The sequence below is a fragment of the Lampris incognitus genome, chromosome 8 (genome assembly GCF_029633865.1).
Source record: "Lampris incognitus isolate fLamInc1 chromosome 8, fLamInc1.hap2, whole genome shotgun sequence".
Classification (NCBI taxonomy): domain Eukaryota; kingdom Metazoa; phylum Chordata; class Actinopteri; order Lampriformes; family Lampridae; genus Lampris; species Lampris incognitus.
This window is the reverse complement of record NC_079218.1, coordinates 8705796-8777319: the sequence shown is the minus strand read 5'-3', so window position 1 is coordinate 8777319 and position 71524 is coordinate 8705796. Positions and strand designations below refer to the sequence as shown.

The following is a 71524-nucleotide window of genomic DNA, read 5'->3' as shown; positions in this document are numbered from 1 at the left end:
TAGAGTTTAAAAACCGTGGCAGGTCGTTCTGGTACTTTTTAAGTCCTGCTCGTTGTTTGGGACTGTTTCAATATTTATTTTCAGTTCTTTTTTTATATTTCCATTTTAATAGGCCTTGTTATGTTTGTTAGATCAGCAATACGTGCTTTCCGTTTTGTTTTTCAGCTAATAGTTTCACTTTTTCAATTTTGCTATTCAAGTTCGACCATGTCTCTCTGAAGTTTCAATTGTTTAAAAACGGTATTATAGTTGTGAAAATGTCCATTTTAGTGTCAGTCGTTTCCCAACAGACATACTAACATATGTAATACATTAATATCTCGGTTGGGTATTTATCTTGACAGAATATGGAGCTTAAAACCCGGCCGTCATTTTGACCGCCCATGGTCGTTTGAGGTAGGAGTGAGATCCCGGTCGTTCTAGTGTTCTAAAAACCCAAGTCTGTGGCTGCACAGCGTTGCACCGTGTCCTGTGTTTCCTCTGCGTTCACCTTCCTCAAGGTCTGCCCCACACTGTCTCCCCCCACCCCCCGAGCGCATCTGCTCCTCTCCGGGATTACAGCGCAAATGTCTGTCTGCATGTCCCAGTACCGAGGGGGGGAGATTACAAGTGCACTGCACCCTCCAGGAGAGATTAGCCAATAGGGGCGCGGAGAGACGAGGATTAACCAATCGCAGTGCGGAGAGGGAGGGCAGAGGGATTAAAGCCGGTACAGAGCGGGATTAGGGCAGCGTTGAGTGCACAGAAATGCTTTGGAATATCTCCTGGTTACCCTTTTACTCCTTGTGGTGCAAGTAGATTTGTTTTTATATTCACAATGTGGTGTCAGGAGTTTAAATGGATTTAGAGGTAACGAGGCAGTGCAGCAGAGTGTCTTGTTGCATAAATTGGTGCTACATCACAAATCCAAGTGCAGTAGTGTTTTCTCCGCCCTAGCAACGAAACTTTGCCATGGGCACAATTTATGGATGTTAGACGGACATCTTCAGACTGTCACGTGGTCGAGGGATAAAATCCACATTGGCAAAATGTGGGTTTGAAGACAGTGTGTGTTGAAAATGACCACTGACGGATAGGTCTCGACAGTGTTTCCCTCGAGTAGATGGGGGTAGACAGGGCTGCCCTTTGTCTCAAGACTCTTTGTCTTGACTGTTGAGCCCCTCACCGAAGCAACTGGACAGGATCCTGATACAGAGGGTTTCAAAGTAGAGCAAATTCCTGATACAAACAATATAATTTTTTTTATGTTTTCTTTTTTGTTTTGATACCAATCTCATCCTTCGTTGACCTCTGCCCTACACACACACACACACTCACACTCACACACACACTCACACTCGTGGAAAAAAACATTATGACATATTTGTACACAGTCAAGTTTGCGTGGTTGTAAGCAGGTCATCCGGGGATTATCAAGTTGTGAGTGGAGTCGGGGAGCGGTGGAGTGGGTGAGGGGTGAGAGGTCACGGGGGGGAAAGAAGGGGGGAAACAGTGCACTGAGAGGAGGACGTTCGTTCTCCGTTACTTTTGTCGAATGAAGGCAAAGGAGGTTTTTATGGGAGAAGACAACGTTTCTACTTATTCATACGTCATCACTGTCGACGCCGTCGGGTATTTGTAGTATTCTGTCTCTTTTATTTATTTTTTTTGCATGGGTAGAATCTCAGCAGGGGGAAAAGCCAACTGAGAAACGGTAATGTAGAAGGCAGCGGAGGTAAGGGAAAGAAGAAGAGGAGGTAGAGACGCTGTCAGTAACTGGGCAACATGAAAGAGAAGATGATGAAGATGACCGAAAGGAAAAGGAGACAGAGTCTGAGATGGGTGGGTGTGTGTGTGTGTGAGAGAGAGAGACAGACAGACAGACAGAGACACGCACACAGATAGAGACAGAGACAGTGAGAGAGACAGGGAGAGAGGGAGAGAGAGAGAGAGAGAGAGAAAAAGAGAGAGTATGAGGGGCCGTGCAAACCATAATTCATTCTGGCCAGAGAGGGCCAGAATTAATTATGGCTTGCATGGCCCCTCATGATAGAGACAGAGACACGCTCAGATAGAGACAGAGAGCGAGAGACAGAGACATAGAGACAGTGAGAGAGACAGGGAGACACAGAGAGAGAGACAGAGACATAGAGACAGTGAGAGAGACAGGGAGACACACAGAGAGAGCGAGAGAGAGAGAGAGAGTATGGCCAGAATGAATTATGGCTTGTATAGCCCCTCATGATAGAGACAGAGACACGCTCAGATAGAGACAGAGAGAGAGAGAGAGAGAGACAGAGACAGAGAGAGAGTATGAGGGGCCGTGCAAGCCATAATTCATTCTGCCCAGAGAGGGCCTGAATGAATTATGGCTTGCACGGCCCCTCATGATAGAGACAAAGACACACTCAGATAGAGACAGAGACATAGAGACACAGAGAGAGAGACAGAGACATAGAGACAGAGCGAGAGGGACAGAGAGAGACAGAGGGGGGGATAGGAGAGTAATCCTAACTAATTCACTTAGGGCATTGCTGAAGGGAGGCTAAGAGGATTGGAGCACTCCCAGAATCAGAGAAGCTAAAATAACCAAGATGGACCAGTGAGAGCCACGACGGCCGTATGACGGACATGATGGAAACTTGGCAGTCGAGAAGGTCGTCAGGCTGCGTTGATAACCTGTCAATATCAGGCTGTGCACAACGATGCACGACTCAAAATCGGGCAATAACGTTCCCTGAACAGCCAGTCCCTTGCTTGCTAGCGTCAGGTGCAACGCCACACTGTCAGAGCCATTAACCCCAATAACTGTCAGCACACAAGCGTGTATATACAACATAGCTTTAATGTGTCACACAACATAACACACAGAGGATCTACTTTCTCCACCACACAGAGGGAGACGACGCTAGGCTAACACTGGATTTACACAGACGACACACGCTCAAAAGAAATCTAAATGCGACCGAACTGAAACAGCAAAGCGAAGATAAAGGATAATAATGAATAGATAAAGTGGGGATGGATGAGCGCCGACGGCTCTCTCTGCAGGAGGGAGCGGGTCAAGGGCCGCCAGAGCTGCTGGCCGGCAGGTCTTCTCTCCTTCCCCTCGACTCGGCGAGAGCGCGTCTTGAAACAAAGCGGGAGCCACCAACAAGAAACGAAAAAACAAATAGAAACCAAAACAGTTGAACTTCATGTGAGGCCGCATCAGACAGTGATGTTGACATGAAGGATGTCTTATGCCCCTTTTCCGCTACGTGGTACCGGCTCGGCTCGGCTCGGCTCCCCCTTTTTTCAAATGAAACTGGAGCGGGCGCCGGAATCAGCGCAGGCTTCTGATTGGTCAGAGAAAAACGCGTCACTGCGTCACTTTGCGTCACCGCGTCACCAGTGCGTGAGCGGGGCCGTCACCCGGCGCCATCTTAGAAGCGCATTTTGGACATTGAAAGAAAAAAACGAAGGGCCAAAAGTCCTCGCCGTGGTCTGTCGAGGAGGTGCAGGCCTCTCTTACGTCTGCCGTTGTTCTCTCTCTTTTTTTTTTTTTACGCCGTTGTTCTAACAACGGTCGCGTCGGAGATGACGTCACAGCAGCTTAATCAGGCGTCGCTGTGACGACCAGCCACGCTGAGGGGGGGCGCTGTTGCGGTGACGGGGAAAGGACACAGAAGCGAGTCGAGTCGAGCTGAGCCGGCGCCATGTAGCGGAAACGGGGCATTGGTGTCTTTCAGTGGGCAGGAACTCCACCGAAACTATGGACAGATGCTTCATTATGGTCTGAAGGTCCCATAAAGGCTTTGTGGCCTCACACACTGCTGCACAAGATGGAGAACGGACATGATCTGACATCAGCCAGCATCAAGTGAGAGTTGCTGGTCCCCTCAATCTCCACCCCCGTTCAACCGAAAAGCATATTCTACACGGGGGGGGGGGGCGTCTTTAGAAAAACAAGAGCTGACAAATAAGAACTTAAGAATAAAAGATGGTAAGTTCGCTGGCAAAATTCGTCTCATCCTAACATATGTGGGAGTCATCCTGACAGTTGAGACTCCTCATAGAGGGTTTGCAAACAACACGTTTCCTCCTCTATCTCTCTCTCTCTCTCCCTCTCTTCCTCTCTTTCTTTCTCTCTCTTCCTCTCTCGCTCTCTCTCTCTTCCCCTCTCTCTCTCTCTCTCTCTCTCTCTCTCTCTCTCTCTCTCTCTCTCTCTCTCTCTCTCTCTCTCTCTCTCTCTCTCTCTCTCTCTCTCTCTCTCCCTCTCTTCCTCTCTTTCTTTCTCTCTCTTCCTCTCTCGCTCTCTCTCTCTTCCCCCCTCTCTCTCTCTCTCTCTCTCTCTCTCTCTCTCGCTGGCTCTGTCTCTGTCTCTCTAGAGGACCTGGAACTTCCAGGAGTTCTGGTCTTTGTGGTCCAGACAGTCCATTGTGGTGAAACCCAGCTTCCAGGCCTGCTGGTCTTTGTAGTCCAGGCAGTCGACGGAGGTGAAGCCCAGGGAGGAGGCGGTGCCGTAGCCCTGGGAGGATAGTGAGGCTGGCGATTGGCTCAGGGAGCTCCCCATCGAGGGCACAGTGATGGGACTGAGAGCACCCCCGGTGCCGGACAGCTGTGTGTGCATGGGCGACAGGTAGGCGCTGCAGTCCAGGCCAGTGAAGTAGGAGGTGGTGCCGGCGTAGCCCTGGCTGTAGGCCGAGGGCTGGCCGTAGCTCATGGGGTAGGGCGAGGGCCGCTGCATGCAAGGAGCAGAGGAGGAGGCCAGGGGATCGGGAAGGGGAGAGATGGCCGGGCTCCAGATAGACACGGATGTGTTTCCGGTGCTGGAGCTTGGAGCCAAAGTGGGGCCGGACGGGGCAGGAGAGGGGCTGTAAGAGCCCGAAGGGTTGGCCACTGGGTCGGGGGCGCTGGGCTCCTGGGCCGGGGAGGCCTTCTTCTTGGGCGGACGGGGCTTGGACTGGCCACTGCTCTGCTGCTGCTGCTGACGACACTTGGCACGGCGGTTTTTGAACCATACCTGTACACACACGGCAAAACAACGACAAGTCTTAAACACAGACACCAGGCGAGCCAGTTTAGCTACCATGTGGTGCTCTCAATGATGGTGTTTGGCAGATGTTTGTCTGTGTTGTAATATGAGCGACGTTTTTAATGTTTTGTGTTCTGGGCATTGATAAAGCCGTCAGCACGTAATATAAGAAAGCTTAGTTACGAACTATTAACGTGCACTTGCAGTTATGGAATACTGGGAAAAATCATTTACAACGGACAAACAGAGAACAGATAAGGGATAGCGTGCAGCAGTTTCATTACTACGAAGAGGCGGGGTTGCTTGTGTGAAATCATCACGTAGAAGCACACAAGAGGCCACATTTAGCCCCGCCAAAGAAGATGACCCACATCGAGTCATCCCACACTTCATGTCATGCGTCATGGTGCAGGCCTAGTCTCTAGTGTGCTTGTACTCGGCGGCGGCCATCTTGGCGGCCACTCCTGCAGTACCTGAACACGTGACTCGGGCAGGTTTATCTTGAGGGCCACCTCCTCTCTCATGAAGATGTCCGGGTAGCGGGTCTTGGAGAAGAGAGCCTCCAGGATGTCCAGCTGTGTGCGGGTGAAGGTGGTGCGCTCCCTACGCTGCTTGCGGGGAGTGGCTGCAAATTCAAAAAGACGTACAGAGTTAGCGCGTTAGCAAGAAGATAGGTGACCTCAGAGCTGCGCGCTGCATATAACAACACACTAACTGCCGGGCTGGGAGAGTCTCGGTAGATGTTTCATCACACCCGTTCGGACGTCTCACCACACCAGCTGCTGGAGAGACCGAAGCTCCCAGGAAGCCAGTCGCTACCACTTGTTTTGGGCCTGCCCAAAAGTCAACACCTTTTGGCGTAAGAAGAGTTGGTGACTATATTTGGGACAGAAATGACTTTTAACTGGGACGACCTCCTCTTTGGTCCATCGCATGCGACACCTACAAACATTAACGCAAGTTGCTTATTTGGAATATTGAGGGGAGCTGCTGGGAAAAGCAATTACAAAGGAACGGCTTAAGCCAGACACCCCGGCCGAGTGTCGCGTTAACTCCGAGAGCGTACAAATGGACACGACAGGATCCATTTGTACGCTCTCGGGGTTAAATTAACACTCTCGGGGTTAAATCAACACTCAGTTTGGTATGATATCATTTACACCCTTTTTGTGATGGGATCACCTTCTCCATGAGGCTCGAGGAAACTAAAGTTGAGAAAATGTGGGAGAAGTGGAAAGTGTGTAATTCCCCCAAAACGTCCTTCTTTTGTTTAAGTGTCTTTACGCAAGTAGGGTTTTCGTACTTTTTCTTTTCTTTTATCTCAAATGCAGAAAGACCCCCCACGGTCTACTTTAGTGCTCTGTGATTACTCTGTGAGGTGCAGGAAAGGTGGATCGCTTTCTAAAAGTGTCTAACTAAAGATGAGTGTGTGAAAACCCTGTTACAATGGGATTCCGAATGACAAAGACAAGGGTACACTAACACACCTGACACGCCAACACACGGCGCACCTCAAGAGGAAGGAGGAACCCACCTGGGTGGGGGACCGCTATAGAGGAGTTCCCACTTTTCCCACTCAGACTCCGATATCTCTCTGTGCTTATCGATATTTCCGCTGCGCACACCTGCAAAACAGCCCTTCGGGAGCTATGACTTGGCTTACGTCGTCCAAACCGGCAGCACGTGGCTAATTTAGACTGACAGGATGTGCTCGCTGGGCCTATTTCGGGACCGGTGACCTCTCGGGCCCAGTTAAACGTCCCTATCGCTCACTGCTGTCCTCATGTCCCGTTTAGGGAGGAGTTTGCAGAACCTTGGGAGCGTGCAGGCCTGGAGCGGCGTACGCGTTCTGCAGCCCGGAGAAGAAATAAGCCTGAAACAACATGACTGCAGATGAATAACCAAACAACAATTGACCAGTTGTTGGATCACGTCCCTATCGCTTCACAACCATGTTAAACGGATCGTCGTTAGTTAGGCGGCCTCTAACGGCCACCTCCGTCCTGAGTTATTCCACACCGTGTGCAAGTCAAGTCAGTTTTATTTGTGCAGCCCAGTATCACAAAATACAAAATGTGCCTCGGTGGGCTTAACAGTAACACAACATCCTGTCCTCAGACCCTCTCATCGGATAAGGAGCAACTCCCTAAAAAAAAAACCCCTTTTAACAGGGAGGGAGACAGGAATGAAGCTCAGGGAGCGCAGCAGAGGAGGGATCTCTCCCCCAAGACGCACACAATTCACACTGAAAGAGGACAACACAATTATCACGGAATTGTAAAACGCATGACGAATACGAGCAGCGTCCAGACGCCACCGGGACAGTCCAGGACCCGAACCGTGTAAAAAAACCCAAAACAAAACAAACCCCCCAGGATAACAAAAATGATAGGGAATTATAAGATATAGGATGAGGGGGGAGGCCAAGCAGCGTCCGGGTGGCGACCATCGTCATCATCATCATCATTTGTCAGTCGAGGGAGAGCAGTCATCCCTCTATATTATGGAGCTAATCGTTATCCAGACGGGAACACAAGACATCCACAACAGACCGTTTCGGCAACATTGTAGCTTGGTTCGAGCGCAGCGTTACGCACGGTCGGCGCGCCGAGTGCCGGCGCGCCGTGCGCCAACACGGGACAGGCGGATAAAGGTTCAAACGCGCGAACCGACCCCAAAAATAAGTGAAGTTATCGTTTATACTCACATGGGTACGCTACCGTGGTGTGTAGTAGGTCCATTCCTGGCCCGGGCAGATTTAACCCGTTCATGGCGTAATGGGGTTGCTTTATGTAGGACATCATCCTTACGCAGGCTTTTTAAAGTCCTGTCTAACCCTGACTGTGTGTGTGTGTCTCTCTCTCTCTCTCTCTCTCTCCCTCTCTCTCTCTCGCGCTCGCTCGCTCTCTCTCTCGCGCTCGCTCGCTCTCTGTCTCGTCTGCCGGGACGCGCACGCGGCCGGAGCCCCTTTACGCGCGGTTCCACCTGCTGCGTAAAAAAAAGGAAAAAGGCGCGCCTGTCTGCCGATATCTCAATAAAAGTGGCTTATCTGTCTCTAAGTCTGGCCCAGGTCTCGCTCGCCGTCGCCTCTGGTCGTTTTTACCAACGCGTTCGCCGCACTGAACATTCGAGCCGTCGTGCCCGAGTTGAGCTGAAGAAGTGGGTGGCGTGGCCGCGCGCTGGGTTCCTCCGCTGCTCCGTCCGGCGCGCCTGGCACAGCATGGAGAGCCTCTGCCGAGACTGCTCCGCTCAGTTTCTTTAACGCCGGACGCGGCTAATTAGAAGGGGGAGGGGGGGGGGCAAGTGGCTCCAGAAAACCACTCCCACCACCCACACACACACACACACACACACACACACACACATGCATGCACACTAACACACGCATGCATGCACACACACATGCATGCACACTAGCACGCACACACACATGCATGCACACACACACACACAGACACACACACACACACAGACACACACACACACACACTCATGCGTTTGCACACCTGTACGCAAACTGGAGGTGAGCGGAGCTGACAGGTTACACTCAGCAAGGGACCACATACACCAGGCTAACAAGAAAAGTATATTTTCCGTCAGGCTCTAAACTGCACAAGTTCATTATGGGGGATATGGGGGGGAGGGGAGGGGGAGCCCAAACCTGTTTAAATTAGGAAATAATATTGCTGAAACACGAAAATGAAAACTGTCCAAGGAAACGTACAAAGTATTATGAGATAAACTAGGGAAAGCCACGTGGCCGTGGCCGCCCATCAAATCAGCATGTGTACGATTTCAAAAATGTCTCGCTTTTTTTATCGCTATGTTAAATTTAAGCAGCACGGCACACCATTATTAACAACTGCTTCTTATTTGGTGAACGTCACGGTCCCTGTGCAGGTAATAGCTACCGGGCTGTAGCCTGAAATAAAGGGGACCGGGCCCCGGTGTGTGCACCGACTCCAGTATATACTGTTATTATAAACTGTTGTTATTCTGCCTTTCTTCCATACGTTCTGAGTCTTCCACAGAGGACCGTGTGTATATATATATATATATATGTGTGTGTGTGTGTGTGTGTGTGGAGGCTCATACTTTGACAAATGACTGGCAGATTACTATAACCTCCCAAGTACACACTGTGTAGACACACAAACCCGCACCCAAACACACAAAACCGACAAAGCTCATTTGATTTATCATAATATGCTTTATCTGAAAAGTAAGTATCTAATCTCCAGATAAAAGGGGGAAGACAGAGCAATCCCTTCAGTCCGGTGGTGGAGAGGGACGGCGGGACGGGGCAGGCGGACGGGCCGGCGGTGGCGTGCAGACGGGACCGGCGAGGGACAAGAAAGTCGGCCGAATTCTGAGAAGGGTCTTTTCTGCAGAGCTGAGGGAGGAAACGAGAGGGGGGGGACCGGAGTGGACCGGTTCAGAGCAGCGAGACTTGCGCTGCGTCCGTGCAGGACCTCCTCAGCTGACAGAGCACCTCCTCTTCCACCAGCCTGCAGGGGTCTGCACAGGAAGGGCGACCTCACACCAACTTGGACCGGACTCAGGATCTTACAAGACCCACCAAACAGTTTCTGGACTGGAGCTGTCCAACTGCTGAGAGAGACGTGTGTGTGTGTGTGTGTGTGTGTGTGTGTGTGTGTGTGTGTCTGTGTCTGTGTCTGTGTGTGTGTGTGTGTGCTTAATTTCCATGACATCTTACCATTATTTATTGTAAGTGAGTAGATTTAAACAGTATTTGAACACCATTTATGCCTCTTTTATTATAGAGACTTTCAAAGATGAGGTGGTTTTTGTGGTGTTGTGTTGACCCTTAGCCAAAAAGAGTTCATGTTGGGGTTTGGGCTTTGCACCGGGTGATGACGACTTTTTTGTTGTTGTTTTTGTTCTTTTTATTTTAGATGTGTGATGATGAGCAGCGGGGACACGCGATCAGACGTATCGTCGTCTGACGAAGAGCGCGCAGACACGGAAACCCGCGTTTCTGCAGATGATGGCAATATCTGCACCACGCTGGCCCACGGCGAGGCGGATAGTCCCCGGAGCCAATGGGGGAGTAGGAAAGAGGACTGAGCCTTCGTAATCCCCGGCCGACCTCCCAACCCCCCTCCCCCCCGCCTCGGCTGCACAGAAGAGAGACATGGAACAAACATCTACAGCGAGACAAGTGAGAGCTTTTATGGCCAAACCGCATGCAAGCCATGGTTGAAACGGGCAGATTTAGGCCTGGAAAAATACACACGCACAACATGGGGGAGAGAGAGAGGGAGGGAGGGAGGGAGGGAGGGAGGGAGGAACATAGAGGTGGACAAAGGAGAAGACACACGGGGCGATCAGGTGGAAATCAGGTGAACGGAAAATAGGTATGGTGTATGGGTACAGGGCAACAACGGCAGAAGGAGGGTGGGGGGGGGAGGAAGGACAGGGTGGGGTGTGGGGGATGGAGGAGGAGGAGAAGCAGGTGAAGGGGCAGAGGGTGGAGGAGGGTCCAGCCCTCGTCCCCACTGACACACTGCTACAGTTAATCCAGATTAGAGTGTCTAAAACAGGTCGGCTAAATCTGCAGGCCAGCCAGCAATACAGAGGCTGCTGTCAGTCCCAATCACTCACCAGACACACACACACACACACGCACAAACATGCGCGTGCACGGACACACGCACGGCAATAATCTCCTCTAAGCAAACCAGGTGCCCCACCAGCAGTTCGACGCAACCCCCAACAGCACACCACACGTCCCTCCCGGTCCGAGATGTCTAAACCGGGTGGTTTAAAGGAGTTAAAAGAGTGGCGCTCCATGTTGTCTGAGAGGAAACGCATCACAAGCCCTCACCGTGCCACGCTGCAGTCACTCAGTTACGCCAAGCACAACATACACCGGTCAAAATGAGCTTTTTCTCCCCCTTGTGCGACGATTATATTCGCCTCCTCTTCATCGGCTAGCCTTTGTGTCGTCCACACATGGTGTGTACCGGGGAGAATCTGGCGTTGCGGTACCTATCACGATACAGGGGTCGCGATATATCGCGATACTGTAAGAAAGGCGATATATCGCGGTTTCGTAGGCCCGTGTTCTTTGTGCTTACGCTACTTCCTGTCTCAGTTTACGTTGTTGCGTTGGAGTGGAAGAGTCAAACTCTGCTATCTAGCGGTCGTGGGGTTACACACAACACAAACTGTTTGTCGCGAACCTTGGCATGTAACCGATCAAGAATCGATACAGCGGGTTTGAGAATCGATACAGTGGGTTTGAGCATCAATACAGCGGGTTTGAGAACCGATACAGTGGGTTTGAGAATCGATACAGTGGGTTCGAAACAGCGGGTTTGAGAATCGGTACAGCGGGTTCGAGAATCGGTACAGCGGGGTTCGAGAATCGGTACAGCGGGGTTCGAGAATCGGTACAGCGGGGTTTGAGAATCGGTACAGCGGGTGTGAGCATCGATACAGTGGGGTTGAGCATCAACACAGCGGGGGGCGAGAATCGAAACAGCGGGCTTGATAACCGATACAGCGGGTTCGAGAATCGATACAGCGGGGGGGCGAGAATCGGTACAGCGGGTTCGGCGGTCGATTCAGTGGGCTTGAGCATCGATATAGCGGTTTTGAGAACCGATACAGCGGGTTTGAGAATCGATGCAGCGGGTTTGAGATCGGTACAGCGGGTTCGAGCATCAATACAGTGAGTTCGAGAATCGATACAGTGGGTTCGAGAAACGGTATAGTGGGTTCGATAATACATACAGCGAGGTTTGAGAATCGATACAGCGGGTTTGAGAATCGATACAGTGGGTTTGAGAATCGATGCGCCGTCGCACGAGATAATATCGCGATACTCGAGTGTATCGATAGTTTCTTCCACCCGTAGTGGATACCGGCCTTGTCTTGAGGGTCATTGATGACCTGCCTTCATCAAACCTCTAAATTAAAGCAACTAATTTCATTTTAAACCCCAAATCTATTTTTACGTGAAGGAGCAACCTGTCATTCATCACAGACTTTGTGACCATCTGGGTTTTCCCTCCTCACAGTGCAGAAAGACCGCATCTAATCAGTGGACACCACTTGCTTTTATCGGGTCAAACGAGGTCGTCCTCCCCCAAAAAACGACCCCATAGGTCGTTTGCACAAGCAGATTATTACGACCTATAGTCAAGTTTTAAGCTACTTCCTCACGGTCCTCCGTAATTATAATATGTTACTTTCCCTGTAACAATAAGCATCTCCTCCCATAAGCAAAGTGTAACGTCACATAGCGGTTATAACGTCCACGCTAGCTGACTTTCTATTTTTTGGCTAACATTAAGTTAGCTCTTATGATGTCATTCATAGGTAAACATGCTGCCAATAGCAATCTTAGTCACTACACTAGACGGCGAAACAACACAGAAACGCACTGGCTACATATTGTGTTGCTCTCAACTTGTTTTAAAAACCCACAATGCACCGAGGCGGGAAGTATCTGTGGTATACCTCCTGCCGCCGGTAGGGGGCGCTAATTTAGGAAACGCTCCTGTGGGTGATAATAATAATACATTTTATTTGTGGGCGCCTTTCAGGGCGCTCGAGGACACCTTACAGAACACAGTAGAAAACAAGCAGCCCGGTATCAGACAGCATCAAATCAACACAAAGCAGGGTAGCCAATAAAAAGTTAACACAACAGATAAGTGTAACATCACCATCTGCACAAAACTCAGTGAAGCGTGGGTCGGACTGACTATGCCGGTTTGAAAAGGTGCGTTTTGAGATGGGATTTGAAGGTGGAAAGAGAGTCAGGGTTGGGAATGTCTTGTGGGAGAGAGGTCCATAGGCGGGGGGCAGAACGACTCAAGGCTCCAGACCCCATGGTAGTCCAGCGGGCCGATGGTGTCGTGAGTTGGAGAGCAGGAGAGGATGTGAGAGTGCGGGAGGGCGTGTGGATATGAAGGAGTTCGGAAAGATACGAAGGAGCTGGGTTATTAAGGGCCTTAAAGGTGAGGAGCAGGATCTTGAAGTCAGTACGGTATTTAACAGGGAGCCAGGGGAGTTGCTGAAGAACAGGAGTGATGTGATCTGTGGAAGGAGTTCTGGTACTGATACAGGCAGCTGGATTTAGAGGACAAACGACCTATGTGGTCGCATGGGTTGGAGGACTTGTTGGGTCAAACATGACCCAAGCATATCTTAGTACCCTGGTGGTGTACAGCTTTCATGGAAATATGAACAAAAACAATGTTTCACTTTTTCTGATGTCGGGGGTCACTCTAGGTAATGTCATCACATTTCAGGTTGAGAAAAGATAATTTAGAGTCTTTTCTCTGCTGTTAAACACTGTTATGGGTCATCTTGACCCGTAAGGCAACAGAAGGGCTAGTCGGCAGTGGAGATAGGCAGAAAAAGTGTGTGTGTGTGTGTGTGAGGGAGAGAGAGCGAGAGAGATTCAAAATATTCAAATCTATAATTGAACCAGTCTTACTATATGGTAGTGAAGCGTGGGGTCCTCTTGTAAATCCAAACTTTGAAAAATGGGACAAACACCCAATGGAAACCCTGCACACTGAGATTTGCAGGAGCATTCTCAGAGTCCACAGGAACACGCCCAACAATGGATGCCGAGCAGAACCGGGCCCATTTCCCCTGTTAATAACGATGCAAAAAAAAGAGCAATCAAATTCTACCAACACCTAAAAGCACCTACCATCACAAAGCTCTCCATCACCAAGAGGAAGACAAAGAGAAGAGTCTCCTCAGCCAGCTGGTCCTGAGGCTCAGCTCAGCCAACAGCACGAGGCATCGGGACAGCCCTCACACAATCTGGCCCAACCACATTATAGCTAAAGAACAATGTTATTTGTCTCTAAACAGACGGTACACGATGGCAGACTACTGACCACCATGACTGACCAGAAACTGAGAAAGACATGAACTATGTACAGACTCAGTGATCACAGCCTGGCCATAGAGACTGGCCAACACAGGCAGACCTGCTGCCTAGAGAAGACACGCTGTATCAGCTCTGTCCACAGAGACAGACCTGCTGCCTAGAGAAGACACGCTGTATCAGCTCTGTCCACAGAGACAGACCTGCTGCCTAGAGAAGACATGCTGTGTCAGCTCTGTCCACAGAGACAGACCTGCTGCCTAGAGAAGACACGCTGTGTCAGCTCTGTCCACAGAGACAGACCTGCTGCCTAGAGAAGACATGCTGTGTCAGCTCTGTCCACAGAGACAGACCTGCTGCCTAGAGAAGACACGCTGTGTCAGCTCTGTCCACAGAGACAGGTGGAGACAGAGACAGACCTGCTGCCTAGAGAAGACATGCTGTGTCAGCTCTGTCCACAGAGACAGACCTGCTGCCTAGAGAAGACATGCTGTGTTAGCTCTGTCCACAGAGACAGACCTGCTGCCTAGAGAAGACATGCTGTGTCAGCTCTGTCCACAGAGACAGACCTGCTGCCTAGAGAAGACATGCTGTGTTAGCTCTGTCCACAGAGACAGACCTGCTGCCTAGAGAAGACAGGCAGTGTCAGCTCTGTCCACAGAGACAGACCTGCTGCCTAGAGAAGACAGGCTGTGTTAGCTCTGCCCACAGAGACAGACCTGCTGCCTAGAGAAGACAGGCTGTGTTAGCTCTGCCCACAGAGACAGACCTGCTGCCTAGAGAAGACATGCTGTGTTAGCTCTGTCCACAGAGACAGACCTGCTGCCTAGAGAAGACATGCTGTGTTAGCTCTGTCCACAGAGACAGACCTGCTGCCTAGAGAAGACAGGCAGTGTCAGCTCTGTCCACAGAGACAGGTGGAGACAGAGAGACAGACCTGCTGCCTAGAGAAGACAGGCTGTGTCAGCTCTGTCCACAGAGACAGGTGGAGACCGAGCAACACTTCCTGCTACAATGTAGCACATACGAAGACCTGAGAACAAAGTTCTTGACAAAAATTAAACGCAAATGCCAAGACTTGGATACATTCTCCGAGTCAGAGAATGTTGCATGTTGCATTTTAGTCTGGTCAGAGTATCTGACCAGACTAAAATGCAACATGCACTTGGGGGAAATAGTGTCAACGCCATAGATGCAGCAAGACATGTCAGGTCATGTCCCAGCCTGAGAGACAAGCAGCACAACACATGACAGCTGTAGTCTCCTCACAACCCACGCTCCACCTTTTCTGTTGCTTTATTGTTATTGTTGTTGTTTTATTGTTTCCTCAATTGATCGTTACAATGTTGTGTTGATGTTCATTATTAGTGTTATTGTGTACCGTCCGAACTGTATTTTGATGCTTTGGCAACATTGTTTTAAAACTTTCATGCCAACAAAGCCCTTTGAATTGAATTGAATTGAATTGAATTGAGAGGGAGAGAGAGAGAGGGAGACAGACAGAGATAGAGATGCGGGGGGGGGACTGGAGCCTAATTCAGATATAATGTATGCATAGATAGCATGCACAGTAGTTTGTGTCTTAGAGATTGAATAATACACCACTTCAGAATCGAGACTGCAATGCAGGCACGTGCAATACTCATACGGCAAAGTACATTGTATTAGAGGGTATACAACCTATGTGGTCATATGGGTTAGAGGACTTGTTGCAGTGTAAAGCAAATTGGGCCCATCAGTAAACTCTTGCTGCTCGGTAGAAAACGAAATCTAGCAAGGTTCGCGTTTTTATGACGACTGTTGAAGAAAAATATTCCGACAAATAATGTTTCTTACTACTTTACTGATCCCCGTGGGGCAATTACGCTCTGCATTTAACCCATCCTAGCCGTGTAGCTAGGAGCAGTGGTCAGCCGCTGTGCAGCACTCGGAGACCGACTCCAGTTATTTCTCCCTATTGCCTTGCTCAGGGGCACAGACAGGAGTATTAACCCGAACATGCGTGTCTTTTTTGATGGCGGGAGGAAACCAGAGCACCCGGAGGAAACCCACCGCAGACACGGGGAGAACATGCAAACTCCACACAGAAAGGACCTGGGACGACCCCCAAGGTTGGACAAACCCGGGGTTCGAACCTAGGACCTTCTTGCTGTGAGGCGACCGTGCTAACCGCTGGCCCACTGTGCCGCACAAATAATATAATTTAGTCTGATTTAATGGCTTCTTGGGCAACTGCCTTGTTTCCCCTCTAAAATCACCCAAACTGTTGCTGGAGCGATCGATTCTTTGCAAATGGAGCTTTGAAAGTTAAAAGCTCGCATTATGCGTATGTTGCTATTATGTAACTCCTCTTCATTGTTTGTTACTGCAGTACACCTCGCAAAAACAAAAACATAACAATGCTCATTTGTTCCAATATAATTCATCTAACATGTATTGTCCCACACCCTGAAGAGCAAAGGTGTAATTTCACCTCCAGAACTCCTGTTCACACACAGTTTGTACAACTTCCTCTCCTTTCGGTCGCTCCCGTTAGGGGGCGCCACAGCGGATCATCCGTCTCCATCTCTTCCTGTCCTCTGCATCTTCCTCTGTCACACCAGCCACCTGCATGTCCTCCCTCACCACATCCATAAACCTCCTCTTCTCCTCTCCCCTGGCAGCTCCATATTCAGCATCCTTCTCCCAATATACCCAGCATCTCTCCTCCACACATGTCCAAACCATCTCAATCTTGCCTCTCTTGCTTTGACTCCAAACCGTCCAACCTGAGCTGTCCCTCTAATATACTCGTTCCTAATCCGGTCCTTCTTCATCACTCCCAATGAAAATCTTAGCGTCTTCAATGGTTTTTACAACTATGGCTTTGAAACTAAAAGCGCTATGCATATTTTGGCTTTACTGAAGTGTAACATGAGTAGTATATGTATAAGTAGGGGCTGTTGAGCAGTAACTATTGAAACAATGCAAGAAATTCACACTTTGCCCATATTTCATTCCTCGAGCCACAAATTTCTTTTTGTTGCCGAAAGACTGCAAGTGTAGGCCAAAAGACTTGGCCTACACTTGCAGTCTTCAATAAACTATGCAGCGATCACAGCAAGCGGTGTTTACTGAGAGCTTTCACGTCGCTAAACGATGAAGCTCAACACCTAAGATTGTACATAGACCCTCACAGAAGCCACATTTTGATTTAACTTTGCAACGATGACACCAACCGTTTCCTCGTCCATTGTAATGGGACTGCTTCATGTCAACTCGAAGTCACGTGGCCGTCAACTCCGTCAGTGACCCGAAAGATAGGAAATATTACCTGTTGTGTTAAGCTCTAGTAACCATGAGCAAATACTGGCAGTGTAGTTAGATTGTTAATTAAACAGTTAACTAAATAGCTAAATGCTATTATATAAAAAAATAAAATTTTCTATCCACACAAAGGGAATTTGACATCATTACAACTTAGTATGGTATATCAAAGAGTGAAGAATCTCTCAACTCTCAACCAACCTCTCGACCAACCTCTCATCTCTCAATCGATTACATGTTTTATCCAAGGAGAGTCCCATAGTCTGGTAATTAGCCTGATACCAACTTTTTACTGCCAACACGAGGCTTTACTTTTGCCCACTCACATCAGAGGGATTTTGAATGGATGCTGTAAAAGAAACTGAGGTAAAGTCTGTCACAAGTGAACGGGGATGGAGCATTGATCAAGAGACAGAGATGGCGTATTGGCCCTGGCAAGTCAACAAGGCTCACCAACGCTCTCCCTTATTTACATCTGTCTGGCCGTAACTGCAGACCGAGTGACTTTTGTAATCTATAAGAGGTTTTGAGATGGGTCAGATTGAAAAGACCATCTGTATATCTGTACATAAACTGTGAAATTTGTCACCATAAGGGGAGCCTTTATACTGCAGAAAGAGTTACAATCAGTATCAGAGTCAGAATCTATTTTATTATTTTAAGTAAAGTACAAGGAATTAGAGTAAAACGGTTTCTTTAATAACTCCCATAATGTAAGCATACATTTACCAATTATCCCTGTGTATATACACCTACTGATGCCCTTGGACACATCTTCAGTGATATTCCTGGACTCACTGGGTGTTTCGGGTCTTTCAACATCATACACCCTCCTCCAGAGGACCCAGCAGGGGCTGATGCGACCCCAGCTTGTGTCCAGATGGCTAGCTACTTATAACTCCATGGCTCCACACCCATCTTGAGGCCCTCTCTGCTGCATCAGTGGTACTACGGCTCTCTTCCTTGGTGTCCAAATCTCTGAAGGTTCTGGCTAAAGAATGGGCTGCGAATCCCCTGCATCCAAGCTCCACTGGGAGGCACCTCACTCTTCATTCAGCCTGCTGGCAGTTGCTGACCAGTCCTGTGTACTTGGCAAGCTTCCTTTCAAAGGCCTCTTCCAAGCGATCTTCCCATGGGACTGTCAGCTCCAGCAGCACAGTTTGTTTGGTAGACTCAGACACAAGGACAATGTCTGGTTGCAGGGTGGTGTCCGCAATGTGGTTGGGGAACTTCAGCTGCTTTTAGAAGTCCACCAACAGCTGCCAGCCCTTGGCTGAAGTCAGGATGCCTGCAGATGTTCTTTAGTGGGGTTTGGTTGCTCCCCAGCCCTGGACAAAGCTGACGGTGTGCTTGGAGGTTTGAGACCGCTTTGGCCACTCAACCCCTGCACTGATGGCTTCAGCGATGGTCTTCAGGACCTGATCGTGCCTCCATCAGTACTGTCTCTCCAAGTGCCTTTGTGCAACAACTTAGGATATGCTCCATGGTTCCTGGCTTTGTGCACAGTGGGCACACTGGTGCCTTGCCCCATATGTGCAGATTTGATGGGCTTTCTAAGGTCTCGACTATTGATGTTGGAACTGCATTGATGAGGAGGGGCCACAGGATTCTGGGAAGAATGCCGTGCTGATACACCCAGGCTTTGTAATTTGTGATATTGGGCTATACAAATAAAATTGACTTGACTTGACTTGACATATTTCAGCCAGCCATCCAACTTGTTACAGGTCGACTGGATGGATGTCATGTCCCTCGGGGAGCTGTCAAAAACCTTGCCTAAGCTCTTGACTGGCTTCTCTGTGATGGTTGGGATGGCTATGCCTGTGATATTGAACCGAAACTTGTCCGCCACTTTCCCTTTCCTCAGCACCAAAGACCTTGATTTGGTTGGACTGAAACACATCTGGGCCCACTCCACCAGCTATTTGAGCCCCTGCATAATCAACCAGCAGCCTGGAACTGATTCTGTTGTGACTCTGAGATCATCCATGAATGCCCTGATGGGTGGTTGCCATTGAGAGGAATTCATTCTGGGCTCCCTAAAGTCCAGTTCTGCAGACTTAGTGAGCATGTTCATGGCTAGGAAGAACAGTGCTACAGAGATAGTGCATCATGTGATGATGCCGATCTCCACCTTATGCCAACTTGATGAAATTACTCCTAAAGAAACCCTCAGTCTGAAATTACTATAGAAATCAGCGATGAGGTCTCTGATTCTGCTGGGGATGTGATGTTTGGTCAGTGTGAGCTGCACCAGCTTGTGTGGAATGGAGCCATATGCATTTGCCAGCTCGAGCCATAACACTGACAGGTTGCTCTTGTTCTCTCTGGCCTCCCAGATGAGCTGTGTCACCACAATGGTGTGCTCCAGACAGTCTGGCATCCCTGAAATGCCACCCTTTTGGACTGATGAGTTGATGTAGGTGTTCTTGGCCAGGTAGGTGCACAGTCTATTGGAAACAGCACTGAAGAAAATCTTCACCTCCACACACAGCAGGGAGATGATGTGGAACTGGTCTATCTGGGTGGAATTTTCCTCCTTCGGGAGCCATACCCCTTCAGCCTCTCTCTACTGCTCTGGGATTTCCCCCCTTCTCCAAAAGACTCGCAGGATCTTCCACGGATGCAGTAGGAGTTTGGGACAGTTCTTATACACTTTGTACGAGGTGCTGCTTGGTGCTGGAGCAGAGCTTGCCCTTGCTTTGTGGACGACCTCTCTGATTTCCTTTAGCTGCAGCTCTGACCTGCACATCTGGTTCAGGGGGGTTTATGTTGTTGTTCTGTCTGTTATGATGTTGTACTCTCCCAGCTCCTGCTCTCTTTCAGGGTCGCTGTATATCTGCCTCAGATGTTGGTCTATATCTTTCTGCAAGCAGGCCAATTTCCCACTGTGCTTCTACCCCAGCAACTCCTTGGTGAACTTGAAGGGGTTAACAATAAAGGCAGCATGTTTTTGGGCCCTTTCCCGACACTGCCTGCAATGCCACTCTGCCCGGCAGAGGACCCTGATCTTCTTTTGTAGGATACAGACATGCTGGGACAAGCCAATGCATTCCTTTCCTTGTACTGGGACTTTCATCTCCTGCCTGATGTTGTGGATCCTCACCGCTCTTAGGTTCTTCGAGTGAGCCTTTCTCCTCCTCTTCTCTGAACCGTTCAGCTGCAATGCTGGCAGTGATTGTTGCCATGGCTTGTAGCTTCCTATCGGCCTTTCCCTTCACTATTGCCTTCAGAATTTATTTGACATTTCCACAGACTGCTTCCACAGTTAAGTCGTGTTAGCTGCTGGCCATTTGCTCCGCCTCCTCTTAGACCTGATGTTAGAGGGATCAGTTTGCAACACTTGGAGGTCCTGGGCTCTATGAGGTGACTCCGGGCTTGGCACCTCCTACATGTCACCAGGTTAGACACCTGTGCATTGTGCTGCTCCTGCTCCCACCAGACACTTCATCCTCACTGGGTGGATCTTCAAGCCGCAATCGTTCTTGCAGATTTTACGACATGCGCACTTCTTGCTCATAGTCATTTGTTTGTTGCCTGGGTTTAATGCCGTTGTGTCCATCCAACTGGGGTGCCCCCCCTCTTGGGTATGCCTGGGGGTATCTTTCCATTAGATTCATCGTAGCTTTGTGGGAGTCCTACTCACAGAGGACACAGATTGGGTTGTCAACCCATTCTTCCCCCAGTCGCTGTCTCTCTGAGCTGTCACTAACATTCTAGTCATCGCCACAACTTTCATGGTTGTCACCCAGTCTTTCCTGGTTGTCAGTGATAAAATCAGGGTGTAAACTGTGTACATACATCTACTGACGCCTTTGGACACATCTTCAGTGATGTTGGCAGCATGGCTCAGGGGGTAGAGTGAGTCGTCTAGTCATCGGAAAGTCACTGGTTCGATCCCCAGCTCCTGCAGAGAGCATGTCGAAGTGTCCTTGAGCAAGACACTGAACCCTTAATTGCTCCTGATGAGCAGGTTGGCACCTTGCATGGCAGCCTCTGTCATCAGCATATGATTGTGTGTGTGTGAATGGGTGAATGTTAGGCATACACTGTAAAGTGCTTTGAGTGGTCGGTAAACTAGAAAAGCACGGTATAAATGCAGCCCATTTACCATTTTCCCAGATTCATCAGGTGCTTCGAGTCTTTCGACATCATACACCCTCCTCCAGATGATCCAGCCGGGGTTGATCAGACCCCAGCTTGTGTCCAGATGGCTTGCTACTAATGACTCCATGGGTCTCCTCTTTTGAGCCACAGCCATCTTGAGGCCCTCTCTGCAGCATTGGTGGTATTGCAGATGTCTTTGATAAAATCAGGGTGTAAGCTGCGTACATACGTATACTGATGCCCTTAGACACATCTTCAGTGATGTTCCTGGAATCATCGGGTGTAGCGGGTCTTAGAACATCATACACCCTCCTCCAGAAGACCCAGTCGGGGCTGATCAGACCCCACTTTGTGTCCAGATGGCTAGCTACTTATGACTCCATGGGTATCCTCTTTTGAGCCACAGCCATCTTGAGGCCCTCTCTGCCGCATCAGTGGTACTGTGGATGTAACATATAAAAGTATAACTGAGCGATTTAAATGACAACTCATCATTTGATTGATAATTTGAACAGAGCTATGCGGAGACTTTTGCACCACATGGTTGATCCTTCTTTCAGCACCAGTATAATGCATAAGTTCTGTTGGCGTTGGTCAGGTGAACCAGTTTTTGCTTTCAAAATGTTTTGTCTTACAGTTTAGGATCTTACTAGGGGTGGGGGTGGGGCGGGGGGAATTAATTCAAGTGCAAAATTGCAATACTAAGCCATGGTGATTTCAATATTGCAAGATTTCCCCTGAATCCCCCTCAATGTTGATGCGCAGATGCTGTGAAGAGGTTTGATGTGATAATTTCTACATCTCTGATTGTCTGAACTGGAATTGGTTGACTAAAGTATATCCTGTGACTTTCAATGCAATCTGTCCTACATAGTCTTGGATGACCGCAGTTTTCCTATTTTACTGTGGGTGGATGGATGGATTGCATTTATATAGCGCTTTTTAGCTGCAACAGCCACTCAGAGCGCTTTTTAGATAAGTTGGGACGGAGCCTCGAGGAATCATGATATCGAATCGCAGCATTTATAATATTGTGATATTTGAAAAATAACAATATGTATCACACTGGCACTTTTATAATATCGTTGCATTATTGAATAGTTGGGTACTTGTCGATTCCCAGCACTACCTCTGTGATTCTGAACCCTCGCTTAACAACAAGTTTCACACAGGACTGCATTTTGGAAGGAGCAATCTGAAATCAGTGTTGCTGAGAGAAGAAATAATATCAAGTCATTTCTGTTTTTTATTTTTCTATTTTCTATTTTTTTATTTTTTGGACTACAGCCTCTGAGGCGAGGCCGCGTCTCGCCACGTGTCAGATTTTGCATTGAGGTATAACTGAACAGCTTGTCGAAACGGAGTGACAAATGGGAAGCTGGCAGGCCATTATCGTCACGTGTGCTCATTTTAATATATCGTTTCATGTTCAATGACACGAGGAGGTTATGGTGGAGCACGGGCTCCTACCACAGTGACAAATGAACCATGTTTCGAAATCGTGCGGCGTTGTCCCTCGACCAACAAATCTTTCGCACGAACTTTTGCTCATGGCACTGAATAATATCCTGTTTATTAGGCAGATTATCCCTCTCATACAGTCACTGCCTATTCAGGATCGACATAAGAGTGCCACGTTAGGATATTGTCACCAAGTTGCCACACTCATCGCCAGATGACTGTGTTTTCTTATATGATGTAAGCTTGGAGGGGTGCTGAGGAGGTAATTACTGCACAGCCACAATTAACCTCCAACTCAACATATGGTTAACGAGTACACATTTACACATTACTATAGTCTGTGTGTGTGTGTGTGTGTGTGTGTGTGTGTGTGTGTGTGTGTGTGTGTGTGTGTGTGTGTGTGTGTGTGTGTGTGTGTGTGTGTGTGTGTGTGTGTGATGAGTCAGAAGTTGCAGTCTGAGTTGAGATGGTGTCAGTTTGGAGGATGAGTGATTACAGTGGACAGTAATCCTTGTACATGGATTAGCAGGTAGTATTAGGAGAACTGGAGGTGGAGGTGGAGGTGGGGGTGCTGAACTGTCACAATATGGACCAGCAGGTCCTTGGGCTCCAAATCACTCTGTCTCCTCTCAACAACAACCGACAATGCATAATATGCATGATATAATGAGTAATAGCAACCATAATGACATACTATGACACAAGTGATCTGATGGTTTCAGGGATTGGCACTTTATATATAAAAAATTTAAAGATATATAATATATTTAAAAAAAAAAAACTTTTTTTTGCACATACACTCCTTTTTTCCTCTGTCTATAAACACCCAGCATGTATCTTCTTCTTCTTCTTCTTCTTCTTCTTCTTCTTCTTCTTCTTCTTCTTCTTCTTCCAGCTTTTTTTCCTGTTTTTCAGGGGTCGCCATGGTGGATTTTATAGTTTCCATCAGGACCATGTGAGGGCACAGCACCAATGGCAGTTGTTAACCCGGGCCTCGACCGATCCAGTATGGGCTTGTCAGTCCGCATCATGATTTGGCAAAATGTTACGTCGGCTGCCCTTGCTGACACAACCACTCACCCTGTGGACGGGGCCACAGGTAAAGCGCTGGATGCCATCCCAGTATTCATGGACTTGTGCCCATGCCTGCCACCATACAGTGTTTACTTCACTATATTTTATTGGTTAATCAGTTAAACACCTAGCATATATAATGTATTCAAATTAGAGAGTACATTTCCTAACCAAAAAACAAAAGCAAAAAACTGTGCTGGAAGTATTGGCGAGGCGGTTAGGGTAGTTTAAAGTGGTGCGGTGAGGTGACCTCTGACATCATCAGTCCTCTGCATTCTGCAGGATTCTGCCATTCATTTCTATGGGGAGATTTTTATTCAACAGAAAGGAGCATGTGAAAATACACTGATGCCACAGGAAGCTGTTCCCAAGTTGTGTCACGCGTCATGACATGCTGATCCAACTTTTGGGTGAGTACAGTCACACCAGTTTTTCCTGTGGACCACTGAACACTTCACAAAAATGATGCAAATGGTTGAGCCCAGAAGACGACACACGACACCCAGCAAATGTTCAGGAATACCTTAAAGATGTTAATGAAGTGCTTTCCTTTCTTCACGCGATATGCACGACTCCGATATAATCTGGAGATTCTTGCTCTGTCGTCATTTCAGACAGCGTGGTATAACTGCAATCTGGTATCTGACCATTAAAAAGGCCGTTAAGACTGTTTATGGAACACATTAATGTGTGCAAGTCACAGGAGAGTCCATGCTCCTTCAAAACTGTAATATACGACACCAATGGAACTCAATGAATGAGTTTGTGACTCACAACAAGTAGTTTTGTATACTTTTTATCATTATTTACACAACATGTGATACAGCTGAAGGTCAGCACTGGAAACAAGGCAAAGGAAACAAGCCGAGGAGGAGTTGCCGGCAAGATGAGCAATATAGTAAATTGAAGGCTTAGCCAAAATGACACTCATCCCTGTCATGGATATAGATTAGCCCAGGCTTCATTATGGACTGATTGGGAGTGCAAGTGTCACAAAAGAACCTTTTTAATATTTCACTATCTGCCTCCATCCATCTCTCTCCTATCATACATCTGCCTAATTAATTAATGACCAGGTTTAGATGGAACAGTCTAGTTAAAAGGCCAAGGAGCTGAAAAAAATGTATTGCTGAAAATGTGAAGTAAAGGTGAAGAAATATTGTAATTACTGCATTTGTCCAATTAAGCAAAGTACCTGCACTCTGTCTATCCTCCTAACCCTGGTAGAGAGACATCGACCATAAACCAACCCGTAAAACATTCACGCCTGTAGTACAACAACCGCCCTAGGGCAGTTCGGGCTCCAGTGTCTTGCTCAAGGACACTTCGGCATCTTTGACAAGCATAATAATAAGGCTCTCGGACACTCTCCATAACCAGTACAGGGCACAAAAAGAAAAAGGTGAAAACTTCTGCGGCATTGAGTTTGAAAATGGCAGCGTCTTCAGCATCAAACCGGTCATTCAGTCGGACTAACAAGAGTTTCCTCCCTCTGAAAAAAGAAAAAATGACAAAAACTTGAAATGTTATGCTCTCGTGATGATATTTTGCCTGTTATACTGGTGTGTAGCAAAGTAAATCTACATGTAGCATAGTTCTCCTATTCACCGTCTCACAGTGATCTAGTCACACTTACACTAATGCACCCAACATGACATGCACACTTGGCAATGGTATGTTTTCTGTGTACTAAATGTGCTACTACTAGTACCACTACTGCTACAATATCATAATGATAATAATAATAATAGTAATAAAAAATTAAACTTATATAGCGCTTTTCTAACACTCAAAGTCGCTTTACAATAAATGGGGTGAAACAAGACGACAGATAAACATAACACAGATATACAGGGGTGGATAGGAAGGGGGGCTACGACAGGGAGAAGCTGCAATATGATTACTATGTGGCAAATGTACTACTACTACTACTACTGCTACTACCTAATATTATACAACTATGATTTGATTACAATGTAGCAAATCTACTACTACTACCTAATATTATACAACTATGATTTGATTACAATGTAGCAAATGTACTACTACTACTACTGCTTCTACTTAATATTATACCACTGTGATTCGATTACAATGTAGCAAATTTACTACTACCTAATATTATACAACTATGATTTGATTACAATGTAGCAAATGTACTACTACTACTACTACTGCTTCTACTTAATATTATACAACTATGATTTGATTACAATGTAGCAAATGTACTACTACTACCACTACTACTACTGCTGCTACTTCTTAATATTATACAATATGATTTGATTACAATGTAGCAAATGTTCTACTACTACTACTACTGCTTCTACTTAATATTATACAACTATGATTTTATTACAATGTAGCAAATGTTCTACTACTACTACCCAATATTATACAACTATGATTCGATTACAATGTAGCAAATGTTCTACTACTACTACCCAATATTATACAACTATGATTCGATTACAATGTAGCAAATGTTCTACTACTACTTTATCATACCACCTAGTATGATATGATTACCATGTAGCAAATGTGGGGTACTACTATGACATGATTACTGTTTAGCAGTATATGATGCCAGTTGATAACAACTGAATATATCTAGTTCGCGTTGGATAAAGCTGCTTGACAAATGAGTAAATGTGAATCTAAATGTAAATGAAGAAGAATTTGACCAGCAGGCGCGCGCCGAGCGAACGCTGTCTTTTCCAGTCGAGCCGAGGAAGACGCGCAACAGTCAGGCCAGAGAGACTCTACTGACATCTAGCGGAAGATGACGGGTTAGCGTTTTTCTACTGGAGCCATGAACGCACGATACGCGCCTGCGCTGACAGGGAAATTATGACGTCATCAAGACGGGAAGAGAAAAAGAGGGAAAACACGATAAAAAAGGGGGGGTTTGCTATCAGAGACCTGATGCACCTATTTGAGGCCTTTATATGTATTTTGTAAGATCGTTTATGTGCCCTGCTGCGCAGCCTGTGGCGTTGTCTTCGTATGACAATGTATGTGTTGGATTTTGATATTCTTGTAATTTTGAACGAACGCACAGAGTAGAAAAGAAGACGAAGAAGACGTTGAAAGGAAGAAGTGAAGAATGCTTTTTTATTCAAACGATACATTTTACAACAATAAGGCTAGAAATCAATGAGCAGACGCCACCATACAAAAAAGGCATAAAATAACTCAATGAAGCAGAATAACACATAAAATAACCATAAATACACCAATTGAGCAAAATGAAGAATGCCTGATGAGTAGGGTGAGATTGTTTTTTTCTTTTTTTCTTACTTTATTGATACTTCAAATACATTCAAACAGAGCAAAATAGACACACGAGACGCCACAAAAACAATAGATTGAAGATTAAAAAAACAATAAAGACACAAAAGAGAAAGTAAATTATCAAAAATAAATAACAGAAAAAAATAAGTAAATAAAGGTGAGATCATAAACAGATTCAGAGATTTGCAAATGTTGATAGTTTTTAAAGCCTTTGTGTTTTTTGAAGTAGAGATTGTCCTTATATATTGTTCACCTTCTGTTTTAAGTGCAAAGAGTTGAGGCTCTCTGTTGGAGAATTTACATTTATGTATATGAAACTTGGCTAAAAATAAAAGCATATTTATACTTTTATAAGTAGGGTGAGATTTTTTTTCTTTGTTAGTATTTACCGTTTAATATGGCACTCTTTTTTCTTACTTTATTGATACTTCAAATACATTCAAACAGAGCAATAGACACATGAGACACCACAAAAACAATAGATTGAAGATTAAAAAAACAATAAAGACACAAAAGAGAAAGTAAATTATAAAAAATAAATAACAGAAAAAATAAGTAAAGAAAGGGGAGATCATATCTTATGTAAACAGATTCAGAGATTTGCAAATGTTGATAGCTTTTAAAGCCTTTGTGTTTTTTGAAGTAGAGATCGTCCTTATACATTGTTCAACTTCTTTTTTTAAGTGCAAAGAGTTCAGGCTTTCTGTTGGAGAATTTACATTTATGTATATGAAACCTGGCTAAAAATAAAAGCATATTTATACTTTTATAAGTAGGGTGAGATTGGGACAAACCTACAAAACTGAATTCCTCGTCACAGTCGATTTAAAAAAAAAAAAAGAAGCCCCCTGCTGGACTCCCACAAAAGGAGTCTGCGTATCGTCGTCCGTAAACCGCCTGCCCACAATATTCATAACAAACACAAATATTACTGGACAAACGGAAACGGGGAAAAAAATAAAACACGCGGTTAAATGCAATGTCTGCGCGTTAAACTTACGAGGTGATTTCTCGTTATATATATATATTTATTTTTTTAAATTTTATTTATTTTTTAAACATGCGGGGACACCTAAAAAGAATTTTCGGTTATCGCAGCCGTAGTTAACATAAGAGCGATAGGTGGCGGTAATGCTCCGATTGCCGCCCGAAGACAAAAGACGAAGAAGAAAAAAATGGCGTAGAAGAAGAAAAAACGGCGTAGAAGAAGAAGACGAAGAAGCCCCTCCCGAACGCGGATGTTTTGCTCGGCGGTCCGCTCCGGAACACGCCGGCGAGCCGCTGGTAGGGATGAACGGTCCTCCCCGCTTATCGCATGAAGAGTCTAGACGCCGCCGAGTCCTGCGATGCTGAACGAGGCGAGGGAAGCGTACCCCTTCGTGGAAGACAGCTTCACCCGGTTCCTGTCTCAGAGTAACATCTACGGACTCTGCCAGGCCGGAGAACAGGAGCTGCTGGCCGCCACCCTCAAAGGCAAAGTGGTGTGTTTCAGATACCAAGATCTGCAGCGGAAAATCAGACCTGTGGCGAAAGAGGTGCAGTTCACCTACATCCCAGGTGAGGACGGAGAGGTTGTCGTAACTAAACCTCTTCCCCGATGATGCTGCAGTGCAGGCAGATATTTGCTAATTCTGTTAGTTTTATTCTATTTGTTCTCCCTTGCTTTAATTGTGTGTGTTTCTTGGTATGTGGTTTTTGTGTGTTGGGAGAGCAGTGCACCAAGCCAAATTCCCCGTATGTCTGAACGCACTCTGGGAATTAAGCATTCTGATTATGGTAACACTTTAGTATGGGGAACGTAGTCGCCATTAATTAGGTGCTTATTAGCATGCAAATTAGCAACATGTTGGCTCTTAATTGGTCATTATTACGTACTCATTAATGCCTTATTCTGCATGGCCTTATTATACAACCAGTAAGCCATGAACTATGAGTTTTCCCTCTATAACCTCAGAAGTATTGCTTATTAGTAGCACCATCTCAATATGCTTTGCTTAGTGTGGCCTTTATAAGGTGGTGGTACCACAAGAAGAGTTATTCTCCCTTACTAACACTTAATGAATATGCTCTGTTCTTACATAACAACACACAAAACTACAAGTGTTCATAGTGTTAAATTACTGTAAATTAAGTTTTTGTTACTTAGAATATGTTCCCCATACTAAAGTGACATCTTGATCATTACTAATTCACTAGTAATTAAGTTTTTTTATGTTCCCCATACTAAAGTGTTACCCTGATTATCTCCCACGTGGAACAATCCTTTTGATTTTAGCATCAGGATGGATTGAGATGTTGAGACATTTACACCTCACCTGTTTCTATTGCCCATGAACATATTGGTAACGTGTGCACATAATGTTTAACTGGATATGGATGTTCCTTGATGGCTCTGTTGCACAACTGTGCTTTTTATGTGTTGCGTTCTACCACCAATTGTTTGGAGTGTTTAAGGATTTTTTTATTTAACCATCTTTTAAATATAAGAGTGTCCCGATTGCCATTGGCGTGGTGGCCCAGTGGTTAGCGCAGTCGCCTCACAGAAAAGATGGTCCTGGGTTCAAACCCCGGGGGTTGTCCAACCTTGGGGGTCATCTCAGGTGTGGAGTGTGGAGTTTGCATGTTCTCCCTGTGTCTGCGGTGGGTTTTCTCCGGGTGGTCCGGTTTGCCACAGCATCAAAAAAGACATGCATGTCAGGGTTAATACTCCTGTCCTACGCCCTTGATAGAGGGAGTTGGTCCCCAGGTGCTGCACGGTGGCTACCCACTGCTCCTAGCTACACAGCTAGGGTGGGTTAAATGCAGAGATGGATTTCCCTATGGGGATCAATAGAGTATATCAAAAAATCAAAAATATCTTTCTATATGTTCATGCTCGGCTGCATTGCAAAGCAATTTCCCCCCACGGATCAATAAACTGGGGCGGCACGATGGCACAGTGGTTAGTGCGGTCGCCTCACAGCAAGAAGGTCCTGGGTTCGAGCCCCGGGATAGTCCAACCTTGGTGGGTCGTCCCGGGTCGTCCTCTGTGTGGAGTCTCCCCGTGTCTGCGTGGGTTTCCTCCGGGTGCTCCGGTTTCCTCCCACAGTCCAAACACATGTAGGTCAGGTGAATCGGTCGTACTAAATTGCCCCTAGAAAAGAACGTGTGTGTGTGTGTGTGTGTGTGGGGCCCTGTGATGGCCTGGCGGCCTGTCCAGGGTGTCTCCCGATCTGCCGCCCAATGACTGCTGAAATAGACTCCAGCATCCCCGCGACCCTGAGAGCAGGATAAGCGGTTAAGATAATGGATGGATGGATGGATCAATGAACTTTCTTTCTTTCACCCAATCTGTTTAATCTTCGATCACAAAATTACATTATACATCATGTATTTCAGTTTTAAAGACTGCTGTTTCACATGTTACTTTAGCAGCCGTTTACAGACATCCTTCCCAGGTAATGGTACCATAGCGTCGTGTTAAACCAGATTATATTTACATCAGGTGATTGCAACAGAAGATAATAGGATAAAGCTATAAAGATACGTAAATGGGCGTTTGAAATAGAAATGAGCAAAGGTGGCATAAAACAGCATAATACAATTATAATATATAAAAAACAGTAGTAAGAATATTTGAACTAACAACATTAGTGCATATTCTGCACATGCAATGGTAGAATGTGCCATCATAAAAACACTTAACTGAACATCTTACACAAAAAAAGTGGGGGGTATAAAATTATATTGAATGTATTATAGCATATGTCCTGTTATCAGTGAAGTCCATTACCATGTTAAAATGTTGTCATCCCGGGGCGTCCGGGCGGCGTGGCGGTCTATTCCGTTGCCTACCAACACGGGGATCGCCGGTTCGAATCCCTGTGTTACCTCCGGCTTGGTCGGGCGTCCCTACAGACACGATTGGCCGTGTCTGCAGGTGGGAAGCCGGCTGTAGGTATGTGTCCTGGTCGCTGCACTAGCATCTCTGGTCAGTCAGGGTGCCTTCTCAGGGGAAGGGGAAACGGGGGGAATAGCGTGTTCCCCCCACACGATATGTGCCCCTGGTGAAACTACTCACTGTCAGGTGAAGAGAAGCAGCCGGCGACTCCACATGTCCCAGAGGAGGGATGTGGTAGTCTGCAGCCCTCCCCGGATCGGCAGAGGGTGTGGAGCAGCGACCGGGACGGCTCGGCAGAGTGGGGTAATTGGCCGGGTACAATTGGGGAGAAAAACCCCCACACACGCACACACGCCTTAACCCGAAACGAGTAAACACAAGTTAACACAAAGATAGTATATACATACATGAGACGATAACAATTAAAGTTCATGAAATTGTCTCTGATGGATCCTTTTTCCTTCCCCTCTTTTCTCTCTCTCTCTCTCTCTCTCGTATGCTCTGACTCTCTTCTCATTTACTTTGTCACAGGTTTGACGAATCTGTTGTCTGCACTCTGTTCGGTTCTCTACCTTCGATTTCCATTGGCCAAGTACACCACCACATTTCAGAGCACCTTTGCGCGTGTCTTTATATCTCAGTTTAGGACGTCCAGCAGGACGTGTTCCTTCAGTTGAGTCACCACACAAGAGGGTTTTTACAGGGCTTCATTATCGGTTCTGGACGCGTGGCCTAGCCAGCGTAACCGACTTGTTTGCGTTCTGTGTGTTCCACACATGCTCTAGCGAGGACGTCTTCATTGCTGATGTAATGGTCCCATTTTGTCTGTGAACTTTTTCTTAGATGGCGCTGTTGAATTGCACAGAGTTGCCTGACTTGATGATGGTATAAAGTCCGAGTTTCCCTACCGAACCTTAGTAGAGGCACAAGGCATTGATTGTAGACTTGTACTTTGGTGGTAAGGTGGGTTTGGTAAGGTCGCGTGAGTCAAAAACTCCGATGGCGTAGTCTTCCGAAAGCGCAGGATGCTGCTCGAGTACGAGCTGGTAATTCTTCCTTCGTTAAACGGTCATTAGTTACGTAGCTGCCAAGGTACTTGAAACGATTGACGTTCCTTAATTTAGTGCCGTCAATGAAAAATTCGGCTTCTGGTCCAATGCACTAGTTTCAGTTTTTGCGGTGTTGCTGCAATAAACCCATCTTTTTGGCTAGGTCGTTGTAAGCAGTGGGAAGAATTTGTAAACCAACGGCAGTGTCACTGAAGACTGCCGTGTCATCCGCGTGTTGTGCCTCTCTGGTGTATTTTGTGAGGACTTTGGTCCTACTCGTCAAGTCTTCTTAGGTCAGATAAGTCACCATCGTAACGAAACCTGACTTTAATGCTGCGAGTGTGTTTGAACTTCTTGTATGCAAGCCAGAGTAGAACAGCTGCATATATGCCATAAGGTGTGGGTGCTAGTGGGAGAAAAAGGGGGGGGGGGAATAATCCACACACAAAAAAGTTGTCATCCCTTATTATGTGTTGGACATTGTTACTTTGATTAATGTCCATCTTGCCTTTTTTTCCCCAACCTCAGTTGATGCAGAGATTGTATCTATTGATGCCTTTAACAAGTCCCTGCCTAAGAGAGGGCTGGTTGTTGGAATCACCTTTATAAAGGTATGTCAATGTCAAAGTTCACACATCACATACACTATACATCAGGGATAGGCAACATGGTCCAGAAAGGTCCGGTGTGGGTGCAGGTCTTTGTTCCAACCACACCTGAGTCTACAAATCAAAGTCCTTAGCAAAGACTATTGGTTGACTAATAGAATCAGGTGTGTAACTGCTTGGTTGGAACGAAGACCTGCACCCCCACCGGACCTTTCTGGACCATGTTGCCTATCCCTGCTATACATATACAACAGAGTAAACTGTAGATGTAGATGATGGCTGCAATGAAAAACTTATTCACTGCTGGTAATGGTAGATTTCTGCATCTCTTAGGACTCTGGAGACAAAGCCACCCCATTCCTTAACATCTACTGTGACTATGAGCCTGGTTCAGAGTTTAACCTGGAGTCAATTGCACGTGAGCAAAACACCACTCTTTGAATAGTTTTCATTCGAATTGTCTTCATGTGCTGAACTTAACGTAGTCTAATTCTTCATGTCCCGAACAGAGAGTTGCCTGAATCTGGAGTTGCAGTTCACTCCCTTCCAGCTCTACCACACAGAGTAAGTAGACAAGACGTGAATAACAGATTTACCATCGTTTTCTCTCGAAGATGCGTGCCCTGTATCTACAGAGGCCACGGCCCGGGTAACCATCAGTGGCGGCTGGCCAGTACAGGGCGCTGGGGCGCCGCCCCCTTCAAATATCAAGGGATGAAAATCTACTTGAACTTGTTAAATATAATTTAGTTGTATAAAGTAAATAATTATGAAATACAAGTGTTTTTCAGTCTGTGAGCGCCTGTCAGCAGCCATGAAATATTGGTTCAAATGGTATTTGGTTGATTTCTGTTTGAACACATATACTTCCTGGCTGAGGGGCACCCACCAAACGATACCTTATGTAAGCCCTCAAACTTGTGGTGAGCAGGTGACCCGAGGCTGCTGTCTGATTGGTTTCTTCAGATTTTCCATGGGGTGCAGGTCTGTGCTGCCCCAAACACTCCTGCTTTTATTGGCAACGAATTGATATTGTTTTAATGTTTTTTTGATCTGATGTGATTGGACAATTCTCGTGGATGTCAGTCATGTTCACACCCACCACGACGCCTCGTCTCGACTGTCAATCATCCACCGTCTACGAACCCTGATAAAATCTACAGGCTACATTGTCCTTCTTAATAACTCCGTGACTGTGTGGACATTAAAGCAGCTGTCAGGTGTGCTGTGCCAAGATAAATACCCCCCCCTCCCAAATTTTTTAGCACCAGCCGCCACTGGTAAGCATTAAGCGAAACATACAAAAATATCTGACAAACTATGAAATTCCTTAACGTTTTGGTATCAAGAATCCTACAAAACTGCGAACAATGTGGAGTGTCCACAACTTTGTTTTGAATTTGTACAATAAAAAGTCTTAATTTTTATGATACAAGTAACATCTAGAACTAAAGATGCAAGGCGGAACAGAATCCATGCGGCTAGCAAACGTTAATAGCGTTTCTAACCTTTTCCCTCAGAGTGCAGTGCAAAGACGGAGGCAGCGAAACCGTGTTCCTGCTCAGCGGTCACGACCAGAGGATTCACCTCTACAAGGAGGTGAGATGAAATACCGGATTCACTCCAAAGGTCGTCGGGGAAGGGAAGCAAGCGGGACAGACGCTCCCCGCCAGTGCGAGCGACGCGAAATTCCGAACGAGTTCTGCAAAACTTTTGATCCACACACACACACGGGTTCTTTCTTTTTTTTCCCCCCACCCTTGTTCTTCTCATTCATTTCTGCTTCCCAACAGAACGCCTCCCTTCACCAGTTTGAGGAGCAGCCGGTGGAGAGACTTTTCCCCGAGCTACAAGAACTGCCTAGCAAGTGGGTCCACATGCCTTCCGCTCACTGTGTGTGCGTTATAGATTGATAGAGAGCGACAGCGGCCTTTGTGTTGCTCTGTGCACGTGTTTCAGCAGATTTTTTTTTTCCAGTTACAATCCAGGTTTCCTTTCTGTTTAAAGTCATGACTCAATTGATGTGCACGCTGGTAATAATTCAGATTTTTTTTCCATCATACTTGTCTCCAGCAATTTCTCAATCCAACTCTTTATGGAAATAAGTACAAAGAGGCAACAGCCCCTAATGAATCATGCCTATTGTGAGCATGATTATTACTGGCCGGGAGGAAGCCCTCAATAATTAAAAGAATATGGGACTATTGCAAGGTTACAGATTTATGCGATCGATGAACATTTGACCACATCCTCCCATCCTCTGAAAAACGACTTTCTTACATGAGTATCTTAACCCCACCAAACCTTCCTCACCCTTTAATGGAGGAATGAGTTACAGAGGGAGTTTACCTGCTTTATTTGAATTAGATTGAATTTGAGATCACATGGAGCGAGCGGCCTGTAAAATAACATCATAGGCACTGTATGGAGCCAAACCGCCGAACTGTTTATCACTGTCCAAATACTGACAGAGCTCGCTGTGTCTCTGAGGATCAGCCCAGAACGCCCTGTTGATAAGGATTTGTTTTAATACTGTTGTGTGGGTTTGCTTTTTGGCTTTGGCAGTGTGTTATGGCTGGATGTTCTGAGTATCCCCGATGGTCGACGTCTCTCAGCATTTGGTTGTCAAAATGGCTGTGTTGGGCTGGCTCTGGTCGACCAGAGAGGACCAGGTGAGGCAAGCAAGCAAACAAACAAACAAACCACATTTAAACACACTGAGACACACTGGTTTAAATCGGTTTGTCATGTTTTGTGTTTCTCTGTTTAATACCATCGCCCTACCAAAGTATCTGGTTATCTCCGCCAGGCTGCCGCCTGGACGGGGTTATACATTTGGTCGTGTATGTGTGTGTGTGTGTGTGTGTCTCTCCGCAGCTAATCTCGCAAACTACTGGACCTCCTATATCAGCCTGAAATTTTTCGTGCACAGTTACGACTGTATGACGAAGAACCTATTGTGGCTGCAGTGATTAAAAATGTCCTCGTTATCGCCGCTCCCTCTCCTCGTTTTCTCTCCAGCTCGCTCGACCAACGCTGCTCCCCATTGCTGACCGCTCTGAGTCGACCGTGCGCATGCGCGACTCACGTCTACGGTTGAGTCGGATCGGGCGGCGATAGCGTCAGAACCAAAATATTATGTATTCGGGTATGAGTCTTGAAAGTAAACAAGAAATCGGGCGTCCGGGTGGCGTAGCGGTCTACTCCGTTGCCTACCAACACGGGAATTGCCGGTTCGAATCCCCGTGTTACCTCCGGCTTGGTCGGGCGTCCCTACAGACACAATTGGCCGTGTCTGCGGGTGGGAAGCCGGATGTGGGTATGTGTCCTGGTCGCTGCACTAGCACCTCCTCTGGTCGATCGGGGCACCTATTCAGGGTGGAGGAGGAACTGGGGGAATAGCGTGATCCTCCCACACGCTACGTCCCCCTGGCAAAACTCCTCGCTGTCAGGTGAAAAGAGGCGGCTGGCGACTCCACGCATCGGAGGAGACGTGGTAGTCTGCAGCCCTCCCTGGATCGGCAGAGGGGGCGGAGCAGCGACAATTGGGAGAAAAGGGGGGGGGGGAGTAAACGAGAAGTCAGTCATATTTCGGAAGCCAGCAAATCATTCACCGCTGATCTCAGCACGGGAGAACTGGAGGAACACTGGATAAACCAAAAATAATTCGCCTTATTCACCTCGCCGCCATGCGGAAGTGTCATGGTCTCTGATGTTAAAACTCCGCTATAAAAATACAATTTCAAGAGTAGGGTTAATTAAAGTCACAGCAGGAAATCATCTCAGTAGTTACAATAAAACATCGCCCATGGCTGAGCTGTTTTCTTACCGTTGTTTTATGAATGAAAGTCAATCAGCAGAGCAGCCATTCACCTTCATTCATTTTATATCAGGAAAACCGCCGCGGTGAAACACGTCTGAAGTCTTTAAAAAGGGCTCTGAAATTATGATGAAATGATCTCTGTCATTTCATGTCAGACTTGGTCGCTTTCATGCGAGGGTCCGCTTAGGAGGCTGCACATCCACAGACTGACAGGCAAAACGTTTTTATGAGGTAGATTTTTTTAGCTCGAGCGCCGCATATTAACTTTGTTTTTCCTTGTTTCTATATTTCTCGTCCCATCAACTTGGACGCTGCACATAAGTCTATAATGGCAGGAGAAACAGGTTTTTCTGTCCGTGTGCATGTATGGAGAAGGGGGAGATGTGTATGCCTGGCAAGAGACCTGCACTCCTCTAGTTGGAGAATGCTTCTCTACTCTGCACGCGACTTCCCCGGCAGTCTGACTCCTGTGAACTGCATTATGTGTGCGGTGTTAAATGTTCATATGCCCAAGAAGATATGTGAAGAAGAACATTTGTATTTAAACTTTGGATTTTCTGTAAAAGTGAGCTCTGTTCTACTGACGAAAGTGTGTCCTTACCCGCTGACTTTCAACAGGGAAGGGCTTTAACAAGATCGTAACACTGAACAGCATATATCAGATTATTTCTTTCAACATAACTGGAAAAGACGTTAATATTTTTATACGGTCAGTACTGTCTAAAGAAACTGGATCTTGCTTCATAATGTGCAGCCGCAAGTTCTTGTTTCTCATTTCAGCCCCGGTTTTACTTCTTGGCGGGGCTTCTGAAACTTTAAAATGTGTTTCTTGTTATAATATTGTCTGTGTTTATGTGTGTATGTTAGAGATTTTGCAGAGCTGGCGAATACAACAGGACAGTCCTATCTCCACAGTTCTACTGTTTCCGTTGAACTGCCAGACGGAGCCAAACAAGACAACGGAAGAGAAAAGTATGTGACCGAGCCCCTCTCTAGTTTTGGCTCTCAAATCTGTTTATATTATTTCTCTCTCTCACCCACACTTTCTAATCTGGACATGCAGCAACCCTGATTTCTAATTCTCTACTGTGAAGAGCTTTGAGGAAAACATCACAGTGATGATTGGTGCCTCTGTTTCAGATGTGGAAACCCAGTGTTATAATCTTCTGGTAACCAGCACCATAGAGATGGCTGTTGTCTACAGGTCAGTACTGAACAGCCTCACGTAGATTCCAGTATCATCTTAGATTTTGTAATGCATATAATTTCTATAGTGTCAAAAATCCCATCCGAGTGATAACTGTGTGTGTGTGTGTGTGTGTGTGTGCTCAGAGATGTCCAGGAGCGTGGTATGAGTCATCCAGTGTGTCTTTCAGAGAGTGACCAGTGGGATGCAGTCCTTTGTGCTTTGGTCATTGACCTGGATTTTGATGGGCAGAAGGAGGTGCTGTTGGGAACCTATGGACAGGTCAGTCAGAAGAGCCCCTTTATGGCAGTGAACCGTAAGCCACTCCGTTTCATTTGTGAAAAGCATCAAAGCTTAAAGAAACTATCCCATACCTTCAAATGACAAATCGGGCCCCCCTACAATTCGACATGGTGAAGTATGGCTGAGTAAGACGAGGACTGTGACATTCAAAGCAGCTGACAAATAAGGACTAACTGAAGAACTGGGGCCTTAATCATAACAAGGTTATCCTATGTATCTCTGTGCCAAACAGGAACTGCTTTGTTATAAATTCCAACAGCCAGTAAGAGGAACTAGCGGACAGTTTCAGCTGCTGTGGAGGCGAAGCTTCAAGAGTCCCTTGTTGTCCATCATCTATCTTGACTTGACAGGGGATGGCTTAAGAGAGCTAGCGATCCTTACACTGAAAGGACTTCATATCATGCAGGTATGTTGCAACTATTGCATGTCCACAGATACAGAGGTCATTTTGTGCTAACAGGGACAGCGGCAGCATCTCGTCACGAGGCTCTTTCCAACCTTGAGCCTACAAAACTCATGTTAATCAACATAACACCCAACGGTACTACCTGCCAAGTTGATTAAAAGGCACACTCTTGAATAACAGACCTCCCCCACAGATGCAGGGGGAAAAAATTTTAAATTGAAAAATATACATAAACAGAACCTGAGAATCAGTCAAGATTTCTCACCCCCAGCTCTTCACCGTCCCGCCCTTTGAACAGCACTGCATGCAAGCTCGCTCCGTGAGAGTGAAGAGGGTCCATCGCCTTCGTGTAACACAGATTAGGACTGAAAGAATAAGTGATATCGTTTAGTCAAAGACAGACGGGGTTTAAACCCTAAACTTATGTTGAATGAGGGAGCGGTAGCGCAGAGCAGATGGTGACTAATGTGGCTCCTCATCAGCTAGCAGCAGGAAATGCAAAAATGTCTTGCAGAGATGGCACATAATGGTAGCCTATGTCCGTGCTGGCCAGCTGTTGAGCTATAAATGGGTAGCAGCATGCAACATACAAGTGTGTCTATTTATTGAAATTATCAAATTTGTTGAGAGAGGAAAACTGATCTTAGTATGACACTGAGCACAAGGGCCTATAAATGCAGAAATAGTTGACCTTGAGCAAAGTTTCTCCATGTCCTGCTTCTCTGTTTCTATGTCTTTCAGGATGAGCTCCACTGCAATTGTGGATTAGTTAACTTCAGTGTCACATCCACACAGTAAATAGACAACGCGGACTGTAGCCAACTTGCCTTTTTTGCAGATGTGATTGTGTAATTGTACTATTTAGGGTTTCCTCGTTAAACTGAACGTGTAATCTTCCATAAAGATTGCTTTGCAGAAGGTATGGATTTGGGTTTGGCGAAAGGTATAGAAAATATACCGCTCTCCGGTCGCTTGGTGTAACATTAATTTAACAGTTTCCCCAACAACAACTTTTCACCATTTCCCTTTCCTTTAGCTATGTCTTTTAACTTACCTAGTATTATCAATTGCACACTGGATCAAAGCTGCACTCCGTTGCTCTTGGAGGAGTGTCGGAGTTGGAGGAAGTAGAGGTGGTTTCTCATCACTGGTGGGTGGATCACTCTGTCGGTCATTATTTTGAAAACGGTCAATTATGTAGTGTTTTTGCTTACCTACCTTCTACCATCTCTGTATTCTGTGGCTGCTCTATAGGCTGCTGTCCCTGTAAATATGCTGCGTGTCTGTAGTGTATCCTTTGGGGAGGTGTTGTATGACCCAGATAAAGTACATGGAGCCAAATACAGAAGCCAACAAATCAAATCAAGAATGAATGGATTAGAAGTTCACTGTACCACCATACATTTAAGACTTGTTTGGGGTGCTGTCAGCAGAATGAGTACTATACGTAGTATACCTTTCAAATGAAGGAAACCATTTCAACTGAAGAGGTATATTTATTCCACTCACCACAACAGAAACCTGTGCTGGGGGAACTTGGTTCAGCTGTGCAAATGAAAAGCAGAAATATTGCATGAGTCATTTATTCTGACAAGGATCCCAGTTTCCTGTTAAGAGTTAATCATTAACCCACATGACTGTTGTCCTTATGTCTTGCAGTAGGTCCCGGATCATTTTTATTTTGTGCAAATATACATAAGAATTTCTCAAACATGTAATAATACCTCAATTGTGTTAAAATCCGAGATGCCATTTGATTTCTTGTATGTTTTGCCTTTCAGCATAGTCTTACCTGTACAGCTGAACTGGTGCTTCAGCGACTGGCCAAAAGGGTGTCCATGCTCACTGGGCGCTCTGAGCCCGGGACAGCCACAGGCCAAGACTCGAAAGAGAAGGACACTCCCAATAGGAAAGAAGAGCGTACCATACATCCGCCATCAAATTGAAAAAGCAAATGTACACAGCCTTTTGTTTTACCTGTGCCGCTGACGGTGGGTCAGACTGGAGTAGTACTCGTATGCGGTACGGAGGACGGTCTCATTCAAATGCCCCGAATGAGTTTAGTAGGTTGTGATGAGACCTAAACAGGACTCATAATGGTCTTTATGCTTTCATCAAGGGAGGAAAGAGGTGATGGAAAAGGGGGGAATCAAACAAAAGGAATGTTTTGTGAGAGGTCGAAGTCATCCTCACACTTTGGGAAATACAAACAGTGTTGACGAAGCATCAGCTTCTTAAAACCGCAGCCTGTATTTATGCATTTGTTGAATAATACTGTAGGCTATAAGCGCTATGCAATTACACAATAGGGAATCATGCGATAATTTGTAAATCGTAAATAAAAAAGATGCTCCAAGTGTCCATCAAATCACTGTTTTACACTCGTGAAACTACAGCTTGCTTTGTACCACCTGAGTAGTCTAATGTTCATATCACATTATATTTTGATAACTCAGCTGGCAAACTGAGTCAAAGCGATTCAGTTCAGAATGTCTATTCCAACTTATTAGAACGGGAACACAGCGTATTTACTGTGGTATCAACACATTTGACTGTTAACACAAATAATACTGAACACCAAGCAAAAGACTCCAATCTAGTGAGGAGATCTGAGATGTGGGAGAGCTGTTGAATCTTGAAATACAGAATATATATCTGAGCTGGAGGCGGGGAGAGGGCCCTGTGACGGCCTGCCGCCCAATGACTGCTGGGATAGGCTCCAGCACCCCCCCCCCCGCAACTTGGTGGGTAATGGATGGATTTTTTTCAAACTTTGCCTTCTTTCTTTTTTTTTTCATTGCTATTGAAGTTGCAGAGTATTGCCGGTTATTAAGTAGAGGCACATTATTCTAATAAGGTTATTTTAGTGCCCTTTATTTTGGGGGCCAATTGTGTTGTTTTGGGGGGGGGGGGAGACAGATTCATTTAAGGTGGACGTGGGTACACTTAAGGGGCGCATACTCCGGTGTCAAGTGTACCCACATCCACCTTAAGTTAGCCGAAGGGGGGGCATATCCTGCTGCTGGGCGTGACCCCGCCGCCCCCCCGGGGGGGGTCACTTCACCGACGCCAGCGTGGCCGGCGTGGTGTTTGACCGGTCAGCGGCAGTGTGGTCCGCCGGAGGAGCTGTGAGGGGGGGCGGGGACGAGGGGGGGCGCGCGCGCACTTCCCCTCTCGCGCCGCTAACAAAGGTAACAATAACAACAGCTGCGCGCGTCAGAAGCCGACCTGGGGGACTCGCAAAACACGGTCCCGGAAGCCGGAAGGAAAAGAAGATGCCAATTTATACGTTGCGTAAAATAAAAAATAAAAATAAATCCGTCGTTAAACGGCGTTATTACGGAGGGGCTGGCGAGGGGAGGGGAGGGGAGAGGGGGGGGGAGAATCAACGCTTTTGAAGTGCCCGCGAGCGCGCCGACCGGGTTTTCGCTCAATGGGGTTTTTTTTCTTTTTTTTTTTCTGGCTTTTTTAGCGGCGGAGCGGAAAACCCGGAACGACCCCGAACGCGGAGCGCTCCGTCCTTTTCGCGGTGCCTGAGAGAGATTCGAAGACTCGCACAACAACAACAAAAACACAACCAAAACAACAACAACCCTACAACTTGTGGAGGAAACTCGCCCTTTCCGCGCCCCCACCCCTCCCGTGTGTGTGGTGGCGGTGGTGGTGGTGGTGGTGTGGTTATGTGGTGAGGGGCGCTGTGGAATAATAGCGCGTACGTTTATTCCTGCGCCGGGGGGGAGGGAACATGATGATGGCCGGCGGAGCGGCGGATCATAACGGGGTCTTCTCAAGCCCCGACCTGCGCAACCCGCAGCAGCAGCCCCACATGGAGTCGGATCCCACCGACTCCCGCAAGCGACCGCTGGAAACCCCGGCCGAGGAGGCCGGCTGTACCAAGCGCACCAACACGGGAGGTAAGAGACCACCGCCGAGCCGCGCTTTTGCGCTCCCGCAACCTCGTTCGCAAGTCGAGCCGCGACTTGGGCGACAAGGGCCCAGCCTCGGTTCCGTACCGGCGGGCGTCCTAAAAGCGGCCATCCCCCCGACGTATGTCCCACACCCCCCCCACACACCCCCTTAACGCCGCGGCCCGACCCGCGTTTCGCGATGCTTTGCAAGCAGCCCCGCGACACCTGTGCACTTGTCGACCCCCCCCCTCCCCCGAAACGTCGCGCCGTGTCCTTTTGTGCGCAAGTTCGTTCGCGCTAAACCTCAACACGGGGGGGGGGGGCATCTAAGCGGCCCACGTAAACTCCGCTCGGCGGCAGGTAACCGGTGAGCGCCGCTTTTCATCTCCACCACGTTGCCGCGCGTTCGCAAGTCGAACCGCGGCTCGGTCCGAAAAACGGGGGGAGCCCCCAGCCTCGGTTCCGTACCGGCGGGTGTCTTAAAAGGCTGCCGTCCCCCGACATACGTCCCCCCCCCCCAGCCTGCGGCGTCGCCCCGCGTGCAAAACGGACGCCGCGCGCAGCCCGACCCGCGCGTTTCGCGATGCTTTGCAGGCAACCCCGCGACACCTGTGCACTCCTCACCCCCCCCCCCGAAACGTCGCGCCGTGTCCTTTTGTGCGCAAGTTCGTTCGACACGGGGGAGGGGGGGGGGAGTGGGAAGCGTGGCGGTGAGAACGATCAAGTGGCCCCACGTAAACTCTGGTCGGCGTTGCGTTTTGAACTCGGTCACCTTTCCGTATTTCACATCTGGACGTTTGGCGTGACGTCTTTAATTGAGTGTGTGTGTGTGTGGGGGGGGGGTGCAGGGGTGAGGGGGGGGGGTGCACTCTGGTAGGTTGCATAGGAGGGAAATATTCGCCTGCTATGGAGGGAAAAACCCGAAACGACTGCCTCGGCCAGTACTCCCTGTTTGCAAAGATTAACTCGTAACGTGCTGGTCTATCAGCCGCAGTAACTCTGAGCAATACCGGGGCGCTGGAGCTGATCTGGGGACATAACGGACATGCGTTTGTCTCACTGTGTATGAACCTGCTGAAATTGCCAGTTTTCCTAGATCAGACAACAACATATCCATATACCACAACAAAAAAAATTAGTATTTTTATCACCTCACAACCACGAGCACAGCCTTTGGAAAATGGAAAGGGTAAAGGGCGGGTGATGTTTTCACCCCAGAAATGAACTGATGTGGGATTTCTTGCACTTGGCAGTTTGGTCTAAACATGCTTCTCCCAAAGCTGTAGACACAGCTATGTATTAGTACTGCTGAAGTTGGTATTAAATGGGTGGCACGCTAACGTGGGCTACGTTTTACTGCAATACTGACACTTTCCCGCAGAGTGCTGCGAAGGAATAAAGCTCCTCTCCGTCCATAAGCTAGACCCCAGTCCTCAAGGACCCCCTATCCTGCATATGTTCTTTGCAACCCTGCATAGGTACCTGTTTGTAGTTATTCAACCAATCAGCGATGAATTTTGTCAGATGTTGCACACCTTGCATAATTAAGTGCTGCGAGATGATTGGTCGAGTAAGTACAAGCGGGGCCACCTATGCAGGGTTACAATGAAAATCTGCAGGATTAGGGGGTCCTGGAGGACTGGGTTGAGAAACACTGAGCTAGACAAACAGTCTGAGTGTACAAATTCAGTCAATTAATCAGTCAAAACACACACAGAGCTGGGTCTGAGCTGCAGAAACACACTGACGGACTAGATTCCCATCCCATCCAGGTTATTCTCGTGTGGGGGATGAATAAAATTCTGACTTGCCTTATTTGCTTTTGGTTGGCGGTTCGTCATGTTGTCCCATGCTGATTTTTCTTTTCTTTTTTTTACATAGTTTGAATTACCGTGCAGCAGTTACAAACTGAAAACTGTCCAATAACTGTCTGTACTGGGCGGTTTTTGGTTTGTCCCTTATCACATCGCCAACTGGTATCTCGGTTCTTTTATCTTTTGGAGACCATTATTGGTGTCGTTAAATATTATCTACAACCACGGCGATGGTGATTTTCTCCTTTAATTCACCAGATAGGACATGTCAGGAACCTCAAGTATGCCAACGGTGGGAGTGCTAGCTTGCCCTTTCAGGTCTTGGGAGGGCAAAATAAAAACACGTTTCTTTTACTTAAGGGAAGATGTTGGCAGTCGATGGATAAACAAGTACAATGGTGGGGGGTGGTGGCATATACTTTAAAAATCTTGGCACATCTCATTTCCATTTGTTTGAGTATTATAGGGATGAGCTAGTCCGAGAACTTTATCCTAATTGGGCATCAGTGGTGGTTTCCTCACCAGATGGTATGGCCACTCGCTTTGTCTATCTCTTTCTCTGTCTTCTTCATCCATTCAGCAGACCTATTATTATTATTATTACTACTTCTATAAAGCACCATGATTGCATCATCTTAGCTGGCAACACATTCAACATTAGAAAAGAAATGGTTCAAAAACATGAATCATGTTCAGTGCAGTCGGACCATTGCTCCTTTTGACCCCGTTTTAGAGCGGATTTGGCCCTCATATGTCCCGAATTACAAAAAAACAAACTATCCTATGGTCTTGCTGGTTCTGAAAGAATTTGGCTGTCACTTTGCGTAATTCTGTGTGGTTCCTGAAACTGGATCAGTCCAAGCAAATTATCCAATGACAGAAAGGGCCAAATAGAGTGAAACAGCATTTTGAATAGCTAGAATAATGACAGGGATTCTCAAATCACTTGGTAATTTCAGTAATCTTATTAGACACCATTTTACCTCCTGATGACCTTTTATAGTCTGACCGCATGTTTCTCCAAGACGTCCGTGTCTTCTGGTAACAAGGGACACTAGATAGCTTGGATCTAAGCCTTCGCAATTAATAGCAGTGGATGAAAATGCAATATTGACTAAAGCAATTTCTAATCCTCAAGAGAATGTCGTTTCTTTCCTCCAGAGGGAAAACTGTTCCAGATGGCTTCCTAAACAAGGTATCGTTGCTCTGCGTGGAGACCCTGGCCTGCACATCCTGATAAATATCACAGAGAATCCTTTATCATAATTCATATAGGGTTCATTAGCAGTTTATCTTCCCTGACAAATCATTTCCAGGTGCTGAAAAGGAAATAATATGAATATATTATAAGATCTCATGAAAATGCAAAATCCATGGTAAAGGAAAGTCTAGCTAAACCTGGCTGGAAAACTGGTGGTCTTTGTTTTATTACTTTATTCAAGTTAGCAGTGTGACTACAGTGTAATATCTAAGTGATGCGGTAATGTAATATATGCAGTATCACACAGATATTTTGAACACGTGCTAGCGCCATGCACATATTCTAACCTGCGAACTAAGAATATTAAAATGTAATTAAGTTGCGCTGCCACATCGGCGGCCTCGCGCCGATCGGTGAAGCAGCACTGACGGTTTCTAGTTAGTCTGGTGTTGGCGGGCAAAGACCAAAAAAAAAAAGATCACAAACTGTCAAGAGACGCATCTCCACACCACCGGTTTGAGAGATGCACCCCCCTTCTCACACCTCCCTCTCCACCCCAGAAATCACTGGAGACTAGCTAAAACCATTTATTACACTGTCCTTTAGGGCCATTTGGAGGGGGTAAAAAAAAAAAGAACTTGTCTTTGTACGGACCCGTTAAAAGATAACAACCGATGCTCTGGCAAATGAGCTCTCGTGTGAGCTACAACGTTATGCTGAGACATTTGCTAATCGTGTAACCTGTCTGTCTTGCCATGAGCCACGCCAAGGCCTTTTTACGTCGTTTAGTGGAGGGAACAAGACAGCATTGCAGCATAGCATGCCGAGGAGGTAAAATGGCAGCCTTGCTATCGCTTGGTAGGGACAATGTAGCTTATTTGACTGAAAAGCACATTCCTGTTAAAAAACTGTTCGCTTGCGCCGCCCTCAAAGTAACGATGCTCGGGGGTTCAGACCCTTGCTGAAGTCACCCCGTTCACGCAACAGATGCACGAGTAGGCGAACAGCAACGACAGCTGCACAGTCCAGAGCCTTTCATATGTTGTTCTGATCATGTTCCGTGATTAGCCAACGGGTTTTCTGGTCACCGCGGCAAACGGGCTGATCATCTTCACCGATCCTCTTGTGATCGCCGACCCCTTGACTAGTTGATATCGATCACGTTATTCCAACTGAGCCGGTCATTAACGTGATTGGCGGTTGCAACAAAGAGGAGAGCGAGCTCGTGCTCTTTCAAGGCTGAGCCCTTGTTGTGCATTTAGAGACGGCTGGACCATACATCCTCGCTGAATGAGGGAAATTACTCTTCTTTTATCAGCATCGCCCTTCTCTCCTCAAAATGAACATCTCTTTCATTGAATTTGGCTTCTAATTTAACCTATAATTACCCGTACTCGGAGCCCATGTTGCTGGCAACCAAAGGTTGTGTCGCTAAAGGATTACGTATGATCTTGTAATGTTGCTAATGGAAAGGTTGGCACGGGAATATGAGCTCGGGTTTTGTTTTATTTTTTTTGATTTTTTTTTTGTGTGAGAAGGACACAGGTGCCCTTGCAGAGCGGTGTGACGTGAGTGGACTGTGAATTTGCCAGGTGGCAGTGAAATAAAGACCGAGAGAGAGAGAGAGAGAGAGAGAGGGAGGAAGACAGGGCAAGGCGGGGAGAAAGGGAGAGACAGATAGATAGTGAGAGGAAGTGGGGTCTACGGGGAGACCGTGTCTATATATTAGGGGCTCTTTCAGTGAACGAGATTGGTTTATTGGTTGAATTTTCTCAGCGGCACTCGCTCCAAAACCTTGCGGGCCTCAGCGTAGTTCTCGCTGCTAAAACCAAATTAACAGTGAAAATGAGAGCGGCCGAGGAGAAAGGGCTGCCGTTTTCCCGAGGTTCCCCCGGACAGTGCTATTGAGCGGAGCCGAGCTCGCCCATATCGACACATACATGCACATTGCAGTATTTGTCCTCATACGCTCACATAGGCTATCGCTCCGTGTAAGATTTATAGGCGTAGTGATTGGCTTCATCACCCCCCTCCACCATTCTGCGGCACTGCCATTTGCAATGGTTGATGAGCCCCTCCGCCCTCTCAAACATGGCCGTCTAAGGGATTGGGGGCTGGGGAAAGGAGGAAGGGGGAGTGGGGTGCGGGGGGGGGGATTCAGGGGAAGGGGGGGGGGCACGTTCTTTCTCAGATCACTCCCCCTCCATCTCCTTCATCATCCGCTTATGCTACCCGTACTCGTCTTCAGCCGCCGTTGAAGGTCACTCTACGCGCCTTCCCATTCACCTCTCGAAGCGGCGCCCCCAACCACTTCACCTTTGTCACTTTCCACTAAAAAAAAGTGAGTGAATTGACCGCCATACTTTATAGTGCTGCGTCAAAAGAGGCGGAGTAGGGGGGGGGAAATTCAATTTTTTGGGACCGGCATTGGGGGGCGGGTACATGACGTACAGGGGGGAGGAGGATACGGATTGGCCGAGCGAGATGTCAGTCCTCCCTGCTGCTGCAGACGGACAGGCCACTCGATGAATATGGATGAGAGCTGTGAAAAGGGTGATGCGGCAGGGAAGACCCCCCCCCTTTCAAACCGATGCAGGCTTGAACAATGCGTGCCGTCTTTCACTGAAAACACCAAGAGCCTGCATTAGCATTTTCTCAGACAATTGAGGCTCTGGCCGGCTGCAGGCATGGCTTGGATGCTGCGGTGAAATCTCTTTTTGCACCTACTGATGTATTAGACCTCGTTGAAAAAGGTCGACTGGCCGCATTCCTCAGCACCACCGTTGCACCTATGCCTAGCTTAACGTTAAGAGACCCTTTAGTGATTGCGCCCCGGCATTGATGGCGATCTGACAGAGGACTTGTACCAGCAGATCTCAGAATGGGTAAGAGTCCAACTCTTTTTTTTTTTTCCTCGTTTTTTTTTTTCCTTTCTTTTTTTTTCCTTTCTCTGACTTGTTGAATTTATCGGTTGTGCTAAAACCTATCCACGATGCCGTGCACCCGATTCTCTCGCCCGTTCCATCATTGCTCATTTTTGTTCCATCGTCCTTGCTGTCACTCAGCAGCAGGTTGGTCTATTGAAATGCAGAGTGGGTACTTTGAGGGGTAGTGAGGAGGAGGGGGCACGGTCACAAGGCATTTCCTCCTGACCCACCCCCCTCAAGTGACTTAACTAAAACATGTTTGGCTCGGGGGTCCGCGTCCCTTCTTCGAGCCATCCCTGTGGTTTTGGAAATGGGGGTTTGAACTACCACCCCACTGGCTCAGTCTCCCAACGTGCCCCACTGCTCCCATTCCCTGGCGGATTGCAGCAACAGATTGCCATGTTTACTCTACCACATGACGCCATTAAAACCTGTTACTGTGATTTCAGACACTAGGACAGAATTAATTATTGACTAATGACAGCAAACGCTGCTGGCAGGGCGATGGAGGGAATTTTAGTTGGAGCGCTCCCCTGTCCGGGTTTACTTTGGTTGGAGATCGGCAGAAAGTTACGCAGTCGATTTGGGTTTGTCTTTGAACAACAGGTCCTACAGGCAGGATCTGGATTCGGCAGTCGGTACGGTTCAAATTGAATTGTCCGAACAACGGCGATTGGATTGATTGTCCTCTTACAACGGGCAGGAATCAAAAGCCACGCAACAACCATGTCATCCAGACGTGATCTTTGTTTTCCCATCAAGGTCATTTTATTGTCATTATTTGCTGAAGCAGATGGAAAGATGATTGCAACACACCACTGAAATCCAAGAAGCAGGGAAGGCCCCGTGATGAGTACTGCTGGGAGTAGGATTGGCATAAAACGGTTTATCTATCATTTCATTTTCTAGCACGTTCTTAAAAAGAAGGCCACGCAAAAAGCTTCGATCAGCATTCCTAACATTCGTGTTGGGTTTTATTTCGGGAAATCTACGTTTCACGTGAACACAAAGAAAATTCTAGGGTTTGGACAGATTTACTATGGTACATTTGTCCCACGATTGAGGTAAATTGATGTAAATTAAAACCATATTTCCATGAACAAACATCATTGCTGTAAAAAAAAAAAAAAAAACGAAGACGAAAACAGTCACAATCATCGATTTTTGGTTCTCGCACCTCAAAAATGACTTGTGTCAAAGTGAAACATGGGGGAGCATATCAATGCCACTGTGTGCAGGGCTAATTACCGCACGCCATTGAAGCTGCTTTCAATTCCACATTGGTGTGTTCGTTGTGATGTGAATCTAATCAGAGCATCGCTGAGGCAACAGGTGAGTGTCGGTGCAGGGCTATCCATCTCCATCCATTCATTTCCCCCCTCCTCATCGCTCCGGGCAAACCCCCACATTTGTTACCCCGGCACGGGATGCGGCGACACCATCGCCGACCCCGTGGCAATGGCATTCGCCGTCAGGAAACGGGAATCGCTTTTTTATTTCTTCATTTGAGCGCAGGCGTGCGTTAGAGAGCCCCTCGTACGGGCAGATAGATCCTTATTACATTTATGGCTCACCGGAGTGATGTCACCCTTGAGGCAGCTGAAACGATCCGAACATGATGTCATTGCATCGCAATATGCATGCGGAGGGTATCTGACAGCTAACGGCGTGGTGTCCTAGGATTTTAAGACGCACACCGACACAAATACTTTGTCGTTATGTCATCTGTACGACATTTGGGGTACGTCGGGGACCACGATGCTGACGCATTCGCTGATAAAATGTTTTCGATCTTTTTTGTCCTTTACTCTTTCCGGGGTTGCACATCAGTTGCATTCAACAGAGCTACGTCCGAGCACCATACGGGGCCGGTTCCGTTACACTTGGATTAATTATATGACCGGGTTCCTCTCAGATGGGCACAGTGCTCACCTTGATGCTAATTAAGTCTCGATCAGCCATGGAAGAAGGGAAGTTTCCTGACTGTAAGGAGAAACCTGTGCGGCTGCAAATTCTCTTAACTGACGTGTTGTCAATCATTGGCCGATACAAGCCACTTGTAAGCCACCAACCCCCCCACCCCACCCCACCCACCCCCCAAAAAAAAGAAAATGGAGGAGATTTAGACTGCCTTGGCAGTATACCCTTCAGACAAATCTGGGGGATTTCGTCCCATATGCTCTCATCACTTCTATTCATTACTAGGGATCAAGGCTTATTGGCTCCCGTGGACTGCGTGGATCACGGTTTCATATGTTTGCGCCCGGTCCTTGGAGTGCAATATCCCCCCTCATGGCACACAGGCTCCAAATGATGCCAGTAATTTCCACTTTCCTTTAGCTCATGTCAAAATAATGATTAATAGCGTTGGACTTGGCTTCATTCAAACCCCTGAAATTGGTACAGTGTTTTGTCAGAGGTTGCTAAAACCCCTTGAAAACAGTTAAAATTAGACCACTGCAAACTGGAAAGGAGGTCATCATTTACTCCACAAGAAATCTGGGACAGAACACAGAATATGTCACCTCCCTGATAAAAGGTGCCACAGAAGACTACAAAAGACTCGCACTCCACGCACAAAACCCCTCCAGATATTGATCCTGTACCGAGGGGATACAACATGTTTACTTCCTGTGTCCCCGTATATGAGATGCATAAGTGACAAATGCTGTTTGCTGTATGAAAGCCGCGTATTACCGTTCTGAATTGCTGCTTGTTGGACTTATCGGGGCAGGGTACCAATTTGGGGTATATAATATGTGGAGACGCCGTACAAGCTGTGACCCTCTCCGGTTCTGTGTCTGTTCCCCCAGAGGAGGGTGAGTACTTCCTGAAGGTGCTGATCCCCAGCTATGCAGCCGGCTCTATAATTGGCAAGGGCGGGCAGACCATCGTACAACTGCAGAAAGAGACGGGTGCCACCATCAAGCTGTCCAAATCCAAAGATTTCTACCCAGGTAACCATTTTCAGTTGGTAATTAGCAAAATGTTCATTATGAAGGCTTCTATGATGAAAGGACAGTTGTCCGTTTTCCTCACCCGGCCTAATCACCAGTACTGTAACGCGAGGAAATATATTTCAGATATCCGGGTAATTTGGTTAGTCTGAGTAAGAGCGGTTCATTGTCAAACTAAACCAGACATCAAGCCTCAGTAATTTGAAGTAGATTATCCTGATGTCTTTGATAGGACTGAATTTGCAAGTTGATGTCACAGATATCAGATGAAGCATTTAAATCGGAGATCAATTTCTCTGTAAGGATGTTTGTGTGTGTGTGTGTGTAGCAGGGTGCTGACTTAATGTACTGGTGTGTGCATTTGGTATGATGACGGTCTTTTCGTGTTGGTGCAATATAAGAACTGTATCAAATGGGACTGGCTGCCATTTTATTGCAGGACGGAGAGCAAATTCTGTGATGCAGAGGATAAATAGGGTATTTTAAAAACATTAGTCCCATAGTTCGGCCAAATTGAAAAAAAAAAACAAAAAAACAATGGCAACATGGGAAAAGAGGCTCATGCTTTCTAATGACCCCTATCGGATGGAGGTCAACACTGAAGCATCTCATCCTAAAAGCTGGATAGCCCGAGTTAGTCGGAGTGCCTTTGTGTTTGTCCTTCATGCCTCAGAGGAGGACTACAACCTTCTGAAAAATAACAGGTGCCAAGAGCCTTGCTGTTGATTGGGTCCAGATGTCTTCTGTGATAATTAATGGCATCAAATAATCCCAATCCAGCAGTATATTTGACACATTAATGTAGTTAAAATTCATATCTCAACACAGGAAAGAAGTGGGAGTATACATGAACGCAACATGATGCACGTTCTATTCCCCGTATTACCTCCGGCTTGGTCGGGCGTCCCTACAGACACGATTGGCTGTCTCTGCGCCTCCTCTGGTCGGTCGGGGGCGCCTGTTCAGGGGGAGGGGGGAACTGGGGGGAATAGCGTGATCGTCCCATGTACTACGTCCCCCTGGCGAAACTCCTCACTGTCAGGTGAAAAGAAGTGGCTGGTGATTCCACATGCATGGGAGGAGGCATGTGGTAGTCTGCAGCCCTCCCTGGATCGACAGAGGGGGTGGAGCGGCGAGTGGAATGGCTTGGAAGAGTGGGGTAATTGGCTGGGTACAATTGAGGATGAGAAAGGGAGAAAAAATCCCCCTCCACCCCCAAAAAAAAGAATTGTACATGGGAGATTTTTTTCTTTTATATATATAAAATGTTGGTGGCAAAGGGCACCCACTTCATACAATATATTACAGAGACAGAAAAAGCCTTGTTCAGAGCTCAGTCCTGCATCTGAATGGTTTCCTTTTTTTTATCGGCGGAAAACATTCTCTTCTACAACGGTTGGTCACGCGACACCGGGTCTTTAGATGTTTTTTTTTTTGCAGGAAAAATGAAAATAATAAAAATGAAAAACATCACTTTGCATACAATAAACTGCACGGCATGGCTTCTAGTGTGTCCTGTTTATAGGGAGTTTCATGTGAAATACTGCATCGACTGAACTGTGGCAAACAATTACCGAGCAAATGGCAGGGGGGTGGCAAAAACAAAGAACATAGACGTGCACTTTCGGTGTGCTTAGGAATATCTCTGCAGTTCTTTTTTCAGCTTGTTTCTGTTTGCCGGCATGAAAGAACACATGTAGGTTGAACAGGCCTTGAAATTGTGTCCAGCTGTGTTTGGGAGTAGCGAAATATCGCTACTTGGTTGGCATAGGGGGCAAAATAGAAAGCGGTTATCTGTATCCTTATATCTGGCTTTGGTTTTTAGATGTGTTCATAGGCCACCACCTGCTCTGCCCATCCCCCTATTCATTATCATGATGAGTGAGGAGAGCAGTCAGGGAGAGGGGCTGCTGGCAGGGATTTGACTGGGTGGTATTTTGGCCCACCGACGTAAAACGAAACGACTAATGGTGTACGACCACACAATGATCTGGAGTGCCCCTTCCAGAAAAGTCACCACGGGCTACCACTTTGCCACGTCTCAAGCACACGCTAGGCAGACCTGGCCGCTTTCGAGTATGTATGCTTCACGGAGGTTATAACGGCTCGATTTAGATGACAATGAAAGTCTATACTCTTTTTGTCTTGACTTATAGACCAGGTGTCGAAGCTGCACTATGCAAGTTTGGCAGTAGCAGTGCTTGTTGGCTGCAAGCAACGCTACCCCGGCGGTGTCCAGTGACGAAGGCTTGCTGCTGAAACGCCCCATTTATTAACTCGAATTGAATGTATACTGAATAAATTGCACCCAATGGGGATTCAATGCACCAAGTAGTTTCTCTGCGATAGCCTCAAGTGTTCTGGTGCAGGCAGTCCTCTCGCAGTCTTTCCACGCATCGCATATGTCTGGTCAGGCCATATTGACAGTAACGAACAAAGACGGCTCTAGCAAAGGACTAGCGCTAATGCGTTTTCAGTAGTTTGAATAGGTTTCTACACGGCCGCCAACACAAAGTAGATGTTCCAGTGTCGACCCTTTGTTGCCATACGCCACTGCAGCTTTGTAATAGATACTGAAAGCATCACGGAAGTGCCGCTCGCAACAAACAAGCACCGCCCAGCTGTGCCAAAATCACATAGCGTGGCTCTAATAAGGCATATTTAGCATGCCTTAATATAGCATGCTGGCCCCATCATGCATAGATGATGGCCTTGTGTCTTCAGGTGTTAGCGCGCCAAAGTCCACATTTTTTTGTTCAAATCTTGCGCACTTAAAAAAAAAGAGTTTTGGTCATTAAGTTTACACAACAACTCTGAAAAAGTAATCCATCGGCAGTTTTTTCTTTTTTTTTATCCACCCGGTTAACCGTTTTTTTGAGTTATCGGACCATGAAGTTGGATTTGGGGAAACAAAACGAAACAAAACATACTGAAAATGTGGACTTGCCGTGCAAAGGCCTTTATCCTTGCAGCAGCCCTGAACTCATTTTTATCTACAACGCAATCGCAGACTGGCGAGATCAGGAGACAACAACAGATGCAGCCATTTGTTCCTACAATCCTCTGTGCGAAGGTTCCCCCTTAAGAATCCCATTCACCTCACATCCCCCATCCGTCAATGTAAGACATGAAACCATCGGATTCAAAAGGGCTTGTTGGAACTGTACAACTGGGTCCTGCTGTGGCAGACTCAGATGGATGACTGGAGATAGTGAAGGGTGTGGATGATGCATGATTGTGTGTGAGGGAGGGGACGGAGGGGGCAGGCCCAGAAATAGCCTGTTTCAATCTCTCTCTGTGGACGTGACCCTGCCCCAGCTGTACTCAACTTGTTCCAGTGCAAGCCAAGTTTCCTCTTTCCTCCTTTCTGCTCAGCGTATTTCTCAGAGTTTGCGCTGGCAGTTGGGAGAAATAAAGCCAAGATACGATGACACCGTGCTACTGCTCCGCTTCGTGACATACGGGCCTCGCCTCTCTTGTTGTTTTCGTCGTTTGATTTATATCTTTAAGTCTTACCCAAGTGTTTAATGACCGAGTTACTTGAGCCCTCTTGGATGGCGACGTGCTATGCATCCACATACTCGCACTGTGCATTCACGTCATGCATGTGCAGCAGCAGACTAAATAAATTCCCACACCTATACTCACGCATGCGGACACACACACACACACACACACACATATAGCATGTGTGTAGACACACACACACACACACATACAGGTTAAAGCAGCTGCAAAAGAGCTTGGTGACTTCATGATATGAGCTTTGACTTCGAAACAAAAATTCAAGCCCTTTGTGCAGCTGGCCATCAGCCCAACTAGCGTATTGGGTTACCCACTGTACAGCACAAACAGATGGAGTAGTTATGATGTCATAGAAACTATGGACTGATGTTTCGGATTATCCAAATGGTAAAATGTGGATCACAATGTGTGACCTCATACTGGAAAACACCGCTGCTTCATCCACTGTGCAGGGTGAGGTAGTCCTTTTTCGAAAAGGGGCTTCAGAATTCAGACGGCTTTTAGTATAGACTGAAGAAATTCAGATAGTCGTCAGCTCGGTTTAAGCAGTATTAAACTTCGCTAAAACACAATTGGAAGAAGTCAAAATGTTGGAACGTGCGACGGATGCACGATAGGGGTTACAGAATAAAGGGATTATAAAGTGGATCTACTTTTTGTTGTTTTTGCAAGAGGAGGGAGTTTTCCTTTTCAGAATAAATTTGTACTGGGAGTAGCTCAATTTGGTTGTTAGCCATTTCAAAAAAAAAAAAAAGTATCTTAAAATTGAAAATGTTTTTATAATCGTGAAATATCACTTCAAACATCCCAAGTGTAGGACTCAGGACGGACACCGCTGGACTCTAAAAAAGTTTTTTTTCTGTCCTCTTTCCCAGAAGGCTGCACTTAATATGCCAGCGTTCCCTATTTAGAAGATTAAAAGCCCATATAGTCCTAAAATGTGGTTCACAGACACCAGGTTCCTGCATTGTAGCAGCCCATTTAGTGTTGTCTGTTACTCCTAAAGTGAATGCCAGTCTTAACGGTATTTTCATTTTTATCGGCAAGAATCCCCCCCTTGTATTAAGACCACGGACCTGCACTCAGATGAACCAGTGCGTGGCACAGAGGCCACTTCTGTCTGCACTAAATAGGGAAGGAAGTGATGGTATGGTTACTGTCAGGTTTCAGACTTGGAAACCCCGAGGACCTGGAACGTCTGGTGATGACACGGAGTCTGGGCATGCCACGTTTTTTTTTTTTTAAAGTGCCTCCAGTTAATTTACTGGATGTTTAATAAGACATGTTTAAAAAAAAAAACAGTGCCCGGGTGGCGTGGCGGTCTATTCCGTTGCCTACCAACATGGGGATCGCCGGTTTGAGTCCCCGTGTTACCTCCGGCTTGGTCGGGCGTCCCTACAGACACGATTGGCCATGTCCGTGGGTGGGAAGCCGGATGTGGGTGTGTCCTGGTCGCTGCCCTAGCGCCTCCCCTGGTTGGCCGGGGGGTGCCTGTTCGGGGGGGGTGGTGGTGCTGGGGGAAACTCCTTCACTGTCAGGTGAAAAGAAGCGGCTGAAGGAGGCATGTGGTAGTCTGCAGCCCTCCCCGGATCGCCAGAGGGGATGGAGCAGCGACCGGGACTGCTCGGAAGAGTCGGGTAATTGGCCGGATACAACTGGGGAGAGAAAAAAAAGGGGGGGGGGTCCACCAAAAACAAACAAAAACCTCCCAACTTGAAAATCAAGGTGTGCCAAAAACGCAAATGTGAACGCAAGAAACACGTCCGACGACAGAAAGGTGGAACGACAGACGTATCGTACACCATCACGTCACGCGCTATAGATTAGCATTTTCCAAAATGGGAAATTACAACCGCTTTGCTTTTGAATGGAGAAAATGCCTAGGGGGGAAAATGCTAAATAAGAGTTAAATTCTCTTCGCAAAAAGGTCCACAGTGAAGGGGAAGGTTGTAAATTCCCTATTTTAACTCGAGGATCAAGACAGAAGACACTGTTCTTACGCTTGATTTATTGGGGTGGGCTGAAGGCTAGGGAACAAGCTTTACGGGGCAACGACACTCTCCTCGCCCCTCCCGTCATCGAGAGGACGAGCGAACTCTCGCCGTAACACGGACCTCGGGGCAATTATCGTGAAATTCTTCGACTTCAAAGACAGGCGCGGAGGGGGAGTAAGCGTCGCGCAGCCGAGCCCGTAAGTGAAAAAGGTGGAGTACGAAAATCAATGGTTCAGGTTATTTCCAGGAACGACCCCTCCTTCGGTGACTCACTGGCGGCAAAGAGGCTTTAATGGAGTTCAGCTGCGCTCCAAGACTGCGTCTGCTCTCACAGGATATGCAATCCTGCTGATCTGGCAGCAGCGGTCCTCGGGAGGTTTCTCTCTCGGTCCAGAAGAACCCCAAAGGGTTTAAGGAGGACGCAAGGGGCAACGCTCCCACCTCATGGATATGTACTCTCCACTGAGGAAGTTTTGCTATTTTTTATTGCCCCGTTTCTCCCCAATTGTGCCCGTCCAATTACCCCACTCTTCCGAGCCGTCCCGGTCGCTGGCTCCGCCCCCTGTGTCGATCCGGGGGAGGGCTGCAGACTACCACATGCCTCCTCCCATACATGTGGAGTCGCCAGCCCCTTCTCTTCACCTGACAGTGAGGAGTTTCACCAGGGGGACGTATCGTGTGGGAGGATCACGCTATTCCCCCCCAGTTCCCCCTCCCCCCCGGACAGGTGCCCCGACCGACCAGAGGAGGCGCTAGTGCCGCGACCAGGACACATACCCACATCCGGCTCCCCCCCCCCCGCAGACACGGCCAATTGTGTCTGTAGGGACGCCCAACTAAGCTGGAGGTAACACGGGGATTCGAACAGGCGATCCCCGTGTTGGTAGGCGACGGACCGCCACGCCACCCGCAGTTCTTTATGGAGTCACGTAATATCAGTCCGCTAATACGGAGCTGCCGTGAAAATAAGTTTGAAAATATCTTAAATCATGTTTGATTTTTTTTTTTTTAAATGAAATAACTTTTCGTTGTGCTTTAGTGTCCCGTGATTTAGAGATTAGAAGAGGTGGAGCCGGCAAAGATATGGCTGTCATATCAATACCATGACGTGAGACCACATGTCATCTGGGATTTTGATTATTATAACATTGCCACACCGCTTTAATGTTGTCATGCCCGGGTCTTGAGGGCTGCACTACAGCAGAGCGGTATTCCGGACTTCTTCGGCTGTTTTGGCCGAGTGAATTTAATACCGGATGTCTCTTCCTGCTTGCTCATCATACCCACATCACTACTGATTGGCCCTCACAATGTTCTTTTGCGTCAATACAGCACGAAAGCACCAACAGTCACAGACAGACGTCACATCATTGACGTCGAGGTGTCTCGTCAAGCATCTTGTGATATCAGATTTTGTTAAAATCACCCAGCCCTATTACGAAGCATATTGTAAGGCGTCCGGGTGGCGTGGCCGTCTATTCTGTTGCCTACCAGCACGGGGATCGCCGGTTCGAATCTCCGTGTTACCGCCGGCTTGGTCGGGCGTCCCTACAGATACAATTGGCCGTGTCTGCGGGCGGGAAGCCCGATGTGGGTATGTGTCCTGGTCGCTGCACTAGCGCCTCCTCTGGTTGGTCGGGGGGGGCCCTGTTCAGGGGGGGCTGGGGGTAATCGCGTGATCCTCCCGTGTGCTACGACCCCCTGGCAAAACTCCTCACTGTCAGGCGAAAAGAAGCGGCTGGCGACTCCACATGTACGGGAGGAGGCATGTGGTAGTCTGCAGCCCTTCCCGGATCGGCAGAGGGGGGTGGAGCAGCGACCGGGACGGCTCGGAAGAGTGGGGTAATTGGCCGGATACAACTGGGGAGAAAAAGCGGGGGGGGGGGGGGGGATATTGTAAATATTTTCTCCCAATTTTACACAAGCAAATTGAGCAGAACTCTTCACAAAAGACTGTCTCGTTTGTTTGAGTGAATAATACTTCAGTGTAATTACATTTTCAGTGGGGGGGGGGGACACTTTGTTTTTCCATCCATTTTAAATGTTCTCCCGTAAACACGTCGCGAGTGGATGTGGTCTTGATTAGTAGTCCTTACTCAACAACTGCCTAACGGCCTCCACTCTGCCAGATTTGCAGCTTTGTTAATTTACACACAGACACACACACACACACACACACACACATAAACACACCCTGGAATGCCTCCATTTAGCACATTTGCTGCCTTTGAATTTGCGAGGACAGTGTTAAGAGTATCAACGGACGAACCATTTGTGTGACGAATATGTTGTGGCACGGCCTAAAACTGTTAAAACACACCATAAATAAATATAAACGCTGAACTGGCAGAGCCGGAGCTGTGATCAGGACGTGTCGCACACAAAACCCAGCTGATCAGAGGGCGCGTTTAGTAAAAGTTGATGCGCTTTCTCAAATCTCTGCCATACCTGAATTAACCGGCTGGGTTTCTATTTCTATTTTCACGGATTGATAACATCCCTGGAAAATTAAAACACTTCCGCTGGTCAAATGCCAAATATTTTCTGCTTTTATGTCTGAAATACTTCTTTTTTTTTTAAAGCCGGGGGTCCGTGGTTGGATGAAGCGCTTGAGGCATTTTAAATCACAATCGCTACGCCTTAATATGTCAGCCGAAAATGACACGGCGGAAGATGTCCTCGTTCACCTTTTTCAGCTTACACGGTCGCTTCAGTTTGAATGCATATTTTATATATTTTGCACATTACGCGGCTGTGCATCCTTTGCATGTAATGGCCTTTTTACCTTGCTCATCATTTTACCACAAATTGCATTTTAACTCTGTGGCTGCTCTTGGACGCCAATGGAAACCTCATTTCGGATAATCGCCTCTGTTGAATCTCATAAATGATAGAATTTCTATAGAGTTCACATTCGCTACTTTAGTCTATCGTGGGGTATGGCATTTAGAGACGTACCCTGCATGACTTATTGAATACAAATCATAAATTAAACATCTGGCATGGCACATACACGACAAAAAATATATTTAAAGAAGAGCGATGCAGTAATATAACACGAGAATGGAGCGGGTCGATTGGATAGATTTGCGGGCTTCAGTCCATTAGCTCCTCACCAGGAACGGAAGCACCAAGTGTGTTTCTCCAGGGTCCTTACCCTTTTAACTTACCTTAAATGTGCCATTTTTTAAAAAAAAAAATTTTTTTGGCCTGGCTGTCTGTCTTGCAGAATATTTATCAATGACATGCTTGGTTAAATCTTATACGTCACCCCACATTTTTAATTTTTGTGTAAAATTTGCCAAAGCACTATCTAAATATGTGTATTATTGATCACAACAGTGAGACGGTAGAAAGGTCATTCCTTCAGGGCTCCCAGAATGCATTCTCGACCCAAAGGGTTGCCAATCATTTCTTAACGACCAAGGCGGTCATTTTGACGGTTTTTGGATTTTCAAAGTTTAATAACTTTGTGGGGGGAAAAAAGATACAGACCTGCCAATCCCCGAATGCTCCTAAAATTGCATATTTGCATTAAAAATTAATTTTAGATCAATTGCACAAAAAAACTTATAAGATCTACGTAAAACGACCACGAGCTCGTAATTTGTGCGTGATCGTGCGCGTCACGTCACTATTTATGACGTGTTGGTCACATTGTTTCCTCCCTGAAGTTGCAGAGAAATAGTCTAAACTTGATTTTCGATTATTTCCAACATGTCTGGTTACAGACCCACCATGACTACCACCGAGGCATTGCAGTATTTACAGGCGTTGGACACCAGCGATTTTAAATAGGTTGAAAAATAGTATTAAAGTTGTTAAAATGTTCATTTTGGTGTCAGTTAGTTTCATAACAGACATACTAACATATGTAATGCGTTAATATCTCAACTGGGTATTTATCTTGACAGAATATAGAGTTTAAAAACCATGTCGTTCCAGTAGTTTTTAAGTTCTAGTCATTGTTTGGGACTGTTCCAGTAGTTATTCATTTCTTTTTCTTTTATATTTCACGTTTTATAGGCCTTGTGACGTTTGTTAGATTGGCAGTATGTGTTTTCTGTTTTGTTTTTCAGGTAATATTTTCACTTTGTCAATTTTGCTACTCAAGTTCGACCATGTCTCTCTGAAGTTTAAATTGTTTAAAAATAGTATTATATTTGTCATTCTGACTGCCCGTGGTCATTTGAGGTAGGAGTGAAATCCTGGTGGTTCTAGTGCAATACGAAGTACAGGGCCAAACGCAGGCTAAAACGCCATCTTCCCTGCTTCTTCTGATTCAGATTATTTGGCAATGACTTTTGGCCACTCTGACCCAACATTATCCATCTGTTTTGGTATGAACCAGGAGTGTCTTCAAACACTTCTCTTGGCCTAGAAATATATGGGTTTTTCTTCACATTCGGGCAGTTTGACATTTACTTTGTGTTGATGAATGGTTATAGGTAGGGCGAAAAGTGTCACACACTCTGGCTCCGCACACATTTCTCTTTTATTATTTGTCTTTTATTTAGGTGACGTTTCAGCCCTCAGGCCCTCCTCAAGATGTTGATCTTGAGGAGGGCCTGAGGGCTGAAACGTCACCTAAATAAAAGAGAAATGTGTGCGGAGCCAGATCGTGTGACACTTCCAGTGATCGGCGCCTCACTACAACCCTCAGTGTGTGTTACTTTTCGTTTATATGATGAATCGATAGGACGTTTATGAACCTATGTGACTAGCTTACAAGTAAGAGATATCTGGACGAAAGTTGTCTATCTGCGTGTCTCTCAAATGAGAGTTCTCTAAAGTTTTAATGACTGCATGTGGGTAAAATGGCCAGCGTGACACTTACCACTCGCTGAATTACGGTCTTTAATCAGGTTTATGCCGTCTTCAAGGATAAAGAGGACGATATAGTGTCACGCAAGATTATTTACTGCACCGAATGAGTTAAGGCCCATTTCATGTTTTAATAAAAAGGATAGAGAGCAGGCTAGGCGAGGATGATAATAGGGGGAAGCATGTCCGGGGGCGGGGGAGGGGGGGGGGGACGGACACTGGAAGTGGAAAGAAAAAAAAAGGACTCACTGTTCCGTCACCTGTTTCCAAAGCTCGGCCCCTTAACCATGGCAACGAAATGCTTGTAGGGTCTTCAGTGTGTGGGTGTAGAAAGACGCCGATGAGAGGAACAAGTGTGTGTGTATTCTGTTGGCGCTGCGGGGCGAGCACAAGGCTCCGTGTTGCCGAGCGCTGAAAGGGTTACATCATTGAAGAGGAATCCTTTATCCCCCTGTGGCTTGCTAACCAAGCAAGGTTTTAAGCCGTTTCTATGCCGATTGTATAAATGGGGGGAAGCAATGGATAGTTTAACAATTAGTCGTCTTTGTGAAATGTTAGTGCATTTATTTCCCATCACTGCGACACAATAAGTACATACTGTTTAGTCCCATGGTCAGCAAAAGGCTGGACTACTACCCTATCTGCTCTCCAGCATAGATTTAGTAGGCCAGGAAACATGACTGTAACTGATCCTTTGTTGCATCTTTTCTCCCTCTCTCTCGCTCTCTCGACGCAGGAACAACAGAACGTGTGTGCTTGATACAAGGCACAGTCGAGGCACTCAATGGCGTCCACAACTTCATTGCAGAGAAAGTCCGCGAGATGCCCCAGAGCGCTCAGAAAACTGAACCCGTCAGCATATTGCAACCACAGACCACCGTCAACCCTGACCGCGTCAAACAGGTGAGCCACGCTCACAAGCATGTACAAAGGGCCTCAAATTCTGTAGCGATCTCACCGTAATCTGGCCTGTTTAATATTCGGTGGAAACAATGCCTGAACACCTTGTTGCCAGTATTACTGGTTCTCTGGGCCATGACCCAGAGCAGGGTAGGGTCAGGAAAATGTGAGGGTATGGTGGGTTATTTTTACCCCAAGTCTTTAGCTAGACAGAGCCGTGTGGCAGCTGCAGCCTAAACCCCTGGGATTAACAAATCGCTGAGTAAAGAGGGGGCTGGTATAGTATTGACTCAGAGAGACGGCCCTCTCTCTCTCTGTCTCCCATTTCTACTCTTAAATCTCCCTCTCCTCCCCTCTCTCTATTTCAATGTCTTCATTTCTCCACAGGCTAAACTGATAGTACCCAATAGCACTGCTGGTCTTATCATTGGCAAAGGTGGCGCCACTGTAAAAGCAGTGATGGAGCAGTCGGGGGCTTGGGTGCAGCTCTCCCAGAAGCCAGAGGGCATCAACCTGCAGGAGCGTGTGGTTACCATCAGTGGAGAGCCTGAGCAGAACCGCAAGGCCGTGGAAATCATAGTGCAGAAGATCCAGGAGGACCCCCAGAGTAGCAGCTGCCTCAACATCAGCTATTCCAACATCTCCGGCCCAGTCGCCAACTCCAACCCCACCGGTTCCCCCTACGCTAACTCCGCTGAGGTGCTGCCCAATGCAGCCGCTGCAGCTGCCACTGCCTCCAGCCTCCTAGGTCAAGCCGGCCTGACAGGAATGGGCGCCTTCCCAGCCGCCATGTCCAGCTTTTCTGGCAATGATCTGCTGGCCATCACCTCAGCCCTCAACACACTGGCCAGCTACGGCTACAACACTAACACCTTGGGCCTGGGCCTCAACCCTGCAGCCGCATCTGGAGTCCTCGCTGCTGTGGCGGCCAGCGCTAATCCAGCTGCGGCAGCGGCGGCTAACCTCCTGGCGTCCTACGCAAACGACGCCTCCAGCAGTGCCGGCCACCCTGCGGCAGGCCTGGGTGGGTTCTCCCTAGGTTCTTTAGCTGCTGCCACAGGGGCTTCCAACGGTTACCTAAATGCTTCATCCCCATTGATGGCGTCCTCGCTACTGGCGACAGAGAAGCTAGCTGATGGCGCCAAGGACGTGGTTGAGATTGCCGTGCCCGAGAATTTGGTGGGAGCCATTTTGGGGAAAGGAGGGAAAACGCTGGTAGAGTACCAGGAGCTAACGGGCGCCCGCATCCAGATCTCCAAAAAGGGCGAATTCATTCCTGGTACGCGGAACCGTAAAGTTACCATAACAGGGTCGCCAGCCGCTACACAAGCAGCGCAGTATCTGATCAGCCAGCGGATCACATATGAGCAAGGCGTGCGCGCTACTAACCCACAAAAGGTTGGCTAAAAGGGAAAAATAAGAGGAAAGAGAGAAAGGATGAAGACAGAGGTAGTAGGGAATCAAGAGAGTCACCGATGGGGGTTTGAAAAAAAAAAAAAAAAAAAGAGAAACGTCCAAATATCTGTTCAATATTTCAGTATCAAATGAGAGAATCAAAAAGGAGGAGGTGGGGGAGACAACCAAGATAAGTGTGTGTGATATGTGAATGTGTTTTTAGGACCGATGTCCTGATGTTTTTTAAAAGTTTGTGTCGAGTCCTTTTGATGACGGTGATCAGAGTAAGCTGAACTGGTTCACTGCCAAGTTGCAGATCCAAGGGTGAGGACCTCACGTTTTCACCCTCCTCCAAAACCTCATAGCTGTTTTTTCTTGTTTTGGGTCTTTTTTCTTTTCTTTTTTTTTCCTTTGGTTGATTTGATTTTTTTTTTTCCAGTCACAAATCTCAGCTCCCGGTGAGTTGAGTGTCAGTTGAAGTTCCAGTCAGCTAACAGGGCTGTTTCACAAACCTTGCTCTTTGAATACAACGCAGATGGCGTTGTTCACACGGGAGGGGTCATATAATGAGCACCTGAGGTCATCTCAGACGAGCAATCTCAATTCAATTTCTTTAATAAAAACCGCATCTGTTTTGACATATGTTGAATTCTGGCTCATACCATGATTGAAGTTTCAAAATTTGGGTATTTTATTATTTTCTTCCATTATTTATTGACATGGTCTCATTAAAACACATAAGATTATTTAAACCTGTGAATTCAGGTTGATCTGAATGTAAAAACAATATTAGCCTATTGCTATTTTCATTTACAGGGATCAAATATTGTGTTGCAGTGAAAGAAATGTATAATTCAAACCCAGTCTGAACTTCACCGTTATTGTCTGCGAGTAAAGTTCAGGGGTTAAATAATCAATGTGAGAGGATAGAGGAGACACACAGGAATGTACAAATATACTTTACATCCACACATATAGATGTGACGTTCCCACAAATGTACAAACACTAAAACATAGTTGCATATTCACTCAAATACAGCTACAAACGTAGAGAAACGTTGTTAATTAACCCTTTCTTGGTGCTAATGGGATTAGACGTAGAGTTCCTCTCCACAAACACCTAATTCAGAACCTTGTGGCGAAAATTTACTTGGTTTTAAAAATGCTGTGGACATGGTTTTTTTTTTTTTCCTTCCTAGAAATTGGCGATAATCCTTATTTCACCTGACAATATTTTTGCCTTAGACACACATTACTCAAGCCTAAGAAATAACTGAGGACAGACGGCACTAGAACGCAGGTCGAGGTAGCTCAAACTGTCCTTCACCTGAACCAACACATCTCACCACCGTTTTTGCAAATGAACAAAAACATTCGTGTTTGAAAGAGAAAAGCTGTATGAACCAATATCTGTGAACAAAGAAACTATTGCCTTTACGTCAAGGGTACCAAATAGTCAGGAGACGTATACCAACAGGAGGGAAAGTAGAACGACTTGAAAGAAGGTTTGGACTCGAGGCGTCTTGCGAGCCGTCCTTCTTCATTTGCATCAAGACAAATTGATCCTGCAGCTTAAGCAAAAGGTGGGCGCTCACCACCACCACCACCGGGGCGTAGCTCACGATAAAAACATCACACAAATATTTTTGGTCTTGTTTCTTTTAGACGACCGTTTTGGCTAATATGGGAAAAGGGTAGTTGTCTAGAACATTCTCGAAAACACAAAAGACTACCCGGGCTTTCTTCTGAGCTGCTATCCACGGTTTTCATCCTGAGTACACTGGGTCTCTGATGACTGCACTGTGAGACATGGAGAATACACCACACAGAAGTGTATCCGTCCCTGCTGGGATACGAGTATTTTAACGTACACACTTATTCGTCCTATACAAAAGATGTGGGCCCAGTACCTGGCAACCCGACAAGTATATAAAGAAGGGATCTCTCCGCAAAAGCGTTTATACTCCGACGTCGTGCGATGCTTTTGTTTACCAAAATAATGCACTGCAGAAAGCTGCTAATAACCCGACTCGAACCGACATACGTCTCCAATCAGCGAAATCACGTCACGCCCTAAATCCTCCTAGAACATTTCCCAGAGCTGTATTTTCCAATCCTATTCCGACGGAACCGTCCCTCTCTAAAGACATCTCCCGATTGTCCCCATCAACCCGAGCTCTATGATCAGCTTTTCACCCACATGGCTGTGAGGGTTGGTGCTGAGCAGCGTTCAGTTAAGCAGAGCCACTCCCTTTTAATGAGTCGATAAATTAAGACAAAAAAAAAAAGCTTGTTCTCTACCTATTACTCACACGTTTGCGAGCAAATCTATTTTTATCTTCACGAATCGTTCGTTTCAGTGTTAACGCGCGGTAGTTTTGACGGCGAGCCTTCCTTCCCCGACTGAGATATTTCCTTCCATACGTCTTATTAGAGGTTTCCACGTTGATCCATGACTAAAATCTGGCCGCTAGTGAATTGACAAGTTACACTCGAGCGTAAGGTAACTTTTTACTGCCCAAGATTTTAGCTTATGTTTAGCTACAAGCACAAAAAAAAAGAAAAGAAAAAGGTTCGGTTTATCAATGCAACCAGACTAACTGGCGGAGGATTCTGCCTCACAGTTAGCTTGATCGGTACATTTTGCCCAACGCTATCTCTCTCCGCCCTCCATTATCTTTCCTCGTTCTCTTAACATTCAACTCCCCTCGCATGGGCTGTTTTTTTTTTTCCACCGTCCTCGAGTTACCGTCCTTTTTCTGTGCTTCTTCCTTCCTACGCTCTGCTCTCTCCCCCTCTTTCTCCTTCCTCCTGTTTTGTCTTCTCATGGGTGGTGATGTGTGGGGGTGCAGGGTGTGCTAATGGGGAGTTATGCACTATAGGTCACAAGGGTATAAAAATATTTTCCCAGGCCGCAGAGTTCACGAGGCTAAAAATGCACATAAAACACCTGCCTTCAAAACTGTGACACCCGCAAGACCGACCAGCAACGTTAGCTCGAAGTATCAAATTCCCTCCAGAAGAACAACCGAATGCAGGATCCGGGAAGGTTTATACCGTGAGCTATGGCCTTTTTAGGGAAAAAGGGGGAAGGGTTTTATTCTCTGCTAGGCGATAAAATAAGAGAGTGAATCTTGGTTGAATAATTAATTTTGTCTGCTGGCTGAGAAAACTTAAAACGTTTCAGCCTCTAAACTAAAACGTATTCTAGCAAAAGGCGGAACGCGAAAGAGAGCGAGGAAGGTGGGAACTTGTTTGTGACCTCAAGCCGAAACAGTGACATCCTTTATGCATATCCTCTTATCTGAAAAATGACTAGAATTCATTTCTGTGGAATACAATATGTCATGTCATATGATCTATATGTACTTTATTGTAGCTATTCTAGTTTGTAGTCCAAATGCAGTCCAGCGTTGTCGATACAATGTGAACTATGTTATATTTGTGTGGATGATGAGAGTGCCAACTAAGCCTGATTAAGATTAGCTTCGCAATTTGTTTGTGCATTATGATGACGACTCATCATCAACAGGTGGTGTCCATATTTCTGTCATTGATGATTTAGTTTGACAGTAAGAAAATGTAAAGAATATTGGAAGCAATATAGTAGCATGTTGTCCTGTTTTGTGTTTTATGTCTGTTGTATGAACCTTTGAAATTACTAAGATTTTGAATGAATAGGTTTACATGTACTTTTTGTAAGTTATGAAAATGCTGCTATTTGATAAGTAAAGTAAACTATACAAAATATTTTAGTTGAAAAGATGTCTGGTCTGTTGATTATAAACGTGCTCGGAAAGGCCGGAGCACACAACACGAGGTGTATAGGATTACTATACAGTACTGGTAAGATAGTAAAAGTAATAATAGACTCCATAGTAAAACCTGTGCCAAACTAGACCTCTGCAGCTTCTGAAATTGTAGATGTGCGATCAAATGTTAGATATCAATAACTTGTTTAGAAGTGCTGATCAAGTGCCAATCAAACACTGTCTTTTAAGTTAAGAAAAAGATAATCAAATACATTACTTAAGAAAAACAAAGGACAAAGAACTTTTTTGTGCATTGTTTTATCCCATAGGTACATAGAGTAAGAGTTAAAGATTGTGATTTTTATGGCTCCATGTTGTTTTACTCTCCATGCATCCCTTGTGTGTTTGTTTGACCTGTGGCTTAAGTACTGCTGTTTTCTCACAAATGTCTCTATAGGCCAGCATGGACTAAGCATAACATGTTATAAGCATTCATAACATAGCCATTAACAATCAAAACTGTGTTTGTGGAGTTAGGTGTTATCTTTTTGCACGTCTTCTATTGCATGGTATCAAAAAGTGAATTATGGAGGAAAAAAAAGAAAAAAAGAAAAAGTACAAAAATCTGCGAGGTGTCTCGCAAACGTTCAGAGACATAACGCTGCATGCAGTCAATTGTAAAAGCACTTCAGTTTAACTCGCCTCATATTAAAAAAGTTGTTTCTTGTTGTAAGTTGGGAGGAAGCCCATTATTGTCATGTTGGCCCAAAAAAAAAAACATTAAAAAAAAAAACACAACACACATCTCAGATCAAAAATTTGCATCAGTCAAGTCCATCTCTTTTTATATTATCGGAGAAAAAATTGTTTTGAGTTTGAAGTACAGTGAGGAGTATTACAAATGTGAAACAAGCAAACGTGAAAATGTTATTCAGTGCATTGGCTCTTTGTGTTCTGCTTTTTCTATCAGGCATGCATTTTCTGTTTAACCCAGTTGAACCACACACATAACCTGTGGCATCGCATTTATTTTATTTAGATTTTTTTGTTTTTTTTTGTTTTTTTTTTGGTACCGCAGCTTGAAAAGCCCAGATCTAATCTATGAATGTACCCATTTACTCTCTCTTTTTTTTAATTTTCTGTCGAATGTTATCGGTTTTTAATGTAAATTCAGGGCAGGAATGTCAACTACATGTAGAGTTAATATCTATGTCAATAACAAATTTCAGCTATAGTCAGGTAGGCCCCACACGGCCAGAGTCATGAATCCAGATATGTTTTGAAACAACTTCCGATTCGCTGTCAACATTATCCTGTTTGTTTGGTGTTGCATAAATGCACTTTACTGATCAATGGGTCATATCTTTTTATGAGTAACATCTCCTGTCATTTGGGTGGAAAACTGAAGCAAGCTTATGTTCAATTTTCAGCAGTTTTGCCATTCTTTGCTGCTGCGCTGACCTTAATGTTTGTTTTTCTTCCGTTTATTCCCCCCCCCCGCTCATTTTTTGGTGTCGTGGATGATGGGGAAAAAAAAAAAAAAAGGGCTGGAGCGTGAGACACGGTAGAATTGTGCCAACCGGTTCCTCACTTGAAGGCTTATCACTCACATTCCCTCCAGCAGAGGTTTGTGTCAAGTCACCGAGTGAATTGTCCTTAAATATGTGCAGGTGCTGTTTTCAACCAACCGGTCCAAAAGAGGTTCGGCAACCATTTTCTCCTTTTGCATTCTCTTTGCTTTGATTAAACATTTTTTAAAACTTAAATTGATTAACACGTTGGGTTTTCTTTTTCAAATATATAAGTACGGTACTGAAGCCATGTCTAGAGTCAGTACGTAGGGCATAAGAGTTGATGAATGCAATCTCATTGCCTCTCTGGTATATATGACTGTCAGATCCAAGACAAAAAACGGCACCGGCGAAACTGAGATTGCCCCTGCAAATTTCTGCAAAAACACCGAAATTATTGAAGACACCTATTGGGACACGTATAAGTGTACAGGCCTAACAATCCGGGTGATGTTTCCTTTCTAGCTAGCACTTTGCGTCTCGACCCCCCCCCCCTACACCTCTCCACGACACATCCACATCCGAATGTTGAGCAAAATTAACGTCATTCCAAAAGAATTTTTTTTTTACCCCCTTTTGTTTGACTATAAATCTATAAATGTATTCAGGACATTCATTAACCCCCCCACCCACCCCCCCTCCTGGAGCCCCCTCACAAGAACGCATGGGCTGTTTAACGTACTTTAAAAGGTTGCTTGTTCGTCTCTTAAAAACCTCTTCTGCCGAAGTCTCTCGAGTCTAGCCTACTACACGAGGTCATGGTTTGTGTTCTGTTATGTTCAGCGCCTGCTACTATATTTGCCCTTTAAATGGATTAAGGTATTCAGAGCCCCTCTCATCCGAGAGACGCAGGATCGATGCCAACCAGACATGAGGCCATTTTTTTTTTTTTTAAATTTTTTTTGTCTGACCCTCTGAACCTCCCATGAACTTGGTTAACCTTATCCATCCTCAAGAACTCATTCACCTGTGTGGAATCCTTTCGCACCACCTTTATTGTCAAGCTTTGTGAGACTTTTCGGTTTCTTGTCATCTGGACAATTCTGCGAGGTCGAACGCTTGCTTGAAGGGTAAACTGAGAAAAGCATGACGGTACCTTGCAGACGTACTTTTGCATCATTGTAAATATTCTTTTGGAGTTAGGTTTCTCTTATTTTTAGCCTCTGTTCTTTCCATCTCCCCCCCCCCCAAAAAAAAAACAAAAAAAAATGGACTGACAGCATAAGATCCAATATTCCAACTTAGGCAAAGTGACGTTTTGTTGATTGGACACCTTTCTCTTTGATATTAGCCACCACCGTTTGTCTTGTTTGTGACAACGACAACATGTGAAAGTCCACAGTATTAACTACCCCAAGGGCTTTCTAGATAAGCATTTTTACGTGTTTTCAAATTACAAAGTACTCTGAATACATAGAAAATGAGAGGAAAATGCCTTTTTTTGCCATTTCAGCAAAGTGTGAAAACTTTTTATGGCAAATTATTTGTCAGCGAGAGTGCCAAATAACTTCATACTGAGCCAAAAGGCAGCCAGCCTTCACACTAAGTGTTCGAATGGTTATGTCCCATTTCCCCCCCCAAAAAGCATCGACTCAACTGTATGACGTTCAAACTCACGTACCATTTATTGTTATGCTGCCAGTCTGTTTTCTGCTCCTGTCAAGAGGAACATCTCAGAAGCAGTATATTTTCTAAGCGACACACTGTTGATGAAAAGACAACAGCTACTATGGTGAGGTAATGAGAGGATTTTAAATGTGTCATTTGTGTTTTTTATTATTAGTTTATCGGAGCATCACTCATTAATAGATTTTAAGGGTAATGACTATTTAATGTAACTGTAGTACTGTGTTTGTAAAAGAGATTCAGTGAGTTGTGTTTTATGACTCGTGGACTACCAGTGAAGTCAGCATTTCAGTGTTAATAATTGAATTGTTTTTTAAAGATTATTTTTGCGACGGCAACAGAGTCATTATAAATGTTCATTTTAACATCACTTGTCTTCTGTTCCTTTTATTCTCCCCCTGCTTTCCTTCACTCATTTTAGCGAAAAGCTCATGTGTTCATGTAGCTGCAGTCAACGTTTCCCATTGGCGGATCAGTCGTCCTCACACACACTGGCTGGTGAACAGGGGCGCCATACTGACTCTATACTACAAGTTAACAGTTTAAAGGGACAGTACAACTAAAACATGGATAGTCGGGTTAGTTTACTCGGACCAGAATGTGACACAATAGACATGTTTAAATGGGGTAAAATGGATAAAAAAACATGTTTTGAGCGTCCGGGTGGCGTGGCAGTCTATTCCGTTGCCTCTCAACACGGGGATCGCCGGTTCGAATCCCCGTGTTACCTCCGGCTTGGTCGGGTGTCCCCACAGACAC

At 46.2% G+C, this 71524-nt stretch overlaps 3 protein-coding genes and 1 pseudogene across 3 annotated transcripts; 2 read left to right on the top strand and 2 right to left on the bottom strand.

The window, feature by feature from the left end:
- Window positions 1-4345: 4345 nt before the first annotated feature.
- On the bottom strand, window positions 4346-7800 carry crx (cone-rod homeobox). The gene is made up of 3 exons (XM_056284776.1): window positions 7704-7800; window positions 5470-5621; window positions 4346-4984 (listed from the first exon to the last, which is right to left on the bottom strand). The coding sequence occupies exons 1-3, from the start codon at window positions 7798-7800 to the stop codon at window positions 4346-4348; spliced, it is 888 nt and encodes a 295-aa protein (XP_056140751.1).
- Window positions 7801-18064: 10264 nt separating this feature from the next.
- On the bottom strand, window positions 18065-21441 carry LOC130117074 (uncharacterized; annotated as a pseudogene).
- A 6914-nt stretch (window positions 21442-28355) lies between these two features.
- kptn (kaptin (actin binding protein)) lies at window positions 28356-40731 on the top strand. The gene is made up of 12 exons (XM_056285079.1): window positions 28356-28673; window positions 32574-32656; window positions 32987-33071; window positions 33163-33217; window positions 34174-34252; window positions 34447-34520; window positions 35219-35325; window positions 37344-37448; window positions 37617-37680; window positions 37809-37944; window positions 38198-38371; window positions 40153-40731. The coding sequence occupies exons 1-12, from the start codon at window positions 28463-28465 to the stop codon at window positions 40315-40317; spliced, it is 1338 nt and encodes a 445-aa protein (XP_056141054.1). The 5' UTR covers window positions 28356-28462; the 3' UTR covers window positions 40318-40731.
- A 1321-nt stretch (window positions 40732-42052) lies between these two features.
- On the top strand, window positions 42053-64434 carry LOC130117091 (RNA-binding protein Nova-1-like). The gene is made up of 4 exons (XM_056285238.1): window positions 42053-42285; window positions 51035-51178; window positions 62258-62424; window positions 62809-64434. The coding sequence occupies exons 1-4, from the start codon at window positions 42117-42119 to the stop codon at window positions 63826-63828; spliced, it is 1500 nt and encodes a 499-aa protein (XP_056141213.1). The 5' UTR covers window positions 42053-42116; the 3' UTR covers window positions 63829-64434.
- The last annotated feature ends 7090 nt before the right edge of the window (window positions 64435-71524 follow it).

Coding starts and splice junctions, on each gene's coding strand:
- crx (XM_056284776.1), bottom strand. CDS start 7,800: ATGATGTCCTACATAAAGCAACCCCATTACGCCATGAACGGGTTAAAT. Junction 5,622..7,703: donor CACCACGGTAGCGTACCCAT/GTGAGTATAAAC, acceptor TTGAATTTGCAG/CCACTCCCCGCAAGCAGCGT. Junction 4,985..5,469: donor TGCCCGAGTCACGTGTTCAG/GTACTGCAGGAG, acceptor GTGTGTGTACAG/GTATGGTTCAAAAACCGCCG.
- LOC130117091 (XM_056285238.1), top strand. CDS start 42,117: ATGATGATGGCCGGCGGAGCGGCGGATCATAACGGGGTCTTCTCAAGC. Junction 42,286..51,034: donor CAAGCGCACCAACACGGGAG/GTAAGAGACCAC, acceptor CTGTTCCCCCAG/AGGAGGGTGAGTACTTCCTG. Junction 62,425..62,808: donor ACCCTGACCGCGTCAAACAG/GTGAGCCACGCT, acceptor ATTTCTCCACAG/GCTAAACTGATAGTACCCAA.
- kptn (XM_056285079.1), top strand. CDS start 28,463: ATGCTGAACGAGGCGAGGGAAGCGTACCCCTTCGTGGAAGACAGCTTC. Junction 37,449..37,616: donor CAAGACAACGGAAGAGAAAA/GTATGTGACCGA, acceptor CCTCTGTTTCAG/ATGTGGAAACCCAGTGTTAT. Junction 37,681..37,808: donor GAGATGGCTGTTGTCTACAG/GTCAGTACTGAA, acceptor GTGTGTGCTCAG/AGATGTCCAGGAGCGTGGTA.